The sequence below is a fragment of the Zingiber officinale genome, chromosome 10A (genome assembly GCF_018446385.1).
Source record: "Zingiber officinale cultivar Zhangliang chromosome 10A, Zo_v1.1, whole genome shotgun sequence".
NCBI lineage: Eukaryota > Viridiplantae > Streptophyta > Magnoliopsida > Zingiberales > Zingiberaceae > Zingiber > Zingiber officinale.
In genome coordinates, this window is record NC_056004.1 from 85,042,639 (window position 1) to 85,114,727 (window position 72,089).

The window sequence follows — 72,089 nt, forward strand, 5'->3', positions numbered from 1 at the left end:
CTTGTGGGCCATCCGAACGGCTCCAAAGGAAGGAACAGGCGTCACCCCTTTCCACCTGGTATATGGTGGCGAAGCGGTCATTCCTGTTGAAGTCGGGGTCGAATCTGCTCGGATTCAAAGCTATGATGAGGATAACGCCGAGCGGAGAAACATGGAGCTGGATTTGGTCGACGAAGAGCGTGCCAAGGCATCCGTTCGGCTGATGGCGTACCGTCAGCGGGTGAAGCAAAACTACAACCGGCGCGTTATTCCCAGATCATTCCAGGTCGGGGACCTTGTCTGGAAGAAAGTCAAGCCGGTCGGCGACGTCGGCAAGCTTGAAGCCCCATGGGCAGGTCCCTTCAAAATCATTGAAAAGCTCCGCTCGGGCACGTATTACTTGGAAGAAGAGGGCGGTCGGCAGCTAGACAGACCGTGGAGCGCGAACCACCTCCAGCCTTACCGGGCGGGGTGAAAGGTGTATCACTGTAAATCACCCTGTGTACTTCATTTTTCGACTGAATGTTTGAAATGCAGAAATGAAAAGTCAAAGGAGCAAATACAAGGCATTATCATCGTAAATCGAAGGCCCCGTACCGTTCGGACGGAGGTAAATTATCTGAGCCAAAATGTTCGACGAAGCGGACCCTTAGCCGTTCGGCCAGAAGTACGTGCTCCACGCTGGGTAAGAGGGCATATTTATTGTCCGATCCAGTGGTTCGACATCGAAGACCCCGAGCTGTTCGGCCGGGCTGCATACTATTATGCCAGGATGGGAAACCAAAACCCTGCGCCGGTCAGGATGATAGAGGGAGGTTATTGCCAGATAACGAAGGCCTGAGCCGCTCGGCCAGGTACATTTTAGCCGAGACTACCTCGAGGAGAATTATATACGAGAGCCGCGCCGACCGGCTATAAATATCCGCGCCGACGAGCCCCGTCGTTAAAGATCAAGAGCCGCGCCGACCGGCTATAAAAACCGAGCCGTCGGGCTCCGACGAGAGACGGGCAGGCGTCTATAAATAATCCGAGCGGATGAACCGACGAGCTCCGTCGTTAAAGATCAAAACGCGCCGACCGGCTATAAATATCCATCGAGAGCCGCGCCGACCAGAGTCGCCGACCGGCTATAAAAACCGAGCCGTCGGGCTCCGACGATAAATATCAAAGCTGGCGTCTATAAATAATCCGGCGGATGAACCGGCGAGCTCCGTCGTTAAAGATCAAAACGCGCCGACCGGCTATAAATATCAGCGCCGTCGGTTAAAGATCAAGAGCGCGCCGACCGGCTATAAAAACCGAGCCGTCGGGCTCCGGCGATAAATATCAAGAGGCGAGCGGCGTCTATAAATAATCGGCGGATGAACCAAGCGAGCTCCGTCGTTAAAGATCAAAAGCCGCCGGCTATAAATATCCGCGGCGAGGCCCGTCGTTAAAGATCAAGCGCACCGGCTATAAAAACCGAGCCGTCGGGCTCCGACGATAAATATCAAGAGACGAGCCGGCGTCTATAAATAATCCGAGCGGATGAACCGACGAGCTCCGTCGTTAAAGATCAAGAGCCGCGCCGACCGGCTATAAATATCCGCGCCGACGAGCCCCGTCGTTAAAGATCAAGAGCCGCGCCGACCGGCTATAAAAACCGAGCCGTCGGGCTCCGACGATAAATATCAAGAGACGAGCCGGCGTCTATAAATAATCCGAGCGGATGAACCGACGAGCTCCGTCGTTAAAGATCAAGAGCCGCGCCGACCGGCTATAAATATCCGCGCCGACGAGCTCCGTCGTTAAAGATCAAGAGCCGCGCCGACCGGCTATAAAAACCGAGCCGTCGAGCTCCGACGATAAATATCAAGAGACGAGCCGGCGTCTATAAATAATCCGAGCGGCCGAAGAGCATGGATGATGAGTCAGCCCACCGCGGCTATAAATATCCGCGTCGACGAGCACCGTCGTTAAAGATCGAGAGCCGCGCCGACCGGCTACAAATATCCGCGCCGACGAGCACCGTCGTTAAAAATCGATAGCCGCGTCGACCGGCTATAAATACGCCGACTAATGTCCGAGAAGTTCGCCATCAATATTGCCCGAACAACTCTATGTTCCGCTCGGTTCAATGCCCAAAAGTGCTGGTCGGCTTACGGCAAGAGATCCTTGCTAGCAAAACGTAACGTTACGCATCCGGAATATTTGCCCGAGCGGAAGAGCATGGCAACACAATAACAAAATGACATTGCAAAAAGGTTGAGTACACGAAAGGAAATCATTGCATTAAAAATAAAAACTTAGGCCGGGCAGCCTAAGTACAAAAGGGAGCCGAGTGGCCCAATTACATAAATTACTCGATATAATCGTAAAGGGTCTTGGGGATGTCATCTAAGAGCGCCACCTGATCGCTGGCTGGAATATTGGTGGACTCCGGAAGAAGGCCCTTCGACTTCAGATAGGTCATAGTGGCGGCCATGGCCAAGTCAAAGGCTGAGTACATCCGCTCGCAAATTTTCTCCGAAAATTCGGGCGATCGGATGTAGCCCTGCTGCAGAGCAGCGACTCGGCTCGGCTCGGCATCCTGATATTCTTTGAAAGCCGCCTGAGAGCCTGTGAGGGCTTCGTTCAGATTCTTAAGTTTTTCAGCGTCGATCAGACGGGCCGCCTTCTCCTCACCGAGCTGCTCCATCAGCTCCTTTATTTTCTGCTCTAGGCCCCGAGCCTCAACGTTCTTTTTCTCCAGATCGGAGATGGCCGTGTTTATCCGATTGGTGGCCAAGGTTATCTTTGTTTCGAGCGACTTGACCTGTCGCTCGTACTCGGCCAGATGGTGAGACTGGTCGGCTGTTTTCTTCCGCTCGGACGCCAGCAAGGATTGAGCATTCTTCAACTCCTTCTGCTGCTCGGCATACGAAGGGCCATGCGAGCCGGACGGACCGCCTGCCGCCTTCAGTTGCCTTATCTCCTCTTCTGCCATAGCCAGGCGGTTGGCGACGGCTATCTCTTCCACCCACCGCTGATGCCAAGGCAAATTGTTAAAGGCCGAACGGAAAAATGCAAGTGAAACTTCAGAGATACACACTTACCCCCGTGGATGCCTGCATGTGGCTATTCGCCAAGTTCCCAAGGGGGATCAGTGCCATGCGTGCCCGAGCGTCGGCCCACATCTCGGCCAGAGGCCCTTTTAGGGTGATGGTGTGCTCTGGCACGGTCGGCCGGTCGGCTTCTGGAAGCAATTCTTCAGTCGGGAGATGAAGGGTGACCCGAACTGTGCGGCCGTGACCAGGGACCGCCCTACCGGGATCAGAAGCCGGCGCGGAATATTGAGAATGGATGGTCGAACGCTGGACTGATCGACGAGCGGGGGGACGGGTGCTGATTGGAACAGCTTCAGTGGGGGCTTCCGGCTCGTCCCAATCAGAGGGAGTCCGATCGGATGAAATGGCTTCCGCCACTGGCGCTTTTCCCCGAGTGGTTGCAGTGGCCCGCTCGGATGGTTGTATCGCTGATGTAGCCGAGCGAAGGGGAGTCTCCGCTCGGCGCCTCTTTTGCGGAGGCTGCTCTTCCTCCCGAGCGGAACCTTCCTCGGGGGCGATTTGTTCTCCAGTGGGGGTGGCTCCGCTGGCCCCGATTGGCTGAGAAGCTCGAGTGGCCGACTCAGCATGAGTCCCGCTCTCTCCCTCGTGGGATCCGACCGGCTGGATCCCCAGAGCCTCCATCTCCTTTGCTGTCGCGGCTTCGAGCGCCGCCGCCTTTTTCTTCAGGATACCAGCCATCACCGATTCCATGACGATGTTGGCTGCAAAGGAAAAATGAAAAAAATCAGTTAGCAATCAAAGTGAGTGGACGAGTAAAATTCTTACCGAAGCCGGTCGGAAGAGGAGTCCGCATGGGGCTCAAGCCGAAAATATACATCACTCCCTCATGAAGAAGTTTATTGATGTCAAGCCGCAGACCGGCCAGCATATTTGCCGCCTGGAGGTATTCCGGTCGGGTCTTGAATTTCTTCAGCTCGGGAGTGGGAGGTAGGCTGACCTGCCATTGGGTCGGAAAGTTTGCCCGATCGGGCATGCGGATGTAAAAAAAGTAATCCTTCCAATGTTTATTGGAAGTAGGAAGTTTGTTGAAGAAGACCAAGCCGGGTCGAGCTTGGAACATGAAAGTGCCCAGCTCAGCTTGCTTTGGATAGTAGAAATAAAAGAAGACCTCCGGCCGGAGGGGGATGTTGTGAATCTTGAACAAAACAACAACCCCACAGAGAAGACGGAAGGTATTGGGTACTAAACTGCCGAGCGGCACACCGAAATAATTACAGACCTCTATGATAAAAGGATGTAGAGGAAAGCGCAGACCGGCGGTAAATTGGTCGCGAAAAACACAGAAGGCTCCACGCGGCGGCCTGTGCGGCCGAGCGGAAGGACCGGCTAAACGAATTTCAAAATCCTCTGGGATTTCAAAATTGTCTGTCAGAGTATCAAAATCTCGCTGGACGAATCGCGACTGCATGGTGGTGTACCATGGGCCGAGCGACTGGTCTTCGGGATGGGAAGAGCTAGCCATGGGCCGCTCGGAAGGAATCAAAAGGTAAAAAAGCAGGAGAAAAACAACAGCAAACGAAAGGAGGGTTCAAGGATCGAAACAGGGAAAAAAAAAAGGCGGAGGAAACACCGGACAGAAGGAAGAAAAGATATAGAACCTTACTGCGGGGAAAGGGATCGAGAAAGAGGTGCCGGAGAGCGTCGAGGAGAAGAAACAGGATCGCCGGAGCTCCAAGGCGCTGGGGCAGTGGTCGAAATCGTGGAGGCAAAAGAGGAGGAGAAGGAAACGAAGCATTTATAGGGTGAAGGCCGGGCGGCCTCCACCGTGCGATCCAGGTCACAGGAATCGAAGCGTCCATCGGGCCGTCCATTTCGAATCGCTTCGATCACATCAAAACACCCTACCACCGCCTTCGTATGATGACGACATTGCGCCACGTGGCATCCGACCATTCGGAGCATTTAATAAAAGCATGCTCAACCTTAATGGCGAAGATTGGCGCAGAACCCGGGGAGATCCGGCGAATGCCATTGTTGATTCACTCAAGGCCATCTTTGCGGTAAGCCGATCGAAGGATACTTTCACGAAGGAGCCAGTCGGCTAGACTCACAGTCCAGTCAGTCGGACAAGTCGCCTCCTTCGACTAGACTTGAAGGGGAGGCAAGTGATCCGGTTGTAAGAATGGGGGACCCCCATCTGGTGGAGTCGACGCCACGTGGAAGTCAAAGTGGCAGGTGTCCGGCCGGAGAAGGGTGGGTCCGACCGGCCTGCCGGTGTCGTATCGGTGGTCAAAGGCGCCCTGACGGGAGTCAGGGTTTCGACGCTCAGTAGACAGATTGCAAGGCCGAGCGGACGTCACGCTCGGCCAAAGACATTAGGAAACATACTGCTACCGGTCTCCACAGAACACGCTACCAAGAGTCTCCAAGTAAATTATCGTATGCGGCCGGCTGGACGTTGATGAGGCCGGCCGACCGGACGACAGATCAGGAGCAGGGGAAAAGGACAAGAGACGTCTCTCTGACAATGGTCATGTTCAGGCCATACTCCAAATCTTATGACCAGGGGTTCCGATGTCCCATCGAGGACATACTGGTGCTGTAGCAGTATGGGTCAGGTAAGCTCGCTGACAAGCCCATACCGGGATATGGGCTGAGGACACGTGTGTGCCTCGATCAGTGTACTCACGCTCCTTCCTAGCTCTATATAAGAGCCCTCATACCTTCACCGAAAGGGGGTATTTTTTTTTCAGGTATTCTACGATTCTTGGATCCACTTTCTTGCTGTGAGCTTTGCCTGACTTGAGCGTCGGAGGGTCGCCGCCGGGAACCTCCCCGGCCCGACTTTTGTGCAGGATCGCCGGAGCTTCGTTCGACTAGCCGGGAGTTCACTCCAACGATTGGGAGCGTGCCACGTGCCCAGTGTCCCTTGGTTCAGCGATTCGGACAGGATCAGTTGTAACCAAGTCAACTTCTGGTCTTCTCTGATTCTTTTTGTCTTATTACTTTATTATTATTGCTATTTATTTTGAGTTGATAGTCTTGAGGAGGGTATCTTTAATTTTGCAGGCAATCCACCCCTCTCTTGCCGACCCCCGCTGCGCCAACAAGTGGTATCAGAGCCCGACGGTCTCAGAAGGACTAACCGCCAACTGAAGCACAAAGATCAGGACGATGGCCGGCGTGAACATTCATCCCCCGAAATTCGACGGAGACTTTGCTACTTGGAAGCAAAAAATGGAGGTATTTTTTAAGACCGAATTTGATATCCTTTTAATAATGAAATATAGATATACAACGCCAAAAGACAAAGAAGAATACAACTGGATGAAGAAGGAGCAGGCCGATTTCGTGACCAACGGAAAAGCAGAATTTCACCTGCTCAACGTTCTGCCGCCCCAGGAGGTAAGTCAGATCAGAAGCTACGACTCCGCCAAAGACCTCTGGGACAAATTCCTGGAGCTCCACGAAGGCACCTCAGAAGTAAAGCTAGCGAGGCGCGACATCCTTCGGACCCAGTTAATGAACCTCCGGATGAACAACGGCGAGAAGGTAGCGCAACTCCAGGCAAGAATTAAGGAGTTGATCACTCAATTGACCAACCTTGGAGAACCGGTAATGAACCGAGACTCTATCTGGTATGCGCTCAACGCCTTCCCAAGAACTCCAGAGTGGGTGTCCTTAGTAGATGCTTACTACATCTCTAAGGACCTTGAGGTAAGTAGTTTAGAAAATTTATTCTCTACATTTGAACTTCATGAGTCTCGAATCGCAAAGCCTAAACAAACGGAGAAGACGAACCTCAATATTGCCTTACAAGCTGAAAAGGGCGATCCCGGTTCTGAAGCATCGATCGACGAAATTGAAGCGACTCTTCTGGTAAGAAAATTGAATAAATTTATTAAAACTAACAAATTTAGATCGCAGTCGAAAAATCATCAATGCTATAAAAAGACAGTTCGATGCTACAATTGCAACGAGGAAGGGCACATCAAGGATGACTGCCCCAAATTAAAGAAAAAGGACAAGTCTCAGTGACCGATATCCACTAAACGTAAAAGTCTGAAGGCCACTTGGGATGATTCTTCATCATCCGAATAAGAAGTCGAAGCCTTCTCTGGAGTAGCACTGATAGCCAACCATCTCTTTGAAGATGACTCCGACTCAGAGATGAGCATAGATGAAGGGGGAGGATCCTCAGAAGAAGAAAAAAGCTGCGACGAAGGGGGAGCATCACCAAGAGAGGTAAGTAAGGTACGTGATCTCACCCCCTACTCAGTCCTTTAAATTTATCAAAGTGCTTACGAAAGATCTAGCAAAATTAGAAAAACAAAATGCTGAATTGAAATTGAACTTAACAAAAGCATACCCACTAGAAATGTATGATAATTTAAAATTAGAAAATCAAAGATTAAAAATTGAAATTGAAAGTTGAAAAATAATCATGCATGCTTAAGTAAATTTCCAAAATCAAAACTAAGAACTTTTGGAAAATTAAATTAGTATATTAGAAAATATCAGGGACAACTTAGGAAAGTTCCAAGAAACTATATACCTCCTAAGTTTCTGATTAATCCAGTAGGAAGGAACCTTTACTGTGTTCTAAAACCATTGCTAGATTAAATTTAAAAAGTTAAAGGCTTTCAATGAGAAAATTAAACAGTGAATTTCCTTATGAGACTTTGACTAGAAAGTGGTTATTGCTCTAATAACCAAGAAGACCTAGTGCTTCGCCACTGCCTGGAAGCCAAATATAGAAATGAAATGTTTAATTAACTTTCTTGAAAAGAATTAAAATTAGAATTAAATCATGCTTGTAAAAGTTCTTCAAACATTTTTTTCAAAAATATCTTTTGAGAAAATAATTTTGTTTAAGTTATTTTTTTTAAAAAAATCTATACTTAGAAAAATTCTCCTGTGAAATTTTTTTAAAATTATTTTTTGGAAAATCTTTAAAACTATTTTTGCCTAAGTTAAAAAGTTCTCTAATAGTTAGAATTTTTTTTACTTAAAATCTTGGATTAACTTAGAATTTTTGCGAAATCTTAAGGAAATTCCTAAAAATCTTTTTGAAAATAACTGATTTTTGTACTCAAAAATTTTTTAAATCATCTCTGAAAAAAAAAATCATTTCAAAAAAACCCTTACCTTATATTTTTTTTACCCAATACTTTTTGCTGTGATCAAAGGGGGAGAAGTAGGTATACAAGTTAAGGGGGAGTTAGGAAAATTGACAAATTAAATTTTTTTTGGTATTGCAAATTTCTTTTTGCAATTTTTATGCTTAAACTATTAGTTAGTAATTTCTTTCAAATTACTATTTATTTTTATACCCTAACTTGAACTTGGGTTGATACACATCAAAAAGGGGGAGATTGTTGAACTCCGTGGTTGTTTTGATGTGATCAACCAAGTTAACTTAGATCCTGCTTGTTATTTGATCTCTGTGTCTAAGTGTACAGGAACTTAGGAGCGCAGGAAGTCGAGCGGAAGACGCAGCTAGCGAGAAGGACGGCACGGGAAGGGAGCTGACGGGCTCGGTGCATCTGAAGGACGAGAGAGCTGCGGAAGAGTACTCCGGTGGACGAGAAGAACGTGCGCAGCGTTCGAGGGACGAGAAGCCGGGATGGAAGCCTGCTCGAGGAAAAGACTGAAAGATGGGTTCGGGTGAGCCCTATTTCTAATAGCGGAGATCACCCAAGTAAATGGAGCTGGAGCGGAAAAGACCCGAACTAAGGCGAGCTGAAAACGGAGCAGAAGACCCGGACCAAAAGTCAAACCTGAGCTGACTTTCATGTCCTGGCGCCCGAGGCGCCAGGAATTAGATTTTGACTAGATCAAGTCAAAACTCGATCTGAACGTTGGGGAATAAAATTTTATCCCCCAAGGGCGCTCGAAACCCTTCAGGGCACCCCGACCAAGGCTATAAATAAAACCTCGGTCTAGATCTTTTCATCAATTCAAGCAATCAATTCAATATTCATTTCTAGCAATAGTTCTGAGCTTTTAGTGTGTAAAAAATTTCTCCACCTTCAGAGAAGGATATCGTTAGTGCGCTTTTCATTATGTTGGATTAACAACCATCTTGGTTGTAACCAAGTCAACTTCTGGTCTTCTCTGATTCTTTTTGTCTTATTACTTTATTATTATTGCTATTTATTTTGAGTTGAAAGTCTTGAGGAGGGTATCTTTAATTTTGCATACAATTCACCCCCTCTTGCCAGCCACCGCTGCGTCAACAAACAGGACCTAACTTTAACTTGGTTGATCACATCAAAACTACCATGGAGTTCCAACACTATGACATTGCATAGACTTTCATGTCAGTGGCCTACCTCCAAAGTAACGGCCAGGCGGAAGTCATCAACAGGGAAATCCTCAGAAAGTTACGGGCTTGGCTCGACCACGCAGGAGGTAGTTCGGTTGATGAACTCCCCAGTGTATTATGGGCTCATCGCACCACACCAAGAGAAGCGACAGGCATAACCCTATTCCACCTGGTGTATGGAGGTGAAGAAGTGGTTCCAGTGGAAGTCAGAGTAGAGTCCGACCCAGTGCAACTTTATAATGATGGAAATGTCGATCGGAGGCCCATGGAGCTTGACTTGATAGATGAAGTGCGAGAAAAGGTCGTGGTTTGACTAATGGCTTACCAGTAGTGTATGAAGCAGAGCTATAACTGGAGGGTGATCCCGAGGTTATTCCAGGTCGGTGACTTGGTATGGAAAAGAGTAAAGCTGGTTGGTAACGTCACCAAATTAGAAGCCCCATGTGGAGGACCCTACAAAGGCATTCAAAAGCTCCGCTCGGGAGCTTACTATTTGTAAGATGGAGATGGAAGAAAGCTTGAGCGGCCATAGAGCACAAATCATTTCCAGCCCTATAGGGCTAGGTGAGAGGTGCATAATTAAATTCAGACACAATTGTATAAAAGTATGTCCTTTAAGTTCATGGGAACAATAAATTTGGTGAGCCACTCAAGTTGCGAGGCTTGCTCAGCATTCTTGTTTCTCTCCGTACTGAGCTTCTCGGAGCTCCTTTCTAGATTGACCTTTAGTTGAGCCTGTTCAAAATGAGCCAGGGAGGATTTGGGGGGCTCGCTGGGGCCGCGTAACTGTTGGACTTCTTGTTCCAAAAAGGCTAGCTTCTGGCACATGGCCAGGCTCTCGACCCGGAACTGTAGTAAAAATAAGTTAGTAAGTGCCGGGCGGTAAATATGCAAGTAAATATAAGAGTAATATACATACTCTAGTGGCCTTTTGAGTATGGTTGTCCACGAGCTCCTCCAGTAAAATGGTCGCTACACGGGTCGGAGCATCGACCCAAACTTGTGCCAGCGGTCCTTGAATCCTGATCTGGTGTTCGGAGGAGCGGGACTCGGCGTCATCTGGGTGGCGCCACTCATCAATTGCAAATGAATGATGGACGTTATGTGTCTCTGGCCGCTTGGACCAGAAGGCTCGGAGGTCGCTTGGACGGGGTACTTGGGCACAGGGGAAGACCGGATAGTGGATACCTGGGCGACCGGCAAGGAAAAGTGCAGAGGCATATATTCGACTTGCGGTGCACATATGGTCCCCGACGGTAGCCTAGACAACGAAAGTTTTAGGTCGGATGATAGGGAAGTTGGAATCAGGATAGTTCCCTGCTCGAGAAAGGCAGGTGATGAAGTCTCACCCCGCTCGGAGGAAGGACGTGAGCTGGTATGGATTGGGGTCTATAAGGTAAAGGTTGCTGATCGGGACGAAGCTTCCCCTTGGTGCCTCTTGTGTCGTTGTATTAGGGGCTTGCCTAAGGTGACCAACTTCGAGGGCACCGCGATCAACAACATCGAACGCCGATTAGGAGGAAGGTCAGCTGTGGTGGTCATGGCATTGCTAGCCCTTGTCCAACTTGCTCTTACCTCACTGGCCATCACGTGGCTCCCTCCCACTTCGCCAGTCGGATCGTTGGATTGGTCGACCAACTTTAGGCCATGACTTTACAGCTTGGCCACACCCGTGGCGTTAATCTCCGCATCCGTGAGCTTGATTTTTCTGCTCAGACATGCTCTCAATATGATTTGAGCTGTATAAAAGGAGGAAAAAATCAGTTAGATTCAAAGATTAAGAAAAGAAAAAGCATACCTAGGGTGAGAGGCAGTTGCGTTCAGATAGGGCTCAGCTCGAACACGTATAAGTCACTCTCCAATAGCAGTCGATGAATATGATACTTTTGATCGGCTAAGTTGGAAGCTGCTTGGAGATAGTCCGATCGAATTCGATATCTACTGAGTGATGGAGGCTTCATCACTTCCATCTACCAACTGGTCGGGAAGTCAGGCCGATCGGGAAAATGAACAAAAAATTAATGCTCTTTCCATTGTTGGTGCGGGAAGCATCCGACGATCGAACCTAAGTTTTGATAATGGCAAAGGATTCAAAGTTAAGGTGCTTTGTTATCTGACAGCTTTTGCTGAGTGTTTCAGGAAAGTCCTAACTGCGGTTAGGCAAGGTAAAACCCTAGGGGGTGGTAACCCTAGGTCATAGGGGGTGGTAACCCTATGCGAAAAGTCTTGGCAGGTCGATGACTTCAGGCAAAAGTCCTAGGGGGTGGTAACCCTAGGTGGAAAATCCTGGTGTCGCGAACCAGGTGAAAGTCTGAACTGGCCGGTGAAGCGGATGTTCAGCAGAAAGTCCGGAAGCATTGAGTGCCGAGCAAAAGTCCAGTCGATCTGGAGGATCGTACTGGCAACAGGTAAATCTCCTGAGTGGAGTAGGTGAGGACGCGTTCCCGTAGAGGGAATTGGCGTCGGGTCGACCTAGGGTTCGGTAGGAAACACGAAGTCGAACTCGGACAATCGAGGCTAAAATATTTACATTTTGTGCTAACTTTGTCTGCAGGATATTTTGGGATTAACATATCTTGCAGGGACCAAAGTGGAAAAAGGCCTCGGATGTGCACTGAGGCGCCTCCATGGAGCTTGGGCGCCTCGGGAGCCAGGGAAAGGCCAGCAGCAGACTGGAGGCGCCTTGAATGGAGTTCAAGGCGCCCTGGAGGTTGAAGGCGCCTTGGATAGGTGAGGCGCCTTGAACAGATAGAGTTCGACCAGGTCCGTGCTGATCCACACGGGTGACTCGGCTCGTTCAAGGCGCCTTGGTGAACAGTATAAGGCGCCTTGAACCCCCTTTATAAGGGGTCTCGACCAGCAGCTTAGAAATACAACTTCCAAGCTTCCATTCTGCGTGTTCGCTCAAGTCTTGCTTCCGAAGTCTTGTTGCAACATTACGACCGGGAGCTCAGATTTCTTTTCTACCATTGTTGTCGGTATAATTTTAATTGCGTTACATTTTGTAATTAATCTGTAATATTCATACGAAATTATAGTTGTTGCAGCGATCAAGGATCGCGGGCCTTGAAGTAGGACCTAGGCTCCGAGCGAAGTAAACAACCGTGTTCTTGTGTTTGTTTCCTTTATTCAGCTGCTTTAATTACTCTACGAACGCTTTACGATTCCGATAATCGAACAAATAGCCACGAGCGCTATTCACCCCACCTCTCGATCCAACAATTGGTATCGAGCGGGGTCGTTTTGAATTAGTGCAACCACCTTTCAAAACAAATTTTTCGCAGTTTTTTTTTTCGGAGTCGAATTAGAATTTAGCCTTATAGCTATATTCTAATTTTTATTTCCTCGAATCGACTTTTGCTCGAAGTAGGTGTAACACCACTCGAGTTCGTTTTTATTATTCTTTATTCCGCACTACTAATCCAAGACTTAGTCTTGGAACATATCTATTGTTTTCTTTTGTTACATATTATAAATGGCCCAACAAGAGGTTTCAACAACATCGCCCCGCTATTCTCGGAGAGGATTTTGGCTCTGGAAGGAAGAATGGAAGCGTATCTAAAGATACAATTGAAGCGTGGATGATCATAAAGGCGGACTGAAGCGCGATCGATGGCGGCAAAACTACACCTATGAGGGCCTTCTCTAATAAAAAGGTGGAAGCCGGCGAAAGCTACTGCACCCTCGGTGTGGTCTTACCAGGAAGAACTCAGAGTTGGCCGTTCTCCTCTGCAAAGGAGCTCGGGAAAAGCTAATCGAACTCCACAAAGGCACCGACACCAAGGTAAGTAAAGAGATCTTTTACTTAATAAATTATATAATATAAAAATGCAGGAAGGCGAAAGCGAGTTCTCTTCACGCGAGAATACAAGACATCCTTAACTCTCTTCACGGAATTGGCCGGAAGATAGAAAATCGGGACGTAATAAGGTATCGCTAAACTCGTTTCCAAGGAATACATTGTGGGCATCAATGGTAGATGCCTACAAAGTTTCAAGTTTATCTTCTTTAAAACTAGATGAACTTTTAGTGAATTTGAACTTCATGAGCACTGCAATACCAACCGAGAAAGGTATTGCGTTGGTTGCGGTATAAGGGAACCGAGACCACGACGGAGAACCGAACCAGCATCGGAAGTTGAACCGGACTCACGGCGATGAAGAAGGTGACATTACAACAGATGGTAAACCTCGTGAAGAAGCTCTACAAGGAGACGAAGGATTCAAAAGGGATCTAAAGAAGGCAGTAAAATCAAAGGAAGGCCCACAAAATACAAAGATGAAGTTTGAAGTTACATGCTACGGGTGTAACCAAAGAGGGCACATCAAATCCAACTGCCCTAACTGAAGGAGGTCAAAAAGCAAAGAAGGAAAAAGGTCCTTAAGGCAACATGGGACGAATCTTCATCGGAGGGCGGCGGCGAGCTCGAACAAGCAGTCTACTCGCATTAATGTGCACAGGACCAAGTCGTCGAATACGGATCGCGAGGCGAGTGCGAGGCGGTCAGAGCAAAGCCACGGATCCGTGTCCGTCTCAGAAGGACCAGACCCGTTGTAAGTATCTCCCGGTTGAACATTTTAGTTAGCTATTTATTGCATAAATTAGCTAAGTCAAACCTGAAAGTTAAGTCACTTCTAAAGGAAGTAAGTGTTGATACACCCTCACCTGACCAGAGTCGATGAATTTCAACTCAAGTTCAAAACTTGAGGAAGAAAATTCAAGTTTAACAAATCAGGTTAAAGATTTAGAAAATACCTTAGAACGGTTTACTTTGGGCTCCAAGAATTTGGACTTGATTCTTGGGACACAAAGAGCCATCTACAACAGAACTGGGTTGGGATACAAAAGTAAATATAGATCTTATTTATCACTAATAAACAAACAAAGTATTAAATCAGTCCAAGCATGGGTCTCCAAGTCTAACTTGGTCAATCAAGTTGGACTTGGCCAATACTGGGTTCCGAAGGATCAAATATACTACCTCGATAGACCATATCGAGGCCATGATCCAGGGGGAGCAAAAAGAAAAACAATCCTAAAAATTTAAAATTCTAAATTGAAATTAAAATTAAATTCAAAATTCGAAATTGAAATTAAAAATTAAATTCAAAATTCAAAATTCGAAATTGAAATTAAAAATTAAATTCAAAATTTGAAATTGAAATTAAAAATTAAATTCGAAATTCGAAATTAAAATTAAAAATTAAATTCAAAATTCAAAATTAAATTATAAATTCAAAACTCAAAATTAAAATCAATTTCAAAATTAAGTTATAAATTCAAGATTCAAAATTAAATTAAAATAAAGATGGAGGATCCAGACTCACTGGCACCCCCAACTAAACTACCCGGCAGGGTAACTGAACCTAATCTACCCGAAATGGGTAAAACAAGAAGTAGATTACCCGGCAGGGTAATTAAGGTTAGATTAAAACGGACTAAGGTTAACTTGAACCACAGTACTGGTGAAGTTTTTGGATGATAGTACGTTAGGGAAGCTTGGGCATCGCATGTCTAGGAAGATATGGCTTCGACCTGGTGCATTTGGCCAAGTGGAACTGACCGAAGCTACCCTTAAATGGATCCTGACTAGTTAGACCAAGGATTGGTATTAAGTTCAATGGGTAGGACTATTTGGAAAACCTCGAAGGCATGGTTACTTTAATGAGCTCCTTGTGACTCACCATAACCCAGAAGTTTATCCAAAGAATGCTTACTTGTTGAACCCAAAGCCAAATCTGAATCTAACACAAAGTTAAACCAAACTCTTGAATTCAACAATAAATCATCTCACATCAATCATAGAATTTCCTGATTGAAAATTTAGATCGGGTGAGATGACTAAGAAATAAAATTCATTTGAAAATTATTTAAGAAAAAAAAAATATCCTTTCAAAATCATTTCAAAATTATTTTCAAAACTCAATTTCAAAATTATTTCAAAATTATTTTCAAAACTCAATTTCAAAATTATTTCAAAACTCAATTTCAAAACTCAATTTCAAAATTATTTTAAAACTCAATTTCAAAATTATTTTAAAACTCAATTTCAAAATTATTTCAAAACTCAATTTCAAAATTATTTTAAAACTCAATTTCAAAATTCAATTTCAAAATTATTTTAAAACTCAATTTCAAAATTATTTTAAAACTCAATTTCAAAATTATTTTTACTCAATTTCAAAATTATTTTAAAACTCAATTTCAAAACTCAATTTCAAAATTATTTTTACAACTCAATTTCAAAATTATTTTTACAACTCAATTTCAAAATTATTTTAAAACTCAATTTCAAAATTCTTTTAAAACTCAATTTCAAAATTATTTTTACAACTCAATTTCAAAATTATTTTTAAAACTCAATCTCAAAATTCCTTAAAAATTTTTTTCCAATTTTAAAATTATTTTTAAAACCTCTTCAAAATTTATTAATTAAATTAAATTCAAAATCGCGTATCGGAGGCGCCTCCCATCAAAAGGAGGCGCCCTAGCAAGCGGCGGGAAAATTCCCGCCGCTTCGTCTTAAGGCGCCTCGGATCAATCCGAGGCGCCTCCAACGTATATAAGGCGCCTTAAACCTTGTTTTAAGGCGCCTTCAACACTTTATATCAAAACGAACATAAGCCTTTCTGTTCGTTTTCTGCCGACGCCGAGCACGCGATACTCGTGCATTTTCTTCTCAACTAAGGCGCCCTCAACCATTTTTTTCCCTTTCTACGTGACAATGCCTCCTAGGTATAATCCTAATCCCTTCCAATCAAGTTTTATTTAGAATTTTTGCTTATTTCTGTCAATTTTTTGGCAAAATCGTTAAAAATAGGAAACACCGACATGTTGACCTTAATCCAGCTAGAATTCCATCAGCAGATATCAGGTTCCCGACTATACATCTTAGGGATACCTTTGCTAATTACATCTTTGAACCTATCAAACCTAGATATGTAAATAAGACTTTTTATACCCAGTATTGTCAACCAACGATTCAAATGATAGAGCACTATCAACTGGATCAATTGGTTTACTGCACCGATACGGTAAACCAGGAGTTATGTGCACAGTTTTATCACAACCATGAGAGGGTTGATGATAATAGGTACAGCACTAGAGTTTCTGGCATGGACATTGAGCTTACTCCCACTCTGCTACGCACCACCCTAGGACTTAGGGCTTCTGAGTCTACCTTTCTATGCTACCCCGGTAGGGATCTGCCATTTGGCGATCCTTACTCCCACATTACGTTAGATACTATCTATACGTATTTCCTCGGGGAAGCGAGACCTGCTGACTTGACTGAGGTCAGGTCAGTTACTCTTCGGGTTCAGGACTACGTGATGTATAGGGTCCTGACAGCATGTATTCTGCCGATCTCATCTCGGGATGTCCCGAAGATGAGATCTTCACACTCATTCTTCTTGTACGCCCTGTGTCATCGATTTGATATCGATATTGCCCTGCATATGTTCCAGAACATTATCTGTGCATCTGGGACAGTCACCTCCAAGATAGTCCACATGCCCTATTGTCATATTCTGACACGCTTCTTTTCGACCATAGAGGGTATAGATGTGACCAGAGGAACAGTCATTCCTCTTACTATATATGATGAGCTAGGATCCCGTAGTTGTAGACTAGCCAGTGCCGATATCACAGCTGATGGAGTTCTAGCGTGGATAGGCCGACCACAACAGGCAGCTGCCCCTATCGCTCCAGCAGCCGAGGATTTACCAGGCGAGGGAGAGGAGTGGGCTGATTTCTTAGCTGAGGATCTTTTCGCAGATCCCTCCCCGTTTGCCAGACCATCCACCTCAGCCGGACCTTCGACCTCTTCCTCACTCTCCGTCGAGGACAGACTTGCTCGACTCGAGGTCGAGTCCATCCAGACACGACGGACAGTTCTATCTATTCGATCCGAGATGGCTGCCGGATTTACGTCCCTTCGTGACGAGATACGACGGCTAGGTCAGCCAGCACCTGAGCAGCCCCATGATCCTCCAGCTATTTCTCCTCGAGCAGATGACCCTGCTATTTGATATGACTCTGTTATGCATTGTTCTGTGGATTGTTGTCTCCCTTGTTTAGACTTCCTTGAAGTAATATATACTTATTTGCATGCTTATTCAGTTTCACAAAATCTGAGTTTACTTATCACTCATTCAAATTCTAGGAAAAACAGTTTTCAAAACTCCAATTTTGTTAGATTTTTAAAATTTGGATTTAGCTTAGGTTTTCCCCTAGATATCATGTACCCCTAGATTAAAGCCAGAGCATCTCACAATCACCTAGGTATACCTTGCTTGTGTTTGACAAACTTAGAATGGCGTGAGATGCATAGGGTACAGCCTGGACTCAGGAATGCTTATATTTGTGCATCGATATGAGTCTGGGCGTTAAACACATCATAAATAATAATCAAGTCAAGTCTTCCAGCTCTAGCCAACTCTAACTGGACCAAATGGACTTAATTTGACTAACCATGTGAAAGCTACTGCCCTCTAGGCAATCAGCAAGTAGCTAAAGGTTAGACAATTGGGAAAAGTGTGTTTCAATTTTTTTAAGCATGATTGTACTTTAAGGTTCTAATCAAATTACCTTACCTAATTATTTTAAGGCTCTGATACTTAATCAAATTAAACTCAATAATTTAATTTGACTCATGCTTGGACTAGAAAACAAACTACTGCTACTCCCTCTGTCCTAAAACTAAATATTTTTCTTTAATATCAAAGGTTCTTCAAAATGAGTATTCAAAACTTAATTACAGTTTTTCAAAAAACTTGTCCATGTAATTGAGTATTCAAATCTAGTCATCTTTTTATAACGTTTTAAAGTTTTTTTAAGTGACCTCATAGTTTATAACTTCTAAGCAAATCCTTTTATTGAAAATTCAAATACTCAAATTTTCAAACTTAGTTAATTTTAAGACTGTTTTAACTAGACTTAGTTAGATTGTACTCTAAACTTAGCTATTTGGCAAAATATTTTCTCAATACAAATCATTTCGAAGCTGAATATATAGCTAAGTATTTTCAAATTTGGCAAATTCCAAAATTCAAAAAGCTAAGTCGTTTTTGCTAATAAGAAAATTTATCTTTTTCCCTCTTTGAAAATTTTCCTTCAGAAAAATACAAATCTACTTTCAAACTGGTTTATTTTTGATATATGGCAAAGGGGGAGAGTAGGTAAATTAAAAGTTAAAGGAAAATTCAAAGCAGAGAGTAGGCAAATTAAAGTTAAATTCAAAGTATTTAATAAAAGGAGGGCTTTTATTAAGGGGGAGTCTAATATTACAAAGTACAAAGTTTCCAGCTTAACTGTTATTGCATTTGAAGTTTATTTACTTGAGCTGGGTTAACTTTATGCAGTTATTACATATGTTGTTTTTCTTAACTTTGAATTACGTGTTGCCATAATCAAAAGGGAGATTATTGGTGCGGAAGCATCCAACGATCGAACCTAAGTTTTGATAATGGCAAAGGATTCAAAGTTAAGGTGCTTTGTTATCGACACTTTTCCTAGTGTGTGAGAAAGTCCTAGCTGCGGTTAGGCAAGGTAAAACCCTAGGGGTGGTAACCCTAGGTCATGGGGTGGTAACCCTATGCGGAAAGTCTTGGCGGTCGATGACTTCAGGCAAAGTCCTAGGGGTGGTAACCCTAGGTGGAAAGTCCAGTGTCATGAACGGTGAAAGTCTGCTGGCGGTGAAGGCGGATGTTCGTGAAGTCGGAGCATCGAGTCGAGGCAAAGTCCAGTCGATCTGGAGGATCGTACTGGCAACAGGTAAATCTCCTGAGTGGAGTAGGTGAGGACGCGTTCCCCGTAGAGGGAACAGTAGGCGTCGGGTCGACCTAGGGTTTCCGGTAGGAAACCTGAAGTCAGACTCGGACAGTCCAGAGACTGTAAAATATTTCTATTTTGTGCTAACTTTGTGCTGCAGGATATTTTTGGGATTAACATATCTTGCAGGGACCAAAGTGGAAAAAAGGCCTCGGATGAACAGTGCCGAGGCGCCTCCATGGAGCTTGGAGGTGCCTCGGGTGCGAGCCAGGAAAAGGCCAGCGCAGCAGACTAGAGGCGCCTTGAATGGAGTTCAAGGCGCCTTGGACCGGAGGTTGAAGGCGCCTTGGATAGGCTGAAGGCGCCTTGAACCACCAGGTCCGTGCTGATCCACGCGGGTGACTCGGCTCGTTCAAGGCGCCTTGGTGAGCAGTATAAGGCGCCTTGAACCCCCTTTATAAGGGGTCTCGACCAGCAGCTTCAGATACAGAACTTTTGCTCAAGTGCTGCTTCCGAAGTGCTGTTGCAACATTCCGACGACCAGGAGCTCAGATTTCTTTTCTACCACTGTTGTCGGTATAATTTTAATTGCAGTTACATTTTGTAATTAATCTGTAATATTCATACGAAATTATAGTTGTTGCCCACGGAAAGCGATCAAGGATCGCGGGCCTTCGAGTAGGAGTCGACCTAGGCTCCGAACGAAGTAAACAACTGTGTTCTTGTGTTTGTTTCCTTTATTCCGCTGCTTTAATTACTCTACGAACGCTTTACGATTCCGATAATCGAACAAATAGCCACGAGCGCTATTCACCCCCCCCCCCTCTAGCGCGTCTCGATCCAACATCCAGTACTTATTGGATGTCGATATTTTGTCAAAAAAGACAAAGCCCACTCGAGCTTGGAAAAAAAAAGTCCCTAGCTCAGACAACTTGGGATAATAAAAATAATGAAATACCCAATGCACTATAGGGATGCCGTGTGAGCATGACCACCCCTCAAAGTAGCCTAAAGGAGTTAGACACTATTTGGTGCAGGGAGATATAGAAGTATTTACACACGGTTGAGAAGAAAGGATGAACGGGGAAATGAAGACCGTCACAGAATTGATCCCTAAAGAAGGAAAAAAAAAGCTATCGAAAGGTAAATGAGGCTAGTCATAGGCAGAGGGGATGACGATTTGATAGTCAGAGGGTAAACGGTAGGTGAGTTTCATTTGATCAATCTCATCCCTGTCGAACTTGGACCCGGTAGAAGTGTATCAAAGTCCGAGGACGAATGCAGGAGGTTTAGGAGAGACAACCATAGAAAACTGAGGAAGAAGCGAATCAAGAACTCAACAAGAGAAGGAAAGAAGGGGCTTACTGAAGAAGGTCACTGGTGAAGACGAAGAGAAGAAGAAGCATCAAAGAACATGCACAAGAAAGAAAACGTGAGGAATGTGAAGATGATGGCGCGTAAATAAGGGTTTACAAATCCCGCGGGCGATCTCTCTGATCCGTTAGATCGAGGGTTGTAGATAACGAAGTTGAAATTTGACCGTGGAATTCGAAAAGGCGCTTGTCACATCATCCGTGGATATTCACCTATCATATCAAGCATGCGACAACAGAGATCGTGATACGTGGTAGTTAGCGATGGGGAAACATTAATGGGGCTTAATTAAAAGTCATGGGCGGCATGCTCAGCTATAATGGCCAAAGATTTGCACAGTCTTCTAGAAATTGGGAGGACGTCAACAACCAATAAAGGTCGCTCGTTGGAGAAAGCGACACAATGTGAAAATTTGCTAAGTGGTCTTGCCAACCATCCCGATCGACACAAAGCTTTAAATGAGATATAGCCGAGCGGCGACTCTAAACCCAAGACAGATGATAGCCGAACGGTGACTCTAAACTCATGTCAGATGATAGCCAAGCGGCGGCTCTAAACCCAGGTCAGTTAGAAAACTTCAAAGTTCATTGTAGATGAGCTGCAATTTAAGGCTCGGGTTAATAAGATAAGGTAGAACGATGACTATGAAAATAATGTAAGCTGAGTGGCAACCCTAGAATAGAGAATGCCCAATCAGGGGAAGGTCATCAAAGACAATACTGGTCCAGTCAGTCGGACTTATACTCTCCTTCAACTAGACTTGAGGAGAAGGCTTGCGATGCGGCGATAAAAGGGGCCCACCAAGCATGGGTCAAAGGTGGAGATAGTAGTTGACGTGGAAGTCAAAGTCAAGGTGGTCAGTGGTGATCAACGGTCCCATCAAAGAGGGTCGAGCAGAAAGCGATGCCAACTGTCGATTGGGCATGAAGTGTCCGATCGACCAGGTGGTTTGTCTGAGTAGAACACTCGTCCGGCTAGGAGCACTATGGCAAGAACATCAGATACTCGTTACGGATCCGAGAAACGTTAAGGTGACCGAAGCGCTTGTCCGGTCGGACGGAAACAATCTACTGAACCAAGGCACTGCGGAGAAAAATAGCAAAGGTTGACCGAGAGGAGGAGTCCCGACCGAGCGGTTACCCCGCTCGGTCGAATAGTGGGACCATTACCGTATCTCTTAATTTCCCTTTGGGAGGTAACGCCGCTGACAACAGAGCATGGTCAATAGACGAATCGTACAATGGAAGCTTCTACTATCTCATTAGGGATTTGCATATCTTGTCAAGGTATGGTGTCAGAAATATTTTTCTGACACGTCCTTTTATAGGACGGTTGACGAACCGTTCCCGCACCTTGAGACGCGTTCATGACGGCCACTGGGGCACTATAAAGGAGGTTCATGCACCGACGGAGATACGTGTTATTCACTATTCATGCTTGTTCTTTCATCGTTACTCTACTTTCTTCTACTATTTTGGTGACTAAATTGAGCATCTGAGGGGTAACGCTGAGGACACCTTTCCTGGCCCAGCACTGATGTTTCTTGTATTATAAAACGCAGTCGAGTTTACATGCGGTCAAACAAAAAGTCATATTCCCAGCTAGCCTTCTTTATAATTTTCTGACATGATCACTTATAAATCCTAATCGATTAGAAATTAAATTCTAATTGATTAGAAGTTAAACAATTTTTACGTGAATAAAATTGAATCGTTTATTCTAAAACTTTTAGCCTACGTTTGGTAGGGTGTAATATGCCTTGTAATGTAATCAAGATTACATTACAAGGCTGATTATTTTATTTGGTTTAATTTTAAACTTATAATATAATGTAATCTGGATTACAAAAGGTAGTGAAGTTTTGTAATCTGGATTACAAAGCAAATACTATATAATCCGATTACATTACGAGATCACTGTTTAACCAAAATTTAAATATCAAATATATCCCTAGTCCACCGCGGTTATCGCCCACCACCGTCGGTCGTCGCTGCCATCGGTCGTCGTCGCCGCAGCCGGCCGCCCGTCGCCGAAGCGCTCGCCCACTGCCGTCGCCCGCCTGTCTCCGCCGCCCGCCGTGCCGCCCGCCGCGCCGGCCACTGCCACGCCGGCCGCCGCCGAGCGGCGGTGGTGGTCGTCGCCGTCGCTGCCAGCTGACAGTGGCAGTCGTCGTCGTCGCCGGTCGTCGCCGGTTGTCGGCGGCCGGCCGCCGACAACCGGCGGCGACCGACGGAGGAGGCCAACAACGACGACCGCAAGCTCCGGCAGAGGTGCGGTGATCGTCGGTAGAGGTCGCAGGATATTTTTATCATTTTATAATAATACGAATTAGATTCCTTATAAAAAATAATGGACACCAAACAAAAGAATGTAATCACACTTGTAATCAAAGATTACATAAATTACATTACCAAATATAATAATGTAATCAAAATTACATTACATTACAAATTTGATTACATTACAAGCTAGATTACATTATACCCAACCAAACGTAGCCTTTAATCAATTGTAACCATTACGATCGACGGATAACCGTTGAGTTTAAGGTTGTTAATTGATTTGACATCAATCCTAATCAATTAAAAACACCAATCAATTAGGTTGATCGATTCCAATCAAGGTTGTCATGATTTTAATCTGTTAATCGATTAGAAAACATTCTTAATCAATTGATAGTAAGATTTTATCGCAACTCAAGATTTTTAATCGAGGTAGCCTCAATTGATTGATCTAATTGATTAGAAATTGATCCTTTATTTGATACCGACATCATAATCGATTAGTAAAATTCACTAATCGATTGGTATCAATTGAATCGATTGGATCAATCGATTCCCATCAATTTTGTTCATTATTTTAGCTTGGTAATTGATTGACCTACTAAGCCAATCAATTAAACCATCACAATTTAACTTAAATTTAGGTTAAACGCGACAATTCTTCTCAAAGACGGCGATAATTCACCACTGTTCGTCGTTTTTTTTCATGAAATATACAAACGACATGGAAAATCAAGTCTTTCCTAGGTTTTCTATACAAAAGATTTCGACGATAAAATATTAGAAAAGTCTAATCCAACATGTAAACAAATATTGATGAAAAAACTGTTGGTTGCTATTCAGAATATCGTCCTAATTCCCCTGTACAAAAATTTGTACAAGCATAGAATTATCCTAGCTACCCATGTGCTTTACTGAAGTTAAATTTGGATTGTAAATGATGCTTAACATTCTTAATCCAAATTATCCTTCAGAAGTTAAACTTGGATTGGAAACGATACTTAATATTTTTACTCCAAGTTTAACCGATGTGATCTTCCTAAGTTAAACCATATTACAAAAGTTAATCAAATATCTATTTCAAAGATCGGCTTCCAAGTTAAACATGGAGAGACACTAGGCCTTCTTGGATATGGGATCATCCGCCACTTCCTAGACAAAGCCTCACAAAGAAATCAGATATTTAACTTCTTACAGTAAAATAGATTTAACTATAGAGACCTCAATAGAAGCACATTATCGAAATATGAAATCGAAAAATAAAATCGATAACAAAAACGATAACTTAAAACCGATAGCCTCTTGTGTTTGATTTTTCAAGATCTATACAAAAAACATGAACTAGTTATGATGTGAAAACAAATAACTAGTTATACCATTCTTTGTAGCTAAAGACTTCTTGATCTTCTGTTTTATTCCTCTCCTCCTCTTGGACGTTGTGTGGGCAACGATCTACCAAGATGAAATCCACTCGAACCGCTTCTTCTCCTCCAAGACTCTCGAGCCACCAAGGGATGCCAAAATAAGAAATTTCCTTCTTCTTCTTCTCCTCTAAGCAACCGGCCACCAAGTGCTTCTCCTCTTCTTCTTCTTCCTCTCTAAGCAACCGGCCACAAGGATTTTCCAATCCTTGATGCTGTAGAACCGTTGCGGCTGGCTAGGAGGGGGTTGTTGGATAGTTCTATAAAAAACAAAAGCAAACAACCCTTCCTCGAACTCTTTAAGCTAACACTTGTAAAATAAACAAAGCAGATAAATAAAACATTAAAGGAAGAGGCACGAGTATTTACTTGGTTACAACCGATGTGGTTGTTAATCCAAGGAAGATAAAGCCCACTATCAATCTCCTTCAGGCGAAGAAGCCTCGTACAACAATGACGCGCAGAAAACAGAAGCTTAACTCTAAACTAAAGCGCACAAGTGTTAGAAATGAATTACAAGAGTTCGTTGAAAAGCTTCTGGACCAAGGCTATATTTATAGCCTTGGTCGGGGCGCCCCAAAGGGGTTCCGGGCGCCCTGGGGGGATAAAATTTTATCCCCAACGTTCAGATCTAGTTTTGACTCGATCTGGTCACATTCCAGGTCCGGGTGCCCGAAGCCATTCCGAGCGCCCCGGAGCAAAAAGTCAACAGTTGTTGACTTTATGTCCGGGACCTCTTCTCTGGTTCAGTCCCGCCTCGGTCCGGGTCTTCTGCTCCGGATCCGATCGCTTGGGTGATCTCTACCATCCGGAAAAGGGCTCACCCGAACTCAACTTCCGGTCTTCTCGAGCAGGCTTTCGCTCCGGCTCCTCGTTCCTCGGAGTAGTCGCATGATTCCTTCTCGTCCGCCAGCGTACTCGTCCGCAGTCTTCGCCCCTCGGTCGTACCGAGCCCGTCGTCTCTCTCCCGTGCCGACCTTCTCGCTAGCTGCGTCTCTTGCTCCCCGAGTAACTTCCGCTCCGGCTTCTCGTCCCTCGGAACCAGCGCACGCTTCCTTCTCGTCCACTGGAGTACTCTTCCACGGCACCTCGTCCCTCTGACGCACTGAGCCCGTCAGCTCTCTCCCCGTGCCGTCCTTCTCGCTAGCCGCGTCTTCCGCTCGAGTACCTGTGCTCCTAAGCTCCTGTACACTTAGACAGAAGGTTAGAACAACACAGGACCTAACTTAACTTGTTGATCACACCAAAACAACCTTGGGGTTCCAACAATCTGCCCCTTTTTGATGTGATCAACCCAAGTTAAGCTAGGGTCAAAAATAGATATGAAAATTAAATAATTTTCAATTTTTAATTTTTCAATAACGTGCAACAAGATAGAAAAATTAAATTTCAAAAATATTCTAATTTTCAATTTTTCTACGTCCCCCTAGACTTATACTTTTTCTTCTCCCCCTTTGTTCACATAAAAAATTGGGGTTGCAAGAAAAGTCTAAAGGTTGACACTTAGAAACTTATAAAAATCTATCTCAATGATTTTCAGAAAAAATATTTCCAAGTCAAGGAAAAATTTCTAAGTCAAAAATAACTTGAAAAAAATTTCTTAGTTTTCGCTATCAAGAAAAAAATCTTTCTGAGCCATAACTTTATGCAAGAAAAACTTTAAGAAAATTGAAAATATTTAAAGAAAATCTCCTGTGCATTTATTTATTTTATTCTAATGCTTTTATCAGAAAATTTTAAATTTTCATTTAATTTATCATAATTTCTTAACTTTGAAGCAAGAAAATTTGAGCATGTAGAAATTTGTATAAATTGTAACATGTCATTTTCTATTGTATTTTGAATTCCTAATTTGCAAAAATATTTTGATAGTATAAATTCTAATTTAATAGAATTTTTCGACAATATAATTTGTAAAAATTCTTTCGGCAATGTCTTTATTTTGCAAAATTCTTTCAGAAGAATATTTTGTAATTCACAGAAGTATTTTGTCATAAATTCTAATTTGCAAAAATCTATCGACAAAATATTTTGTAATTCACAAAAGTCTTTCGGCAAAATTTCTAACTTGCAAAATTCTTTTGTCAAAATATTTTCTAACTTGCAAAATTCTTTTATCAAAATATTTCGTAATTCGTAAGAATCTTTCAAGATAATTGGTAAACCGAAACACTCTTTCGATAATTCAATTTTTAAATCACAAAAATCTTCAGGCAATTTTTCTATTGAATTATTCGATAATTCAATTTTTAAATCACAATAATCTCCAGACAACTTTTCCATTGAATTAACCAGTTGTTCTGAGGGTAGAGGGCATACCTTACTTACCTCATCGGTCGTTGGTTCTCCCCCTGTTGAATTACTTTCTTCTGAAGACTCTCCTCCTTTCTCGATGCTCATCTCGGTTGAGCTTTCTTTATCTTTAGGTGGGTCTTCTGCTATGATTGCTGTTTCGGAAATTTCTTTAGTCTCGGATTTGGCTTCTTCTGATTCTTCATGAATCTTCAAGAACTTTTCCCAAAGTTCTTTTGCACTTTTGTACTCGCCAACTCTATTGAGATCTTCATTTGGTATTACGGTTAGAATGTGAAATTCTGCACGACCGTTTGCCATTGACTTGTCACGTTGCTTCTTGTTCCAGAGGCGTAGATCGAGTTCTTCTCCATTCGTTGTCTTTGGTGCTTCATAGCCAAATTTTAATATTAAAGAAATACCAAAATCAGAATTAAGATATACCTCCATTTTTTGTTTCCAAATGGCAAACTCCCCCTCGAATGCTGGTAGGTAGTTGCTAGCTCCGGACATCGTTTTGTTGCTTCAGACGGAGGTTAGTCCTTCTGAGGCGTCTCGGCTCTGATACCACTTGTAGGACCGTTGCGGCCGGTTAGGAGGGGGTTGTTGGATAGTCTTGTAAAAAATAAAAGCAAACAACCCTTCCTCAAACTCTTTAAGCTAACACTTGTAAAATAAACAAAGCAGATAAATAAAACATTAAAGGAAGAGGCACGAGTATTTACTGTTGGTGCAGTGAGCACCAGATGATCGAACCTGAGTTTTGTTTATGGCAAAGGGCTCAAAGTTAAGTGGTGGTGTTATCTAACAAAGTTCATGGAGCTTGCAGGAAAGTCCTAAGTGATACTTAGGCAAAAGTCCTAGCTGCGGTTAGGCAGGTGAAAACCCTAGGGGGTGGTAACCCTAGGTCATAGGGGGTGGTAACCCTATGCGAAAAGTCTTGGCAGGTCGATGGCTTCAGGCAAAAGTCCTAGGGGGTGGTAACCCTAGGTGGAAAGTCCTAGTGTCGCGAACCAGGTGAAAGTCTGGACTAGCCGGGAAGCGGATGTCCAGCAGAAAGTCCGGAAGCGTCGAGTGCTGAGCAAAAGTCCAGTCGATCTGGAGGATCGCACTGGCAACAGGTAAATCTCCTGAGTGGAGTAGGTGAGGACGCGTTCCCCGTAGAGGGAACAGTAGGCGTCGGGTCGACCTAGGGTTTCCGGTTGGAAATCCGAAGTCAGACTCGGACAGTTCGGAGACTGTCTATACCTCTTTAATAATGTTTATTGTGCTAACTTTGTGTTGCAGGATAGTGTTTGGGACTAACGCATTTTGCAGGAACAAAGGAGCAAGTTAAAGCCTCGGATGAACAGTGTCCGAGGCGCCTCCATGGAGCTTGGAGGCGCCTCGGGTGCGAACCAGGAAAAGCCAGCGTAGAAGGTTGTAGGCGCCTTAGATGAAGTTCAAGGCGCCTTGGGTCGAAGGTTGAAGGCGCCTTGGGTAGGCTGAAGGCGCCTTGAACTGGATGAAGTTCGACCAAGTCTGTGCTGATCTCCGCGGCTGACTCGGCTGTTCAAGGCGCCTTGGTGAACAGTAGAAGGCGCCTTGAACACCCTTTATAAGGGGTTTCGACCAGCAGCTCTCTACAACAACTTCCAAGCAATCTTTCTGCTACAAGCTGCTCACGAGACGATCCCGAAGTGCTGCTACGAGACACCGACGACCCGGAGCTCCGAAATCTTCAGATTACGATATTGTCGTCAGTATAACTGTACTTTTTCATTATACTTAACTGTAATACTTGTACTCTTGTCGAGCTTATAGTTGTTGCCCACGGAAAGCGATCAAGGATCGCGGGCCTTCGAGTAGGAGTCGTCACAGGCTCCGAACGAAGTAAATTCTCTTGTCTTTCTGTGTGTTTGTTTACTTTCCGCTGCGTTACTTCTCCGATAGTTTTTACGATTCCGATAATAGAACGATTTTAGCCACGAGCGCTATTCACCCCCCCCTCTAGCGCGTCTCGATCCAACATTTACTTGGTTACAACCGATGTGATTATTAATCCAAGGAAGATAAAGTCCACTATCAATCTCCTTCAGGCGGAGAAGCCTCATACAACAATGAAGCGCAGAAAACAGAAGCTTAACTCTAAACTAAAGCGCACAAGCGTTAGAAATGAATTACAGGAGTTCGTTGAAAAGCTTCTGGACTAAGGCTATATTTATAGCCTTGGTCGGGGCGCACGAAGGGGTTCCGGGCGCCCTGGGGGGATAAAATTTTATCCCCAACGTTCAGATCGAGTTTTGACTCGATCTGGTCACATTCTAGGTTCGGGCGCCCGGAGCCATTCCGGGCGCCCCGGACTGCTCCGAGCGCCCCGAACTGCTCCGAGCGCCCAGAATGGTTCCGGGCACCCCGGAGCAAAAAGTCAACAATTGTTGACTTTTTGTCCGGGACCTCTTCTCTGGTTCAGTCCCCCCTCGGTCCGAGTCTTCTGCTTCGGATCCGCTCGCTTGGGTGATCTCTGTCATCCGGAAAAGGGCTCACCCAACCCAACTTCCAATTTTCTCGAGCAGGCTTCCGCTCCGGCTCCTCGTTCCTCGGAGTCATCGCGTGATTCCTTCTCGTCCACTAATGTACTCATCCGCAGTCTTCATCCCTCGGGCACCGAGCCCGTCGACTCTCTCCCGTGCCGACCTTCTCGCTAGTTGCGTCTCTTGCTCCCCGAGCAATCTTCCTCTCCGGCTTCTCGTCCCTCGGAACCAGAGCACGCTTCCTTCTCGTCCACCGGAGTACTCTTCCGCGGTACCTCGTCCCTCGGACGCACCGAGCCCGTCGGCTCTCTCCCCGTGCCATCCTTCTCGCTAGCCGCGTCTTCCACTCGAGTACGTGTGCTCCTAAGCTCCTGTACACTTAGATACAAGGTTAGAATAACACAGGACCTAACTTAACTTGTTGATCACACCAAAATAACCTTGGGGTTCCAATAGATGTCGCCGGCCCTAAGGAAGCAAAAGAGGAGACTAGATGAAGAGGTGTCGCCGGCCTAAGAGAAAGAGAGAAGGGGAGAGGTCGACCACACCAAGGATAGAGAGAGGAACAGAATAGGGTTGTATATTCATGAGGCACCCTCTCCTTCTCTTTTATAATCCTTGGTAAGGCAAAAAAGGAAAGTTTAAACATAATTAAAACTTCCTTATTTGTGACCTCCCTTTAAAAAAAAAGAAAACTTAACAACAATTAAAATCTCTCTTTTCTAAATTTCCTATTGTACATGACAATAAAGAAAAGTTTTAAAATTAATCTCTCTCTTTTAAAACATGTAGACAACTACAAAAAGGAAAGATTAATTAAAACTTCTCCTTTTAAATCATGGTTACAAAAAGGAAAGTTTTATCAAAAATTAAAATCTCTATTTTAAACATTATAGATAACTACAAATAAGGAAAGATTTTAACAAAATTAAAATCTCTCTTTAATCTTTTGTAGATAGCTATAAAAGGAAAGATTTTAAAATTTTAAAACTCTCTTTTAAAACCATGAGGATGACTATAAAAGGAAATTGAAATATTTCTTTTATCCATTGTAGATAACTATAAAAAAGGAAAGATTTTAACAAAATAAAATCTCTCTTTTAACCATTATAGATAACTACAAATAAGGAAAGATTTTAACAAAATTTTGTTTCAAAACTAAACTTCATTTTCCTTTTATTCTTCATGTGGTCGGCCCTTAGCTTGGGCATCAAGCTTTGGCCAACCACCTCTTGGCTTCCAAGCCCATGCTTGGTCTGCCCCCTTGCACCAAGCAAGGATGTGTCCGCCCCATTACTTGGGTAAGAAGTGGACTTTGTGGATATAAGGATTTATGAGGCTACAACAGGGACTGAGAGGAGAAATTGATTTTGGTCTCTCGATGAGCTTGAGCTTCTTGTGTTCGCCCCGAACACCTAACTCAAGTTCATCAATAATAATTTATACCACTAAAGAGTTATTATTGAACTACCACACCAATCCCAAATTACATTATGGGCTCCTTATTATGAGTGCATTAATCTCCCTATGTTTAAGATATCGAATGCCCACTAATTAAATGAGTTACTGACAACTCACTTAATTAATATCTAGCTCCAAGAGTAGTACCACTCAACTTCATTGTCATGCCAGACTAAGTCCACCTGCAGGGTTTATATGACAATCTTTATGAGCTCCTTAAGGGGACATCATCAACCTATATTAGTAGGACACAGTTTCATTCTATAATCAACAACACACCATATAAATAATATCATTTTTCAACTTATCGGGCGTATTGATTCAACGAACTAAATCACACCCTTTGATAAATTAAAGAAATAAATATTAAATATACGTGTTTGTTATTATATCATGATTAAGAGTACGCACTTCCATAATAACAGAGGTTTTGTTCTTTTATATAATCAGTATAAAAAGAAACCACCTCAAATGGTCATATTCAATACACTCATAGTGTACTAGTGTAATATTATAGTCAAGATAAACTATTACCAAATTACACTTCAACCACTCCACTGGTTTGTCTCATTCCATCTTGGTTGTAAGCTACTATTTATAATTTATAAGGATCTAATAACATGATCTTCTGTGTGTCTCTTCACACCATGTTATTTACAATATAAATTAAATAGACAACTACACTTAGCATAAATGTAGACATTTGACCAATGTGATTCTTATTTCTAAATAAATATTTATACAAAAGCTATGCTTTTAGTATACATTCCAACAAAAACAAACAGTATTGCCATGAAATTGGTGAAACATAGCCTTGGCTCTGATACCAATTAATAGGACTTAAATTCTCTCCTAACCACATAAATTCTAGAAATGAATAAGAACTCAAGCAAAGAAAACACAAGACATGATCTAGTTCCATCGAATATATGGTATAATAAAGTAATACATAAACTGAAAGACAATGAACCTGATTGAAGAGTTATGTCTTTGTCGAAACATCATCTGAGTAATTCTTGATGAAGAAGAAGAGGAAGTAGAGAATGATCTCCCAAAGGAATTTGGGGGAGACAACACCATAAAACTTCTTGTTGATGGGAAATAAAAAATTAGGTCAATATCTCTAAATCCTTGGGACTAATCCTATATATAGTCTACATATATTATCAACCCATAGATGATCATTGATACAAAAAATGAGTTTTACACATAAGAGGTTCCCAGCCAATAACCTAATACCTAATAATCTTAAATTAGATCACTTAATCATTTTCGATATCACAAGTATTAAATCATACATGTATCCATCTTAAGGGATATTAAATTGTTTGATATCACAAGTATTAAATCATACATGTATCCATCTTAAGGGATAAATTGTACCCATTTTAAGGGATATTAAATTGTAATGCTGATCACACATCCACTAAGCCACTCGACAGTTCGACCAGCTTGTCCCACTAGGTAGCTCAGGCACTTGACTTATTCAGAAGCTCGGCGCACTCGGCACTCAGTCAGCATAGGCACTCGGTTGACTCGGACACTCAGACAATTTCATTATCTTCGGCAAATCATTCCAACAGGAACAGATTCAAAGCACCATGAAGTCACACTTGAAACACTTTATTCTTGATTCAGTTACATATACTTCACTCCTTCAGCTTTTGCCATCCTCTCATATTCAACTAACATGGCTTAAATGAAGTTGTTTTGTGGCGAGAATGCTCGAAGTTCTTCGATTGGTATTCGCAAATTCTGTCTCAAACTTCGTTTCGACACAAAGCTTCGGTTAATCTCATCAAGTTAGCATAAGAGCTTCCTCCCTCTGCATTAGTAGCTTGCTCTGCCATCTCCTTCCACTTCATCACCTTCTTCCTCATCTCCTGCCCCCTCTCCCCTTGCATCAGTTCCACAACGAGCTTCCTGATCTGCTCCCTCTTCACTTCTTGCTCGATCTCCATTGCTATCCCCCAATCCTCGCAAGCAAACCTGCAGTTTGTGAATTGGTCGGCAAAGCCAGGCCAAATGAGCATTGGTACTCCACTGCAAACACTCTCCAACATGGAGTTCCAACCACCATGCGTGAGGAAGCCACCAATGGAAGAGTGGCGAAGCACTCGGCCTTGATCGCACCAATTCGTGACCCAACCCCTCCCTTCGACTTCCCTGATGAACTCCTCAGGCAATCCACCTTCAACATTCTCAACGAGATCCGGCCTGATGCTCAACAGAAAAGGATGCTTGCTATCAGCAAGACCCCATGCAAACTCCATCAATTGTTCACTTGTTAAACGTGCCAAGCTTCCGAAGCAGGCGTAAACGACTGAAGCATGTCTCTGAGAGTTTAGCCACTCTTTGTACCCGCGATCTTCTTCGAAAAGGTTCAAATTCTTTGGCACGCCTTTCATCTGGTTGAGTAGCAGGAACAGAGGGCCTACTGCAAGGGTTCGAGGCAAGGAAGCTTTGATGGCATCCAAGACCTTGCCTTCCATTTCATCAAATGTGTTGAGGATCACACCGGAAGCTCTCTGGGCACAAGCCACTTCTTCCATCTCACAGTTCAGGAAGAATTGGTTAGGGTTTGTTGTTCTGATGAAACTGGAAAGATCTCTCAGACGGATGCCTTCGAAGCCGGGAATCCAGTCGATTGGGGTATCGAGGTATTCGTTTGTCAAGAAGCTCTGATCTACAAAGGAACAAATGAGAGCAACCAATCCATCGTTTAAAGAAATTCTCATACTTGTTGATTACTGAAACTAGAAACAAGCTCGTGTTCTCCCAAAATGATGATTTTGTGTTCTTGGTGTTTTACCTTTGAGCGGCGCGTATCCTCTTCGGATTAGGTCCCGCAGATGGAGAGATCCGAGGAGACTGCAAGCGCTGGTAGTCCAGAGCACAAAAAAGGGGATTCCCATCTCCTCCGTCGCCCCCACCGCCTCCGATGCTATCAAGAAGTTGGCGACGACGCAGGAGACGGGCGGTAGGACCGGATCCTGCTTCAGTCGCCGCAGGAGTTGCCCCAAATGCGCTGCGCAGGTGCGGTTGATGGAGCGGCGTAGCTCCTCGTTGTTGGGAGCGCCGGAGGAGTCGAGAGAGTAGCCATCGGGGATGGTCTCGAAGCGGAGGAGGTCGGATTCGGGCGGGAAAGCTTGGGATGTCTGGAGGATCCGATGGAGGCCGGAGCTGGTGTTGACGAAGGTGACGAGGAAGCCTCGGAGGTGGAGGAGGTTGGCCAGGTCGAGGGTGGGGTTGAGCTGGCCGGGGGCGGGGAAGGAAACGACGACGGCGTGACGGCGGAGAGAGGACATGGCTGAGTCGATTAACGATTAACGATCTGTAATAAATGAGAAAGAACGTAATTAACAGGAGTCCTCTAATCCTTTCCCTATTTATAAGTTGGATTACGGTGTTAAATTATGAAAGAGGAAAAAAATCAGGAAAGGAGACAGGATCTCTCCTCCAACACTAATATATGATTAAGTCACGTTAAATTGAAGCAAAATGTAGATGAGTGAGGACAAAGTGTCTCGGACACGGTGCGATGATAAAGAAGAATAATTTGAATTTTTTTTAGATGGGGTATTTTCGAACGTTGAAGTTCGAATTACGATGATATTTTAAATCGATATCCGCACCCTGTTGTCTCGTGAATGCTCTCACATTTTTTTTTATTAAATGAATGGATACGGGCACTGCCCGCGAAGGATCGAATCAAGGGCAACGCCGACGCTGGTTTTTTCTATGGATTTTTTTTTTTTCCGAAAGTCGTGTCAAAAATTAGGACACCGTTGTGGCTTACTTTTTTATTAAAAAAAAATCTGTGGCTGGGTTTAATATTTCGAAACCGTTCTTGGAAGGTTGGCCCTCTCGAAAGAAATATATATATTAGTTAAGTGTTGTTTCGAGCTCGTCTTTGAATCGTTGTGTTTTTTACCGTTGATTTTTGTCACATTTTGTTCTATTCCAATTAAAAAAAATAAAAAAATGATTAGCATTGGACCACTTATGATTTGTAATCTTATTAGGATCGAATTATGACTATGATTCGATCATAATGGATTATAATTTATCCCTAAGTTTACTATTTTATAGATTATAATTTGGATCAAGACGAATAGCCAGAAACCCCCCTCTCTTGCACCAAGCTGTCTGGGCACTTGCCTATTGTCAACAGCCTCCAGCCATCCGCCCCAACTCAAACTATAACCTGAGGAGATGATGAACGTAGGGAGGAATCATAATCAATTACGACATGATCGCGACTACGATTCGACCAAATTATAAATGATTCATCCCTTGTTCTACTTTTTAATGGACCAAAATTCTGTCCTCTTTTTTTCTATCTTTCTTTCAATAGTATTTTCTGGCCGATTTTTTTTCTAACTAATTTTTTCCAACAATTTCCAATTAAGTCATTCCATTCTTCTTTTTTATAATCCATTCATCCTTCATTCTTTTGAAATTGATCCAAATTATAGTGGATCTTTTTGAAAATTTTCCAATTCTAAAAATATAACTTTGCAAAGTTCACGCAATCATCCTGATATTCAATATTCTTAATTTTCCACTTCCACGCACTACCCCTAAAATTTTCTAAATATTCCATACATTCCACAATATCCTCCGAATTTTTAGAGTTCTCAAACCTTGTCGGCTCTTCGAGTAATGATCCTTAACTTCCATTTTATATGTACCCATCCGAATATTGACAGTCCATGACAAGTCAATTTATAATGTCATCCCCTTCTTATGGAATTTCTTCTCCATAATCATCATTCATGCTCTCGGATGAATCAAGGAGGGCTAGCATAGACGTATCTGAGACCGACAAAGAATTAGTACCATCATCTGATGTTCTAGAGTTGGATAATGAAGCGAGTTTGAGTGTGTGTGACACTAAACGAGTCAAATGGTCCAAATTCACTGATGGACCTAGAGAGCTCGGATTGCACCAATTCCAATTGTTGTGGATTTCTGACATTGCAAGGAGTTCAAATATGTTACCCATTGTTTATTTTGACTTTTAGAATGTGTTAAAATATAAGAAGAAAGAGTCAGCAAAAAACATACACGTTAGGCCTGATATGAATCATATCAGGCCCATGTTAGGCCTGATATGATTCCATATTAGGCCCAACGTGGACCTGATATGATTCCATATTAGGCCCAACGTGGACCTGATATGAAATCATATCAGGCCTAACATGGGCTTGATATGATTTTTTTAGTGCATTCTTATGTTTAGCTTGCAATAATTGTACAAGTGAAAGAATATACTACTGACCCAAACATAAAAATCATAATGAATTACAAAGACAAAATACAGTATTTATGAAGAATTACAAAGACAAGAAGAATTGGACTTGTAAATTAAATACCTCTTATTTTCTTACAATGTTACAAGCTGAAGTCCTCAGTAACACACCATAAGCTAGAAAGCATGCATGAGATAACATCTTGTTACTATCTCTATTTCTCATAAACTGAAGCAGCTACAACCTTATGGAGCTCCATTCCTAATCGGAGCTCTTTAGGTCCATCAGTGGGTTTTGACCAAAATCCACTGATGGACCTAGAGAGTTTCGATTGCACCCATTTCAGTTCTTATGGATTCCTAATGTTGCAAAGAGTTCAAATATGCTATCCATTATTTATTTTGACTTTTAAGATGTGTTAAAATATAAGAAGAAAGAATCAGCATAAAACCTCCACATTATGCCTGATATGAATCATATCAGGCCCACATTGGGCCTGGTATGGAATCATATCAGGCCCACATTGGGCCTGATATGGAATCATATCAGGCCTAACATAGGCTTGATATGATTCATATCAGGCCTAACATGAAGATTTTGCTGATTCATTCTTCTTATATTTTCACACATTCTAAAAGTCAAAATAAACAATGAATAGTATATTTGAACTCCTTTCAATATCAAGAATCCACAGGTACTGGAATGAGTGCATTCGGAGCTCTCTAGGTCCATCAGTGGATTTTGACCGAAACCCACTGATGGACTTAGAGAGCTTCGATTGCACTCATTCCAGTTCCTGTAGATTCCTGATATTGCAAGGAGTTCAAATGTGTTATTCATTGTTTATTTTGACTTTTAGAATGTGTTAAAATATAAGAAGAAAGAGTCAACAAAAAACTTACACGTTAGGCCTGATATGAATCATATCAGGCCCATGTTAGGCCTGATATGATTCTATATTAGGCCCAACGTGGGCCTGATATGACTCTATATCAGGCCCAACGTGGGTCTGATATGAAATCATATCAGGCCTAACATGGGTCTGATATGATTTTTTTGTAGTGCATTCTTATGTTTAGCTTGCAATAATTGTACAAGTGAAAGAATATACTACTAACCCAAACATAAAAATCATAATGAATTACAGAGACAAAATACAGTATTTATGAAGAATTACAAAGATAAGAAGAATTGGACTTGTAAATTAAATACCTCTTATTTTCTTACAATGTTACAAGCTGAAGTCCTCAGTAACACACCATAAGCTAGAAAGCATGCATGATATAACATCTTGTTACTATCTCCATTTCTCATAAACTGAAGCAACTACAACCTTATGGAGCTCCATTTCTAATCGGAGCTCTCTAGGTCCATCAGTGAGTTTTGACCAAAACCCACTGATGGACCTAGAGACTTTCGATTGCACCCATTTCAATTTTTATGGATTCCTGATGTTGCAAGGAGTTCAAATATGCTATCCATTATTTATTTTGACTTTTAGAATGTGTTAAAATATAAGAAGAAAGAATCAGCATAAAATCTCCATATTAGGCCTGATATGAATCATATCAGGCCCATATTGGGCCTGGTAAGGAATCATATCAGGCCTAACATAGGCCTGATATGATTCATATCAGGCCTAACGTGTATAAATAATGGATAGCATATTTGAACTCCTTGCAATATCAGGAATCCACATGAACTGGAATGAGTGCATTCGGAGCTCTCTAGGTCCATTAGTGGATTTTGACCGAAACTCACTAATGGACCTAGAGAGCTCCGATTGCACTCATTCCAGTTCTTGTAGATTCCTGATATTGTAAGGAGTTCAAATATACTATCCATTGTTTATTTTTACTTTTATAAGTTGTTAAAATATAAGAAAAAAGAATCAGCAAAAAACCTACATGTTATGCCTGATATGAATCATATCAGGCCCAACGCGGACCTGATATGATTCCATATCAGGACCAATGCGGGCCTGATATGAAATCATATCAGGCCTAACATGGGCCTGATATGATTTTTTTGTAGTGCATTCTTATGTTTATCTTGCAGTAATTGTACAAGTGAAAGAATATACTACTGACCCAAACATAAAAATCATAATGAATTACAGAGATAAAATACAGTATTTATGAAGAATTACAAAGACAAGAAGAATTGGACTTGTAAATTAAATACCTCTTATTTTCTTACAATGATACAAACTTAAGTCCTCAATAACACACCATAAGCTAGAAAGCATGCATGAGATAACATCTTGTTACTATCTCCACTTCTCATGAACTGAAGCAGCTACAACCTTGCTATGGCATCTACCCTATGGCGTGATATTTGTTAGGACCTTTGTGCCCACCAGAGGGGGGGGGGGGGTGAATAGCATTTCGTCGCGCTTGAATTGGTTTGCTTCTTCTTGATGATGTGCAGCGAAAAATACAAGAACCAAACACCAACAACGCTAACTCTAGGGATTTACTTAGTATCCACCTCAAGCATAGGTGACTAGTCCAAGGATCCACACACTCACATACCCTTCACTATGAAACCACTCCTTTGTGGTAACTACAGAAGGCGGAGAAACCTTATAAGCTCACAATACAACAAGAATATAAAGAGAAGTAAACACAAGGGAAATCTTACAAGATTTGTACAATAAACTCTAACCCTAGCTTCTTCTTCTTGTTGCAACTCGCCTATTGACTTGGACATGCCTCCAAGAACCTTAAAGACTGGCGGAGAGAGCTGTGGAGAAGTCGTAGAAGAATAGCAGGAAAGAACGCAAAGTTCTGCGGAGAAAACGCTCCGCCCTGGCTTTAAACAGTGCACCCAATCGATCAAATTCATCCCCAATCGATTGCAACGTCAGCACCATTTCAGTATAGCCGTCCATCGCTCATTTTCTGCGCAACGGTCGAATCCCAATCGATCGACCGATCGATTGGGAACATATGAATCAATTAGTGGATCGATTAAGAAGTGTTCTGTGTTCTCGCGATCGCGCGAGAACTCCCCTACCTAATCGATCGACCAATCGATTGGGCAACTCCCAATTGATCGCTCGATCGATTGGGAAAATTTCTGTGCTCGTGATTTCACATCCCAATCGATCGACCGATCGATTAGGCCTTCCCACAATCGCAGCACACACCAATTGATCGACCGATCGATTGGACCCTGGTTCAAACGATCGCCTGATCGATTGACCAGCCTGGACTTGACTCAAACTCAAGTCCAAAGCCTCTAACCTAACTCCCGATTAACCGTGACCTGTTGGGTCTCCGTGCCTAGTATTTGGCCACACCCAACCAACTTTGAACTAGCCTCCTCCATCAGTCTTACGTCCCTCGGATATCTCCCATCCTTTACGCCTTGCCTTCAGGAGCTTCCTTCGCCCTCATCCTAGTTGTCAGATTATACCACCACACTCGACTAACCTTGAACTAGACTTCTAACCTCCTCTATCAGCCTTGCGTCCCTCAGATATCTCTCCATCCTTCATGCCTTGCCTTCTAGAGCTTCCTTCAGCCACATCTTAGTTATCGAGTTCTCCTTGCCAAGTCACACTAAGACTTACCTTGTCAAGACCACATGCTTGGACTTACAACCTGTGCCAATATCACACTTGGACTTTCCAATTGTCTGGCTCCTCACCAGGACTTTCTCACTTGCCAAGATCATACTTGGACTTTCCACCTTTTGCTAAGATCACACTTGGACTTTCCAATTGCCTGACTTCTCACTAGGACTTTCTCTTTTGCCAAGATCACACTTGGACTTTCCAATTGCCTGGCTTCTCACTAGGACTTTCTCTTTTTCCAAGATCACACTTGGACTTTCCAATTTGCCTAACCTTCAGTTAGGACTTCCACCACTGCCTAAACTCCAGTTAGGACTTCCACCACTGCCTAGACTCCAGTTAGGACTTCCTAGACTCCAGTTAAGACTTTCACCACTGCCTAAACTCCAGTTATGACTTCCACCACTGCCTAAACTCCAGTTAGGACTTCCATATGCCTAACCTCCAGTTAGGACTTTACATATGTCTAACCTCTAGTTAGGACTTCCATATGCCTAACCTCTAGTTAGGACTTTCCCAGTCAAGTCTCCTGTCAACCTTAACGTACTTGACTTATATTCTCATCAACCTGGTCAACCCTTTGACCATCTCCATAATCGGACGATTACCCTAGCAATCTCCATATATTGTCAAACATCAAAACTCAAACCCCGACTCAAGCTTGACTCAACTCAAGCTTAGTCAAACTGGTCAACCTTGACCAAGGGAAATTGCCCCAACAATCTCCCCCTTTTTGATGCTTGACAATTCCTCTAAGTTAGGCTAAATTTCATAGCCTTAACATTTTATTTATCACAAGGCTAAATCTCATAGCCTTAACCTCTTCTTTATACCAAGGCTAAATCCCATAGCCTTAACCTCTTCTTGACAAGGCATGAATGAAGGTTTCCTTCATTCTCTCCCTTTCCTAGAGGATAAACTTCCCCTACTTGGGATGAAGACCTAACTTAACCTTCCATTATCCCCCTTTGTCACACATCAAACACTGAAAACAAACACTTCTCCATAAGAATTAACTCTTCGTTGTTTACAACCTCACATGTTGTTAATAACCTCCAAAGCTCCCCCTTGAGCTCTACTTCACTTCAAAATGCTCATCCTAGAGCATGCATCAACTTCCCAATGAAACTCCCATTCATTGTATTCAATGCTCCCCCTTGAGCAGTAATCTTCTTCTCAATGCTCATCCAAGAGTATTTTTCACTTTACCAATGAAGGTCTGATTGCCTTTATTAACCCAATGCTCCCCCTTGAGCAGTAATCTTCTTCTCAATGCTCATCCAAGAGCATTTTTCACTTTACCAATGAAGGTCTGATTCCCTTCATTAACCCAATGCTCCCCTTTGAGCAGTAATCCTTTTCTCAATGCTCATCCAAGAGTATTTTTCATTTTACCAATGAAGGTCTGATTCCCTTCATTAACCCAATGCTCCCCCTTGAGTAGTAATCTACTCCACAATGCTCACCCGAGAGCATTTATCAGCCTAGCAATGAAGATAACCAATCTTCTATTGCTCCTCAATACTCGACCCTGAGTATTAAATCATCACGAAGGGTTAATCCCCTTCCAAGGTATTTGAAAAGTTATTTTTTATGTTTTCAAAGAGTAACCCCCCCTAAAAACATGATCAAACTTCTATCATTGCACCAACAATGACTTGGGATTCCTAAATAATTAGGAAAACCAAAACTCGAAGTTTTGAGGTTCAAAATTCAATAATGAAACTAAACCTCAACCTAAACTTCACCTAAGTCGACATTAACCAAACCATGCTTATTTTCATCATGAAAACTCCCCCTAAGTGTATACAAATATATTCCAAAGGGTTAGGAATGGTTAATGACCCTTGACAACCAAAACTTGAAGTTTTAAGGTTTCACAATTCAGAATTGAAACTAAACCTTATCCTAAACTTCACTTTGGTTTTTCTTAACCAATCCATACTTATTTTCATCATGAAAACTCCCCCTAAACATATACAAATGTATTCCAAGGGGTTTGGAGTGGTTATCGGGACTCAAAGTGACTTGAAGTGCTGAAATCAGGCTTTTCAGGCCAAAATCAGACTTCCCAATCGATTGAAGTTGGGACCCAATCGATTGAAATCACTTCAATCGATCTATTGATCGATTCCGCAAGCTACTGCTCACAGAAATTCCCTCTGAATCGATCAACTGATCGATCCAGTCTGAGTCAATCGATCGACTGATCGATTCACTACCCTTCTATTCGCAGGAATTGGCTTCCCAATCGATCGGTTGATCGATTGAACCCAATCCAATCGATCAGCTGATCGATTAGGTTTCTGATTTCTCTGAAATCCAATTTCAGCGAAATTCAGAAACTCCCTAACAATTCTACAAAAATCTAAAATTCATGAAAACTTATGTAGTCATTATTTAGGGTATACTTTATCAAGAAAAAATAGTTTTCTATGAAAATACTTCTTATTTTAAAAATTTGACACAAATTTGAAAGCTTGTAAAAACTTTAGTGTTTTCTTCAAGTTTGTGTTTAACTATTCAATGATGATCACTATCAAAAGATAGTCTTCACCAAGGTTTTCCAAAAGCATTTTAAAATCATTTTTAAAACCAATATCCAACCATGTTCTTTGGGCTCAATGCACATGATTTGTACATTAGCTTTCCCAATGATTGGAAGTCACATGACTATGTGCTTTGATGAACTTAAAACTCAACAAGATGCACTAAATCAACATCTTGAGTTTTGTTCACCATCCTAACATCTCACTTGTATCTAATGTGTGCTAAAACACATACAAGTCACCTTATGATTCTTTGTGAGATGTATATTTGATTTTGCCCTAAACTAAGGGATCATGCATATCTATCTAGGCATTAAGAGACTTATGATCATCCACCTAGGATGTCATTTTGTATAATCCCACTTGTTGGGATATTTACCATTCTTAATAAATGCCTTTTGTCCTTAATTACAAGGGAATTAACATAATTCATGATGTTACATGGCATACGTCAAAATAAGTAATTTTCAAGAGAAAAACATGCTATAGCTACATGATGTGTCACACCCCGGAGGAGTCTCTGTCCGAAGAAATTTCGGCAGCATCTCCCCTGTACGGCAGACAATCTGAAACTTTTCTACAAGCACTATATACCTCAGCCACATGCGGCTGGAATAATAACAATAAAAGAAAACAAACACCACGCAGTTAATATCAAATTCAGCCTCTGGCTGACACAACCACGCAGTTAAAAATAAAGCAGCCCACTCGGCTGTACCAAAACCAAAACACAAAACTGCTAGCCGGCTAGGCTTACACAACCAATAACAAATACAAAATACCACATAACAACCTCAACACTCCAAAAATAAAACCAGAGTACAGAGCTAAACAAACTGATACATAAAACAAACAAAACATACGTGAAACCGATAAGTCTTCTGATGTGACGTGGGGACCAGCAGACAGGATGCTCCAAGCGACACCATAAATAACCTGGTACCTGAAAAAGATAGTGTCAACGGGGTGAGTTCAACAACTCAGCGAATACCAATGGACATGAGTAGTAAGATATATCTAACAGCAACAAACATGGAATACAGCTTCCTAATCATATATAGGGAATATGCAAAACTGAAAGGTAACTGAGGAAGCTGTACTCACCAGGAACTCCTATCCAGACAAAAGGGTCGTCAAACCGAAAGTGTCAATAATCCTGTATGCAGGTCAAAGGTATGCATCCAACCAAAATGCAGCAACCAAATGCAGCAAACACAATCACAATAATATAAATACATCAATGCATATGATGCTAATGATGCGTCCTGGTCACCCCTGACGCCAGTCAGTCCTCTCACACAAATGGCGAGACCGAGTGGGTAGGGCTATGACAACCGTGCACTCTGTCGTCACTGCTCCTGATGAGTGACCGAGTGGACGGGATGCTGTCGGAGTACTCCTGTCCTGTGACCCCAAATCATAAATGGGGGAGCTCAATGCTCTCATCTCCCGGTACACGATGACGGGGAGGTATCTCTGCCGGCTACCACGCTGAGTCACCTGACCAACGGAGCCAAACAGAGTCCACCGTCTGCCGGCTACTACGCTGCTACACTAAATGCCAGCGGAGCCAAACAGAGCGGAACTGACTGCCGGCTACCACGCTGGGTCATATGACCAACGGAGCCAAACAGCAGAACCGCCACACACCTGCCTGATATACCACTAAACCATGAGTGGGGGTGTGTGCAGTACATGTAACTGGCGATGGGCTCAACCATAGTGGAGCCGACAATCGCACAGCATGCAATCATGATGCATGTCACTATGCATAACAAAAACTGATCAACATAACCATATCCATATATACAAAATGGGTACTGTAAAAACGATGGTCACATACCAAAATCTATAGTACACAGGTCAGATAGAATATCATAAACCTATGTCCTGAACATAATAAGTATGGAATATCCTGATCAGCATAGAAAAATCCATATATACATAATATGGGTACCACAGTATCAGTAGGTCAATCCACGGATCTAGGACATACAGGTCCTCTATGGTATAGCAACCTAGATCCTAAACATATCTCCTTCCATAACATATGTACCAACAATATGCACATATCAAGAATCAAGGTCTAGGTACATGAATCATATACGATATACAAATAGAGGTACACAAGCCAGTCATGGCATAAAACCTAAGTATCAGACAATCTCGATACACATGACTGAAACCAAAATTCCAGAACCTAGTCCTAACCTCAGTAAAACATAGTATGTCACTTATTCTAGAAACTAAGATACTCATGGTAATTAAGTACTCATGGCAACAAGATACTCATGGTAACAAATCACAAGATATAAGTATGGATACTTCACAGGCGATAAACCTAACATGCTATGGATATCAAACAGTGACATACCAAAGACAAACATGTTCATTGCTTGTAGTTATAAAATACTATGCATATCCATAGACAATATCATAAAAGATAAGTCAGAAGGTACCCGCCTCCAATGTAGATCGAGCTAATCAACCTCTACGTCGATGTGCTCGTTCTGAATCTGAATCCTGTAATAATCGTACATGTATAGTTTTATTTAGCTAAATTCAAATGAATTAAATAGCTAAAGAAAATGCCCAACCTACTTAGGGAGAACCCTAATCAACATAAACATAATTCCACTAATTAGGAATCCTTATAGTAATATACCAAAATCTACATCTACATTACTGTTGTAGTTAAAAGGATCCTTACCTGACCTTCTTCTCCGACGATGACAGCAAGCAACAGTAGCTGAAACTGGTGAAGTTGCTATCCACCAAACCATATACTCTAAATTAGCAATCCCACACTCAACCAGGTACACAAACCAACCATTCCACATCCACTTACCTAAATCAGTAGTCAAGGCTGGTGATCACCTCAAACCCGGCCGCAAGGTGCGTGAGGGAAGCTTAGCTCCGTGAGTATGAGCAAGGACAGAGGGATGAGGTCAGTAACAGATCCCCAATTTCCTTCGGCAACTCCTCCCTTCTGGTGACGGCAGCAGTTGTTTCCACAGCGATCGAGTGGAAGGCAGTGTGTACACAAGACTAGGGCACGGGCGACTCTGGCTAGGGCACAACAAGCACGGCAACACCACTGCTCCGGTGAGGTGAAATGCTACCCAGATGTCAATCGGCGCAGGGAGGAGATGGCGTGATGCCGCTCAGCGTGATTTGGGATCTCCGCGACAACCCAAAAGAAGGGCAGAAGAGGAGAGCAGTGGAGATCAAAAGGGGGCGGTGGAGAGGCTAGGGCTCGGTGTCGGGCAGAGGAAATCGCGGTCGGTGCTAGGGCACAGCGAGATGAGGGCTGGCTTTGGTCTTTCCTTCTGGTGATCGGGTGGTGGCTCGAGGTCTAGGGCACAAGATCACTCGGCTGTGGAGAGGAAGAAACCGCCGGCGTCGGCGCCGGTTAGGGCAAAGAAGGAGAAGCACGCGTCGGCGTCGGGGAGAAGAAGGAAGGGGTGTGGGGGCTTTGGCTCGGTTTCGGCGACAACAAAACGAAAAAAAACAAAGAAAATAAAATAGGAATAAGATATATAAATAAAAATCTTTTCCTCGCTTAAATCGGGTAGCCTAAACAGGCTTTTCCGGGCCCCGTTTTTATCCCCGTTAACTCGTTCGTACGAGCTCCGAAAAATTCCCGAAAATTTTCCAAAAATTCCGAAAAATTCCTTTATTAATATTCGCCTATTTTCGGTATTTTACATGATGTATGTATGACATGATATGATATTTTTGTATTTTTCATAATAAAATATGAATGCTAAATATAAATATGATGTCATGACATATGATGGACAAACAAAGCATGACAAATTAGCATAAATAAAATACCTAGATTACCTATCTAAGTGTCCTTAGACCTTAACTAATCTTAAAATTAAATCCTAAATTGTCCATTTCTTGAAGAAAAACCCAACTTGATATTTCTTTTACCCTTTTTTATTTGTGCCAATTGAGATTAAAAATTCAATCCTCAAATTTTTGTTTGACACAAATTACTCCTCTTAAGGATTAAACGTTGAGACTTAAGATTTAGATTTGCTCTTAGTTCCTTAAGAACATACTAATATCTCAACTAGACATTTCTTATCCTTTCTCCAAGTGTGCCAACTTATCTTTGATGTGATTCCTCAAGGTTTGGCATAACTTACTCTTCCAAAGAGTAATTAATTTGATTAAGGTTTAAATTTTCCCTTAACCCCTCAATAGAATACCAAATTTCCAACTTGGTATTTCTTTTTGCATTTGTGCCAATTTAAATTTAAGTCTAATTCCTCAAGACTTGGCACATTTTACTCTTTAAAAGAGTAAATGAAATCAAATTAAGGCTTAGATTCACCTTTAACCTTCTAAGAAAATGCCAAAACCCCAACTTGACATTTCTTATCCTCTTCTAAATGTGTCCATTTAACTCAAGTTCAAATCCTCAAAGTTTGACACATTTTACTCTTCCAAAGAGTAAATATCTTACATTAGGACCTAGATTTTCCTTTATTTACCCTAAGAAAATACCAAAATCTCAATTTGGTATTTCTTATGTTTTCCCAATTGTGCCAATTTAATTCAACTATAATTTCTTAAGATTTGGCACATATTACTCTTTCCAAGAATGACCATTTGGATTAAGGTTTATATTTCCCTTAATTCCATAAGAAAATATCGAATTCCAAATTTGGCATTACTTTTGCTTCTCAAGTGTGTCAATTTAACCTAATTTCAAATCCTCACACTTGACACCTTTTTTCCCTTCAAGGCGTAATCACATTTGATTAAAGCATGAGTTTTCTCTTAATTCCTTAAGAAAATATCAAAATTCTAACTCAATTTTTCTTATACTTTTCTTAAGTATGCCAATTTAGATTGAGTTCAACTCTTCAAATTTTAGCACATATATCACTCTTTCAAAAAGTAACCCTATATTCCATTTCATTTTCAAAAGTTAACAATAACCTTGAAAATGCTCTCAAGTGTCAACTTTCCCAAGGTTGGGTTAACTACCTTTCCAAATGGAGTTGACATTCTCTAAACCCATCTAGGGTGTAGAGAATATGCTCCTAGGAATCCAAAACCTATTGGTGCTCCTTGGATGCTCTAGGTACTCACTAGGGATGACTTCCCTAGATACCTTCCTAAGGACCTTTCTAGGCTTCTTAGAAGCCTTGGTCACTTCTACTAGGTCAACTCTAGGGGTTGTTTCCCTTGTAACCTTCTTTGTGACTTTATTAGGCCTTTTTGGAGCCTTAGTCAGCTTTACTAGATCAACTTTAGGGATGACCTCCCTTGTGACCTTCTTTGTGACTTTGTTAGACTTCTTAGAAGTCTTGGTCACATTGGTCTTGCCAAAAGAACATTTAGGGATTCCTTCCCTAGTATCTTTGACTTGACCTCTAAACCTAGGATTGGTCCCATAGCTATATGGAACTCTATGAAAAGAGGTCACATCCTTCTTGGCTTTAGGTTTGTATCCCAAACCTCTATAGCCATTGGATGACTCTTGTCTAGACTTTCCTAGGTTAAGCTCATTTTGACCCTTAAGCATATTTTCCATTTTTGCTAGGGTTCTTTCTAAGTTATCAAGTCTTGATCTCAAGACTTGGTTCTCTGTCATTAAATCCATAGATTGGGATTTTTCTTGACCCCTATGAGAATTTCTATATTTAGGCATATATCTATAATCCTTAGAGTTATTGCCTAAATTATTGTCTACCTTCCTAACCTTAGGTGTGGTAGTTCTAGCACGAGGAGGAATATATTTTCCCTTGACACTATCATGCTTCTTACTTTCATGATAATTTGCATTAAAATGATAAGTGTTATTTCTAATATGTATTTTATCATGATTAAAAGGAATTGCACTATTAAAGGTTACCTTGGGTTTGCTTTTAGAAGCTCCCCCTAGATTTGTGCTTCCTCTAATCACCTTGGTTGACTTCTTCTCTTTAGGGCATTGACTTCGGTAATGTCCTCTTTGATTGCAAGAGAAGTACACAATGTGCTCCTTGCTTCTCTTTATTGTGGGGTTGGTCTCCTTGAGCTTTTCTTTGCCCTTTGTTGCTACTTAGCCCTTCTTCTTGGCCAATTTGGGGCATTTGCTCTTGTAGTGCCCATGCTCCCTACACTCAAAGCAAATGATATGATTTTTATCTTTAATAATTGAAATCTTTATACCTTTACTTGCAGGGTTGATGTCTGATCCTCCATTTGATTTTTCTTGCAATGTAGAGATGACATCATCTTCTATTTCTTCCTCTTCACTTGAGGATGTGGACTCTTCCACTTCTTCATCTCTTGAGGATGTGGAAGATCTCTCCTCTTCCACCTCTTTCTTCTCTTTCTCTTCCTCCTCTTCCTTTTCCTCCTCGAATGTTGACTTCTCGTCAACATCAGATTGCATCTTTTCTTCCTCATTTTCTTCGGATGTTGACCTCGTGTCAACATCGGATTGGCCCTTCTCTTCTTGGACCAATGAGCCCTTCTCCTTGGGCTCTTCCACTCCTTGGACTTGTGTAGGGTCTTCATGATAGGCAATAATCTTTTTCCAAAGATCACTTGCATTTGTGGTTTCACCTACACTCAACAAAATATTAGAAGATAGTAAATTATGCAAAATTCTCGTTACCTCCTTGTCCGCCTCCGATTGCTCTCGTTGATCTTCGGTCCAATGCCGAGGTCGAAGGCGTTTACCCTTCTTGTCCGTAGGAGCTTCAAATGAGTCACTCAAGACAACCCATTGGTTCCACTCCATTTGGAACCATGTCTCCAGCCGATTCCTCCAAAAGGCGAAGTCTTCCTTGTCGTATAGCGGAGGAATCCGGATGTCCCATCCAAGTGGACCTCCCAAGTCCATCTTCTTCTTCCTCTAGCTTCTTGCTCTCTTGGCGGTTAGTCCATAGAAGAGAGACCTAGCTCTGATACCAATTGTTAGGACCTTTGTGCCCGCTAGGGGGGGGGGGGTGAATAGCGTTTCGTCGCGCTTGAGTTGGTTTGCTTCTTCTTGATGATGTGCAGCGGAAAATACAAGAACCAAACACCAACAACGCTAACTCTAGGGATTTACTTGGTATCCACCTCAAGCAGAGGTGACTAGTCCAAGGATCCACACACTCACGCACCCTCCACTATGAAACCACTCCTTTGCGGTAACTACCGAAGGCAGAGAAGCCTTACAAGCTCACAATACAACAAGAATATAAAAAGAAGCAAATACAAGGGAAATTTACAAGATTTGTACAACAAACCATAAACCTAGCTTCTTCTTCTTGTTGCAACTCACCTCTTGACTTGGTTGTGCCTCCAAGAACCTTCAAGACTGGTGGAGAGAGCTGTGGAGAAGTTGCAGAAGAATCGCAGGAAAGAACGCAAAGTTCTGCGGAGAAAACCCTCCGACCTGGCTTTAAACAGTGCTCCCAATTGATCAAATTCATCCCCAATCGATTGCCACGTTAGCACCGCTTCATCGTAGCCGTTCATCTATCGTTTCTTGCGCAACAGTCGAATCCCAATCGATTGGGAACATCTGAATCGATCGATGGATCGATTCAGAAGCGTTCTGTGTTCTTACGATCGCACAAGAACTCCCCTGCCCAATCGATCGACCAATCGATTGGGCAGCTCCCAATCGATCGCTTGATCGATTGGGAAAGTTTTTGTGCTCATGATTTCACATCCCAATCGATCGATCGATTGGGCCTTCCCACAATCGCAGCACACACTAATCAATCGACTGATCGATTGGACCCTGGTTCAATCGATCGCCCGATCGATTGACCAGCCTGGGCTTGACTCAAACTCAAGTCCAAAGCCTCCAACCCAACTCCCGGTCAACCGTGACCTGTTGGGTCTCTGTGCCTAGTATTTGGTCACACCCGACCAACCTTGAACTAGCCTTCTAGCCTCCTCCATCAGCCTTGCGTCCCTCGGATATCTCCCATCCTTCACGCCTTGCCTTTAGGAGCTTCCTTTGCCCTCATCCTAGTTGTTGGATTATACCACCACACTCGACTAACCTCGAACTAGCCTTCTAGCCTCCTCCATCAGCCTTGTGTCCCTCAGATATCTCTCCATCCTTCACGCCATGCCTTCAAGAGCTTTCTTCGGCCTCATCCTAGTTATTGAGTTCTCCTTGCCAAGTCACACTAAGACTTACCTTGCCAAGACCATATGCTTAGACTTACAACCTGTGCCAAGATCACACTTAGACTTTCCAATTGCCTGGCTCCTCACCAGGACTTTCTCACTTGCCAAGATCATACTTGGACTTTCCACCCTTTGCCAAGATCACACTTGGACTTTCCAATTGCCTGGCTTCTCACCAGGACTTTCTCCTTTGCCAATATCACACTTGGACTTTCCAATTTGCCTAACCTCTAGTTAGGGCTTCCACCACTACCTAAACTCCATTTAGGACTTCCACCACTGCATAGACTCCAGTTAGGACTTCCACCACTGCCTAAACTCTAGTTAGGACTTCCACCACTGCCTAAACTCCAGTTAGGACTTCCATACGCCTAACCTCCAGTTAGGACTTTCATACGCCTAACCTCCAGTTAGGACTTTACATACGCCTAACCTCTAGTTAGGACTTTCATACGCCTAACCTCTAGTTAGGACTTTCCCAGTCAATTCTCTTGTCAATCTTAACCTACTTGACTTGTATTCTCATCAACCTTGTCAACCCTTTGACCATCTCCATAATCGGACGATTACCCTAGCAATCTCCATATATTGTCAAACATCAAAACTCAAACCCCAATTCAAGCTTGACTCAACTCAAGTTTAGTTAAACTGGTCAACCTTGACCAAGGGAAATTGCTCCAACAAAATTTAGTCGCACTTTCTTCCGACTTCAATAGCTCTTCACGGCACATAGCCTCAACCGTTGCTCTCTTCTCTTTGGCTTCTTTGTGAATCATAGCAATCTTGTTTTTCATTTTCTCTGCATATTCTGCTTCTTGTTCTGTAATTTTTGCTGTCCACAAAGTGTTAGAGTAATCATATACACATCCATTATGAAATGATGAGTTCCTAAAATAGTTAAGCATTCCTAATAGAGTGAGACCCACATTGGGCCTGATATGAAATCATATCAGGCCTAACATGGGCCTGATATGATTTATATCAGGCCTAACGTGGAGGTTTTATGTCGATTCTTTCTTCTTATATTTTAATACCTTCTAAAAGTAAAAATAAATAATGGATAGCATATTTGAACTCCTTGCAACATCAGGAATCCACAGTAACTGAAATGGGCGCAATTGGAACTCTCTAGGTACATCAGTGGATTTTGGTCAAACATGATATGGAATCATATCAGGCCTAACATGAGCCTGATATGATTCATATCAGGCCTAACGTGTAGGTTTTTTGCTGATTCTTTTTTCTTATATTTTAACATCTTCTAAAAGTCAAAATAAACAATGGATAACATATTTGAACTCCTTGCAGCATCAGGAATCTACAGGAACTTAAATGGGTGCAATCAGAGTTCTCTAGGTCCATCAGTGTGTTTTGACTAAAACCCACTAATGGATCTAAAGAACTCTGATTACACTTATTTCAATTTCTATGGATTTCTGAGATTACAATGAGTTCAAATTTGCTATTCATAATTTTTTTTAGCTCCTCTAAATGTATTAAAATGTTATCAAAAAATTAATTAAATCTTTAATGTCGTTGGACTGATATAATTTGTATATCAGGCCTATGCTATGCATGCAAATAAAAAAGAGAAAAGAAAGGAAAGGAAAAATAAAAGAAGCAGCATGCATAGGAGATATGAGAGAGGAGATAGGAAAGAGAAGAGGAAGAAAAGAAAAATGATAAAAGAAATTAGATTTGTCAGAAGGATAAAAAGGGAAGTGCACTTGAAAAAGTGCTTCCTTTGGTAAATACCAAAGTAACATACGCCTTTTGGTCAATTAAGATTTCTGGGTACGCCATTTGTAAATTGCCAAAAGAAATATATATATTAATATGAGTTAAGTGTTGTTTCGAGCTAGTTTTTTCTTACGTGGTTTCCTGTCAGGTTTTTTTTCCTTGAACCGTTGTGTTTTTTACCGTTGGTTTTTGTCACATTTTGTCTTAGCCCAATTAAAAAAAACAAAAAATGATTAGCATTGGACCATTTATGATTTGTAATTCGATTAGGATCAAATTATGACTACGATTCGATCATAATGGATTACAATTTATTCCTAAATTTACTATTTTCTAAATTATAATTTAGATAAAGACGGATGGCCAGAGGCCCCTCCTCCCCGTGCGCCAGGCTGTCTGGGCACTTGCCTACTGTCAACAGCCTCCGACCACCTACCCCAACCCAAACTATAACCTGAAGGGATGATGAATGTAGGGAGGTATCACAATCAATTACGGCATGATCACGAGCACGATCCAACCGTAATTATAAATGATTCATCCCCTACTCTACTTTTTCATGGACCAACATATCTGCCCTCTTTTTTTCTATCTTTCTTTCAACAGTATTTTCTGATCGTTTTTTTTCTAACTAATTTTTTCCCAACAATTTCCAATTAAGTCACTCCATTCTTCTTTTTTATAATCCATTCATCCTTCATTCTTTTGAAATGGATCCAAATTATAGTGGATCTTTTAGAAAATTTTCCAATTCTAAAAATGCAACTTTGCAAAGTTCATGCAATCTTCCTGATATTCAATATTCTCAATTTTCCACTTCCACGCATTACCCCTAAAATTTTCTAAATATTCCATACATTCCACAATATCCTCCAAATTTTTAGAGTTCTCAAACCTTGTCGGCTCCTTCGAGTAATGATCCTTAACTTCCATTTTATATGTACCGATCCGAATATTGACAGTCCATGACAAGTCAATTTGTAATGTCACCCCCTTCTTATGGAATTTCTTCTCCATAACCATCAATCATGCTCTCGGATGAATCAAGGAGGGCTAGCATAGACATATCCGAGACCGACAAAGAATTAGTACCATCATCTGATGTTCCAGAGTTGGACAATGAAGCGAGTTTGAGTGTGCGTGACACTAAATGAGCCAAATGGTCAATGGATGAAGAGATACACCTTGCAAAAGCATGGATCAATATTAGCTTTGATTCAACCATCGATAATGATCAAAAGAAACAAACTTTTTGGAAAGGAATCACATATTTCTACAACAAGTATCGGCCTAATGGATTGTCGGAGCAAAGATAAAATCACATTTCTATTGACTCCATCTAATGGTTAATGAATTTACAAGTATATACAACAACTTTTATACATATCATAAAAGCGGATGGAGCGATGAGGATATGCTTTGAGAGAACATAAAATGTGAAAAGAAAATCATTGCAATAAGTCATTTAATTATGAACATGTTTGACGAGTTCTCAGAGATTATGAGAAATATGCTCCATAAAAAGTTGGTCATTGTGCTAACAAACATTAAAAAACCTCAGAATCAATGGGGTAGACATCCTCATCCAATTCGGGCACTCCTATCAACGTAAATGATTGTGAAGTTCATACTCATCCAATGGGGCAAAAAGCAATGAAAAGAAAGAGCAAATCCAAAACTAAAGACATTGATGACATGGACTTCAATAATAGGTGGCAAAAAAATGGAAGAATTACAAAAAGAGCGAATTGAGATGTAAAAACACAAATATCAATGAAGGAGTATGAAATCTTTATGAAGGATACTAATGGGATGATAGAAGATCAGCTTAAGTTACATTCTAAATTTTATGAAAGTATTAAAAAAAGATATGATATGTAGTGGATGTTTTGTAGATAATTTTTATAAAATTTGTTATTTTTTATTTTATGTAATTAATTTTTTTATCTATATTAATATTATTTATATTGAAATGAGTTTATAAAATGAGGATAAATAATTTGATTTACTAAAGATGATCAATTTTTTTTTTTGAAACCATCAGCTGGATTCGAAATATAGAACCCAAGTTTTTATCAAATGGTGGGCATAGTTCAAAAAATAATATTTTTTTATAATTTAACCGTTGTTTTTGACTTTTTTCTTACCATTTTTATTTTTCTTCCTACCATTTTATTTCGGATCATTTGTTTTTACCGTTTTTAGCCGGTTTAAAAATAACCATTATAAATTAGTCATTATACTAAACTAGCTGTTATAAAACTAGTTGTTACAAATACTTCTATATATTCATGTATAGAAACTAGAATCCTCCATTCTACTAAAATTATCTTCTCAAACCACATTGATAATATTCATTTATTTCAAATGTCTCACGATCCTAATTGCTCTAGGTGTTATATTCTCCTCGATCGGCAGAGTAATTTTTTGGCCAATTCAAATGATGACTTGGACCAAATGATGCTGATGCTACTTGAGTATGAGGAAATGAAAGTTCTAGTAGCTCAAAGTTCTGACCACATTGAAAAGATTTGAAAAAGATCATGGGTTGAAAATATTTTACAAGGAGCCCCGAAGCAGATCAGGAGTGACCGAATCCTCGCGGGGAGGCTTGAACCATGAGAGTAATTATGGTCCATCATTTGAGGAGAGAATTATTGGGGATTCAATTAAAGTTCCACATTGGAAAGATTTGGAAAAGATCTTGGGTTTAAAAGAATATAAGGTATCTAACATAAGACCTTTTGGGTAGAGCCTAAGAACAAAACCATGAGAGTTTAAAGACCAAGGTGGACAATATTATGCCATTGTGGAGATATGTAAACATCCTTTGGACATAACAAATGATATCAGAACCATATTCTAAACCAGATGTCATGTGGGATGACCTTGAAGAAAGTTACGGGAGGCCTAGAGCAGGTTAGGGTGACCGGATGTGGATGCTCGCGGGGAGGCCTAAAGTAAGTCAGGGTGATCAGATGCTTGCGGGGAGGCCTGAAGTAGGTCAGGGTGACCGGATATTCATCGAGAGATCTGAAGTAGGTCAAGAGTGACCATATGCGGATGCTTTTGGGGAGGTCCGGAGCAAGTCAAGGTGACTGGATGCGAATGCTTGCGAGCAGACTCGGAGCAAGTAAGGGTGACCAAATGCTCGTGGGGAGATCTGAAGTAGGTCAAGAGTGATCGAATATTCATGGGGAGGCATAAAGCAGGTTAGAATGACCAGATGCTTACAGGGAGGTCCAAACTAAGTCAGGGTGACTGAATGCTCACGGAGAGGTCTGGAGTAGGTTAAGATGACCGGATGTTTGTGGGGAGATCCGAAACAGATCAAGAGTGACCGGATACTTGAGAGGAAACTCATACCATGAGAGTAATGGAGGTGCTCTGTTTAAAAGAAGGATTGTTGGGATACAATCAAAGTCCCAGATTAAAAAGATATAGAAAATATCATGAGTTTAAAAGGATGTAAGATATATATATTGGCATGAGACATTTTGGGTAGAGTCCAAGAGCAAAATCATAAGGGTTTAACCCCAAAGTGGATAATATCATGTCATTGTGGAGATATTTTAATTGATGAGATTTACCATAATGGATTACTTTCGTCAAGAGCTTTCCGTGCCCTTAGGATTTCAATAGAAAGTTTTTCAAACAAAGACAAGAAGCTGCAAGAAAGGACGTCGAGCGAGTATTTGGGTTGCTTCAATTTCGTTGGGCAATGATCAGAGGTCCACGATAATTTTGGTACAAGAATAATTTGAAAGATAACATGTATACATGTATTATTTTGCACAATATGATTATCGAGGATGAGGAAGATGCAGTAATCAATTGGTCGAATGATGAAGAAGATCCTTTGGCATAGATATTTCAAGGTTCTATCAAGAGTTCTAAGAATACCTTCGGAGAAACTGTGAACTACGTGATAATCAAGTACATCACCAGTTTCGAGCCGACTTGGTTGATCATATTTAGACACGCTACGAGTGCGATCAGTAAAAGATTATTTTTTATAAATTATTTGTAATAATTTATTATTTAATGTTGTATTTCTTATTTCAAAATTTATAAAATTTTAATATTATTATTTAACAAATTCAGTGATATAAGCCATTAAAAAATAATTAAAGTTTTTTTTTAAAGTTATATGAATTGTTGAGTGTGAGTCTCATAAAAAAAGTTATAGAGAAGTTTTTTTTATGGAGAGAAGAGTGAAATTTTTTTTTGCTTTTGATGATATGATAAAAAAAAATTCACTTTTGTCTAGGCTAATTTGATAAATAAATTAACTGGATTAATCGAAAATCGATTTAACATTGGCTAACCAAATCAAATTAAAATTTTACTAAAACCGAATTAACTTAATCAAATCAAAAATTAGTTATTTCGATTAATACTGAATTAATCAAATTTATTTTAAAAAATAATAAAAATAATTTATATAAAATTAATCAAATTAACTAAATCCTCACACCTACTTTTAAGGTTTTTTCATGAGAGATGCTCTAACTGTGATATTAGGATGTCATGTTAGAATTTGCTTTTCGGATTCACTCAATTTGTTATTAGCTAGACCCAAACGTAAAATAGTTGCTCAAGCTGTGTTACATGATAGATATGTATGAATCTCTTATGCCCTCTTTACGTGGACGTGAAAGAAAACAGTGTCTGAGATCGAGTGTTATGATTAGATCCTCCAACGATACATTATGTATTTAGAGTTTGAGACTTCAGTTGTAGTGTATTATTAAAAAAATTTCTCCTTAATAGATAGTGGACTTGAGAATATTGACGGTCAGAATAAGTTTTCATGTATACTTTCTTAATTTATCCTAATGACCGATAGAAATTTTTATAAAACTGAGTTGATTATCTCAGATTTAATGTTACCCGCCCTCATCCATCATTATTTTTTTAAGGAAAACGGTGGATTACATAAAATTTTAGATATTTTCTTTATTTATACCATATAAAAAAATTATCAGATGGATATAAAAAATCTATTTGCTGATAATTTTTTTAATATATTTTTTATTTATCTAAAGTTGAGTCAGCGGAATGAGCTTCTTCTCTTCGCCTTTGTTTATTTCAAAGGATAGAAATGAAAACTAGGGAAAGATATTCATTATAGAAAACTTTCTTTTGTTTTACTTCATAAAAAAATATTGAATTAGATACTTTTCTCCTATTTACTTAAATAGATAGATGTGGATAAAAAAAATTTGTATTTGAACGACAAACAACTTTCTTTCCTTCTCGCATCCGCAAGACAATCTAATTTTTCTACCAACCTATTCGGCACAGCTCACAACTGCAAACACACTTCGCACAATCGTGAGGTCACCTTGTGCGGCTGCAAGCAACAACCCTATGCACGGATGGCTCCATGCGTAGACGCGGCCGATAATCTTCATATTCAGATTCAGCTATTTCTTCTTTGGCCATCAGTACTATGAAATCGGTCTGGTCCAATTCTTCAGAGTCTGGTTCGGAGGTTAACTTTGGATATTCATATTATACTCAGATTCAAACTCAGGTTCAACTTAGTCTTCTGGTTCTGAAGAAATCTCATGATGCTTGATCAACTTCTCCCAAAACTCCTTAGCATTGTTGAACTTTCCAACTCGATCAAACTCTAAATTTGTTAGTCCGCATAGGAGAGTACATGTTGCTTTTGCATCTGCCTCGATTTTTCTCCTTGTTTGTGTATCCCACTTGTCATAGGCGATGGACACACCTTCTTCGGTGGCGAGTATAAATCCGATCTAGACTATGGTCCATATCTCCATTTGGGTCTTTAGTTGGTGCTCCATCTAGTCTTTCTAGTATCCGAAATCTTCACCGGAGAAAAAAGACGGACAAGCTGTGCTGGAGCCTTCTTGATAGGCCATTAAAGAGGAGAATTCTTGCACTCAATAAGACAAATAACGAATGTTTCAAGACTTGGTCTTGGGTTAGTAGTACGGGAGAAAAAAATATTTCATTAATTTTGAATAAAATAATAATTAAAAATATTATTTCAAATTTTGTTAAATGTAATATTTTGTCGATACTAATAAATGGTGAAGAGATGAAAATGAATTTTTCAAAAATAATTTTAGAAGGAAAAAACGAAAGGCGGAACAACTTATTTTGAACACAAACGATATCTATTTTTCTTTCAAAAAGGAACCCCCTTACTCGATTGGTGGTTTCACCAATTCAGAGTGGTCTTGCTCTGATACCAATTGTAGGATCGAAAAGCGTTAGAAGAAGGGGGTGGGGGTGAATAGCGCTCGTGGCTAATTCGTTTGTTTTTATGATAATTGAGTAATCGCAGCGGAAAATAAAGATCAAACGCAAACACCAAGAATTTACTTGGTTCGAAGCTTGTGGCGACTCTAACTCCAAGGGCCGCACGTAAGAGTGTTTTCGATGGGCCATCACTATAGCTTCGTAAAATTACAACTTGAAGTACAATACTAATGCAATAATTAAAAGTATGCCGACAAGTAAGAAAGGAGAATTTAAGGCTTCCGGTTGTCGGAGTTGAGTTATGACTTTGTCGAATCGTCCTTTGAGCAGCACATGGAAGAAGGATTGCAAGTTACTGTTGTATTACAGCCTCTGCTCGAGATTACCTTAAGTAGCCCATTGAGGGCGCCTCTAACATCCATAGGAGGAGCCTTTAGCAGGGATACTTATCCCGAAATCAAAGCATCGATAACCTCCGAGGTGTCCGTTGCTTATCCACCCGAAGGCGCCTCCAAGCTCCATGGAGGGCGCCTTCCATCCAGCGTTCAAGCCGCCTTGCTATGTGAGGCTTTTGACCAAGGCACCCGAGGTGCCTCCAACAGCCCGGAGGCACCTCAGACACTATTCATCCGAGCATTTACTTGTGCAACTTCATTCTTACAAGACATATTAGTCTACAAACAAAGTAAACCCTGTAAAACCTGTTGGTGCAATATCCCACAGGTCAAGGTTGACCTAGTTGACCAAGATTGAGTTTTGGTTTGGGTTTCAATGTTTGACAATACAAGACTTCGATGATATGGACAAGTGCAAGTGCAGTTGTTCATTTGGGAAGATTATTTGACGTAATTTCCTTCTGATCAGGGTCTGATCAGGTTGGTTGAAGAAGAGTCAAGTAGGTCAAGGTTGACCAGATACTTGACTGGGAAGTCCTAATTGGGAAGCTAGGAAGAAGGAAAATCCTGGTGAGTGAAGCTAGGTGAAAGACCTAGTGAGTGAAGCTAGGCAGAAGGAAAATCCTAGTGACTGAAGCTAGGTGAAAGTCCTGGTGAGTGAAGCCAGGCAGAAGAGAAGTCCTAGTGAGTGAAGTTAGGTGAAAGTCCTGGTGAGTGAAGCTAGGTGAAAGTCCTGGTGAGTGAAGCTAGGTGAAAGTCCTGGTGAGTGAAGCCAGGTAGAGGAAAATCCTGGTGAGTGAAGCCAGGTGAAAATCCTAGTGAGTGAAGCTAGGTGAAAGTCCTGGTGAGTGAATCCAGGTAGAAGAAAATCCTGGTGAGTGAAGCCAGGTGAAAATCCTAGTGAGTGAAGCTAGGTGAAAGTCATGGTGAGTGAAGTCAGGCAGAAGAGAAGTCCTAGTGAGTGAAGCTACGCAGAAGGGAAGTCCTGGTGAATGAAGCCAGGCACGGGGAAATCCAGATGGGTCAAGGTTGACCAGACATCTGGTAAAAGTCCATATATGTCAAAGGGATTGACTGGATACTTGTCACGAGGAAGAAAAGTCCAAGTAGGTCAAAGGGATTGACCGGATACTTGGCAAGAAGGGAAAAGTCAAAGTAGGTCAAAGGGATTGACTGGATACTTGGCACGAGAAAGAAAAGTCCAAGTAAGTCAAAGGGATTGACCAGATACTTGGCAAGAAGGGAAAAGTCCAAGTAGGTCAAGGGAGTGACCGGATACTTGGCACGATGAGGAAAAGTCCAAGTGGGTCAAAGGGATTGACCGGACACTTGGTGAGGGAGTCCTAGCAGGTCAAGGGTGACCGAATGCTAGGCATGATGAACCAACAGGTCATGGTTGACCGGATGTTGGTTTAGGAGGCTTTAGACTTGATTTTGGGAGAAAATCATGAGCTGGATCGATCAGCAGATCGATTGGCTCATGCCCAATCGATCGGCCGATCGATTGGCTCATGCCCAATCGATCGGCCGATCGATTGGGCGAGTCTTCGCCACAGGCCTCCTCCCAATCGATCAGTGGATCGATTGGGACGAGTTTGCGATCGCACAGAACAGCGCTGGATCGATCGGTCGATCGATCCAGAGCCCCCAATCGATCAGTGGATCGATTAGGAGCTGCGACTTCGCGCGATAAACTTTGGATCGATCAGCCGATCGATCCAGGAAAATTCCCAGAGCACAGAGGTGCTCTGGATCGATCAGCCGATCGATCCAAAGCCTCCTCGATCGATTGGGAGTAAGGCAATCGATCGGGATCCGACCGTTGGCGTCGTATTTAGCTGCAGGCGCTCGATTTCTTCGAAAGAGAGAACTCAAGTGCTTCACCGATTCATCTCCGATCCTCTCCAACAGCTCTCCACACTTCTTCTCCACTCCACCGCCAGTTCTTGAAGGGTTCTTGGAGCAAGGTTGCTAGTGATCTAAGATCAAGAGGCGGGCAACAACAAGAAGTTAGGGTTAGCGTTTTTGCTGCATAACTTGTAAGCTTTGGCTTGTATTTTGTTTCCCTTTCCTTCTTCTTGTATTGAGAGTGTTGTAGGGCTTCTCCGCCTTTGGTAGTTACCATAAAGGAGTGTTATTCATAGTGGAGGGTGTGTGTGTGCGTGGATCCTTGGATTAGTCACCTCTTGTGAGGTGGATACCAAGTAAAATCCATTTGTTAGCGTTGTATGCTTTTGTTTCTTGTATTTCCACTGCACATCTCTGAAGAAACAAGCAATGCACGCGATGAGCTATTCACCCCCCCCCCCCTCTAGCTATATTTGGTCCCAACAAGTGGTATCAGAGCGAGGTCGCTCTTCACCGGAATCATCGCCGAAAGGGGCAAACATAACAAGAAGAGCTAGAGGGTGAAGAAGTTAGAGCAAAATTATCAAAGTCAAAGAATTCAAGAAGCTCAACTTCAAGATGCAATTCTAAGATGGACTTGGATTTGACACAAGGGTGGCTCCACCGTACACATCTACAAGCTTCGATTCTTGGAGATCAAGAATCAAAAATTTTCTTATGATGGAGATAGAGCAATGGTTTGCTCTCATGGAAGAATTTGAAGCTCCAACAAACTCCAAGGGCAAGCCTCTTAAGAAAAGCAAATGGAGTCAAGAGCAAGTTCAAAGGAGCAAGGCAAACGATAAAGTGACCAAGCTTTTGGTCAACTTATTGCCAAGCAATATTTTGGCTCAAGTTAGAGAATTCAAGGATGCCAAGGAGCTTTGGAGCAAGTTGGCAAAGATTCATGAGATCCCTTCCACTGTACCGAATCAAGAGGAATCCAAAGAGGGCAACTCATTGGAGCAAAACCAAGAGGAGGACTCCGAAGTTGAGAGATGCTCAACTTCCGAAGAAGAAGTCCAAGAAGAAGCTTCATCTTCAAGGGAATACAATGAAGGGAATAAGGAGGGAGCATACTCCTTGTTCCATGTACAAGATGATGAAGCCTCCACCTCTAGGATTGAGGGGGAGTGTAGATCATTGACACCAGAGCAAGAAGAAGCCTCCACATCCGGATCAAAAGAAGAAGAGGATGAAGAAGCTTCCACCTCCACAAGCCAAGTCAAATCTAATGGAGAAGCATCACTATCGGATCAAGAGGAAGCCTCTACATCCACATCACATGGAGGACCAAGTGCCATCCCTACATGTGAAGGTAAAAATATTTCAATTAATAATAAAAATCATATTATATGTTTTGAGTGTAGGGAACATGGGCACTACAAGAGCAAGTACCCCAAATTGGCCAAGAAGAAGGGCCAAGTGGCACCCAAGGGCAAGGAGAAGCCCAAGGAGACCATCCCCGGAACAAAGAAGAGCAAGGAGCACATTGTGTGCTTCTTGTGCCAACAAAAAGGGCATTACCGAAGTCAATGCCCTAAGGGGAAGAAGGTGGTCAAGGCTCAAGGAGGAAGCTCAATTCAAGGGGGAGCCTCCAAGGTAAAAAGGAAGGTAACCTTTATTGAGCCTACCCCTTTAAATTATAGTAAAAAGCATGCTAGTTCTAACTTATATCACTTCAATGCTATTTACCATGAAAATAGGAGACATGATAAGGTTAAGGAAAACCATGTAACTTTTCATGCTAAAACCTCTCAACCTAGGTTTAGAAAGGTAGATAGGAATTTAGGCAAGAACCCTAACGATTCTAGATATTTGCCTAAGAAAAAGAAAAATCAAGGTTTTAGTGAAAAACCAAAGGTTGAAGAATTATGGAAGGAAAATCAAGTCTTGAGGTCAAGACTTGACAAATTAGAGAGGACTCTTAGAAAAATCACAAATATGACACAAGGGTCCAAGAGTCAAAACCTAGGTCTAGAAGTGTCAAGGTCATCCAAGGACCATAGAGGTTTGGGATACAAACCTAAAACCAAAAAGGATGTACCTACTTACCATAGAGTTCCATATAGTTATGGAACAAACCCTAAGTCTAGAGGTCAAGTCAAGGATACAAGGGAAGTTATCCCTAGAAGTATCTTTGCAACAACAAATGTGACTAAGACTTCTAAGAAGTCTAAGAAAGTCACTAAGAAGGTCACAAGGGAAGCAATCCCTAGGGTTGACCCAGAAAAAGTGACCAAGGCTTCTAAGAAGCCAAACAAAGTCACTAGGAAGGTATCTAGGGAAGTTATCCCTAGTGAATACCTAGAGCATCCAAGGAGCACCAATAGGTGTTGGGTTCCTAGGAGCATTATCTCTACCCCATAGATGGGTTAGAGAGTGTCAACTCTAAGAAGAAGGGTAGTTAACCCAACTTTGAAGAAATTGACACTCAAGGAACATTTTCAAGGTTATTATTAACTTTTGAAAATGAAATAGATTTATCATTTACTCTTTGGAAGAGTAAAATGTGTCAAAATTGAAGATATTGATTTTAATTTTAATTGACACAATTTGGGAGAACATAAAAAATACCAAGTTGGGACTTTGGTATTTTCTTAGTAATTTAAGGCAAATCTAAGCCTTAATTTAAAGTGCTACTTTTGTGGAAAAATGAAATATGCCAACACTTGAGGAATATGCTTAATTTCAATTGGCATAAATTAATCAAGAGAATTAGAAATGCCAATTTAGGTTTTGGCACTTTCTTAAAGCACTTTGGGCAATCTAGAGTTTAAGTTTTAGGATTAGCTAAGATTAAGGATACTTAGATAGGTAATCTAGGTATTTTATTTATGCTAAACCTTGCCATGATTGTTTGTCCATTATATGCCATGACATCATATTTTATTTTTTCACTCATGCCTTATTATGAAAATACAAAAATACCATGTCATGACATACATACTTCATGTAGTTATAGTGAATTTTCTTTTGAAAATTATTTCTTTTTGATGTATGCCATAACATTATCATGCATTATATTTATTTCCTTAAAATTAAGGACAAATGCCATTTATCAACAGGTGGTTTCAACAAGTGACATCATAGGTGGATGTTAAATATCCACAAAATGCCTAGATAGATATGCATGATCCCTAGATTAGGGCAAAACCAAATTTTACATCTCACAAAGACCTATAAGATGACTTGTATGTGTTTTGTGCACAATAGATACAAGTGAGATGTTAGGATGATGAACAAAACTCAACATGCTGATTTAGTGCATTTCCTTGAGTTTTAAGTTCATCAAAACACATAGTTATGTGTTTTCCCATCATTGGGAAAGCTAATGTACAAGTCATGTGCATTAAGCCCAAGGAACATGGTGGGATATTAGTTTTGAAAATATTTTTAAAATACTTTTGGAAAACCTTGGTGAAGGCTATCTTTTGATAGTAATCACCATTGAATAGTTAGACACAAACTTGAAGAAAACACTAAAGCTTGTGCAAGTTTTCAACTTTGTGTCAATCTTTGAAAATATGATGTATTTTCTTATAAAACTATTTTTCCATGATAAAGTATACCCTAAATAATGTCTACAACAATTTTCACAATTTTTGGATTTTTTTAGAATTTTCTAGGGGTTTCTGAAGTTGACTGAAATGGAATTTCAGCAACTATCAGAACTCCAATCGATCACCCGATCGATTGGAGTGCCTCAATCGTTCGGGCGATCGATTGGGAAGGTAAATCCCGCGAGTAGAAGCTCGCTGGATCGATCCACCGATTGATCCACATTACCTGAATCGATCAGTGGATCGATTCAAGCTGGTTCAATCGATTGGAACCCAACTAAAATCGATCGAAGATGCTGTTTTTGGCTGGGAAAGCTTATTTTCAGCATTTTGAACCTATTTTAGTCTAGGTAACCATTCATAACCCCTCAAAATATATTTGTATACATAAAGAGGGTGTTTACATGTTGAAAACAAGGATGGATTGGTTGAGGAAGACTAAATTGAAGTTTAGGTTGAGGTTTGATTCAAATTTTGAACTTTTGAACCTCAAAACTTCTAAATTTAGGTTTCCTAAAGGTTTAGGGATTCCAAGTCATTGTTGTGTTGGTGCAATGACAGAAGGTACGACCATGTCTTTAGGGGGAGGTACTCTTTAAAGACATGAAAACTATTTTTCATGAACCTTGGAAGGTGGTTAACCTTCCTTTAAGAACATGCTCAAGGTTGAGTATTGGATTACAATGGAGAGTGGATATCTTCATTGTTTAAGTTGTAAATGCTCAAGGTTGGGCATTTGACTACAATAGGGGAAGAATGTAGGGTTAATGATAATGAAGGGTATGGACCTTCATTATCGTGTTGATCACAATGAGTGAAGTTGTGAACAACGATGAGAAACTCTTCAGGGGGAGAGTCTCAAAGGGGGAAAATTTTCAACAAGTGAATTTGTTGATGTGTACCAATAAGGGGAAAATGTAGGGTTTAAGTCAGACCTTCATTATCTAAGAGGGAGGTTGCCTTCTTAGTGGGAGAATGTAGGATTTAACTTACGCCTTCATTACCTAGTGGCATGAAGGAAGTTGAGGCTATGAGAATTAGCCTAACTTAAATGAGGTAATGAGGTATTGTCAAACATCAAAAAGGGGAAGATTGTTGGTGCAATATCCCACAGGTCAAGGTTGACCTGGTTGACCAAGATTGAGTCTTGGTTTGGGTTTCAATGTTTGACAATAAAAGACTTCGATGATATGGACAAGTGCAGGTGCAGTTGTTCATTTGGGGAGATTGTTTGATGCAATTCCCTTCTGATCAGGGTCTGATCAGGTTGGTTGAAGAAGAGTCAAGTAAGTCAAGGTTGACCAGATACTTGACTCGGAAGTCCTAACTGGGAAGCTAGGCAGAAGGAAAATCCTGGTGAGTGAAGCCAGGTGAAAGACCTAGTGAGTGAAGCTAAGCAGAAGGAAAATTCTAGTGAGTGAAGCTAGGTGAAAGTCCTGTGAGTGAAGCCAGGCAGAAGAGAAGTCCTAGTGAGTGAAGCTAGGTGAAAGTCCTAGTGAGTGAAGCCAGGCAGAGGAAAATCCAGGTGAGTGAAGCCAGGTGAAAATCCTAGTGAGTAAAGCTAGGTGAAAGTCCTGGTGACTGAAGCCAGGCAGAAGAAAATCCTGGTGAGTGAAGCCAGGTGAAAATCCTAGTAAGTGAAGCTAGGTGAAAGTCATGGTGAGTGAAGCCAGACAGAAGAGAAGTCCTAGTGAGTGAATCTACGCAGAAGGGAAGTCCTGGTGAGTGAAGCCAGACACGGGGAAATCCAGATGGGTCAAGGTTGACCAGACATCTGGTCAAAGTCCAAGTAGGTCAAAGGGATTGACTGGATACTTGGCACGAGGAAGAAAAGTCCAAGTAGGTCAAAGGGATTGACCGGATACTTGGCAAGAAGGGAAAAGTCCAAGTAGGTCAAAGGGATTGACTGGATACTTGGCACGAGGAAGAAAAGTCCAAGTAGGTCAAAGAGATTGACCGGATACTTGGCAAGAAGGGAAAAGTCCAAGTAGGTCAAGGGAGTGACCGGATACTTGGCACGATGAGAAAAAGTCCAAGTGGGTCAAAGGGATTGACCAGACACTTGGTGAGGGAGTCCTAGCAGGTCAAGGGTGACCGGATGCTAGGCATGATGAACCAGCAGGTCATGGTTGACCGGATGTTGGTTTAGGAGGCTTTAGACTTGATTTTGGGAGAAAATCATGAGCTGGATCGATCAGCCGATCGATTGGCTCATGCCCAATCGATCGGCCGATAGATTGGGCGAGTCTTCACGACAGGCCTCCTCCCAATCGATCAGTGGATCGATTGGGACGAGTGCGCGATCGCATAGAACAGCGCTGGATCGATCAGTCGATCGATCCAGAGCCCCCAATCGATCAGTGGATCGATTGGGAGCTGCGACTTCGCGCGATAAGCCCTGGATCGATCAGCCGATCGATCCAGGCAAATTTCCAGAGCACAGAGGCGCTTTGGATCGATCAGCCGATCGATCTAAAGCCTTCCCGATCGATTGGGAGCAAGCCAATCGAGTGGGCTCCAACCGTTGGCGTCATATTTAGCTGCAGACACTCGATTTCTTCGGAAGAGAGAACACAAGTGCTTCACCGATTCATCTCCGATCCTCTCCAGCAGCTCTCCACACTCCTTCTCCACTCCATCGCCAGTTCTTGAAGGGTTCTTGGAGCAAGGTTGCTAGTGATCCAAGATCAAGAGGTGGGCAACAACAAGAAGTTAGGGTTAGGGTTTTTGCTGCATAACTTGTAAGCTTTGGCTTGTATTTTGTTTCCCTTTCATTCTTCTTGTATTGAGAGTGTTGTAGGGCTTCTCCGCCTTTTGTAGTTACCATAAAGGAGTGTTATTCATAGTGGAGGGTGTGTGTGTGCGTGGATCCTTGGATTAGTCACCTCTTGTGAGGTGGATACCAAGTAAAATCCATTTGTTAGCGTTGTATGCTTTTGTTTCTTGTATTTCCGTTGCACATCTCTGAAGAAACAAGCAACGCATGCGAAGAGAACGCGACGAGCTATTCACCCCCCCTCTAGCTATATTTTGTCCCAACAAAACCGAGTTAGCACAATAATATAAGATAAATACAAGTATTTGACAGTCACCAGGCTGTCCGGTTCTGACTTCGAGTTTCTCAGAAACTCTAGGTCGAACAGAGGCCTATTGTTCCCTCATCGGGGAACGCACCCTCACCTACTCCTCTCAGGAGAGTTTACCTACTGCCAGACCGGTCCTCCAGATTGATTGGACTTTTGCTCAGTGCCTGACGCTTCTGGTCTTCATATTGGGCGTTCGCTCCACGACCCGTCCAGACTTCCACCCGGTTCGCGACACCACGATTTCAACCTAGAGTCTCCGACTCTAAGATTTTGCCCGAAGCGCTTGACCCACTAAGACTTTTCACTTAGGATTATCACCCCCTAGGGTTTTCCACTTGCCTAGAATCCACTAGGACTTTTACCTAATACAACTTATGACTTTTACTGCAAACTTAATTAACCTTGTTAGATCACAAGACAACTTAACTTTGGACCCTTTGACATAATCAAAACACATGTTTGATCGTCTGGTGCTTCCCGGACCAACACTTCCTACAAATGCATGTTAATTGAGGATATTAATTGGTGAATCATTTTACATTGATGAATATCACAATGAAACTGAACTCTTAGAACATTCACAAAAACCAAGTACCTCATTTACTTTCTTATTTATATTTCTTGTTTCTTTACCCAAATCAATTCTTATTTAGTCGACTGTTTAGCTAATTCTTCATGAGACATCTCTAGTGCTTATAATCAGTTTCTGTGGGATCGATATCTTTTATTACTGACGACAAAACCGTGCACTTGCGGTGACGTAACACTAAGACACAAGTGTCAAACACAACAAGACATAACTTTAACTTGGTTAATCACATTAAGACTACCACGGGGTTCCAACACTATGACATTGCACAAGCTTCCACGTCAGTGGCCTACCTCCAAAGTAACGGTCAGGCGGAAGTCACCAACACGGAAATCCTCAGAGAGTTACGGGCTTGGCTTGACCACGCTGGAGGCAGTTCGGTCGATGAACTCTCCAGTGTATTATGGGCTCATTGCACCACATCAAGAGAGGCAACCGACATAACCCTATTAGACCTGGTGTATGGAGGTGAAGCAGTGGTTCCAGTGGAATCAGAGTAGAGTCTGAACGAGCGCAGCTTTATAATGATGGAAATGTCGATTAAAGGCTTATGGAGCTTGACTTGATAGATGAAGTGCGAGAAAAGGCCACGGTTTGGCTAATAGCTTACTGGTAGCGTATGAAGTAGAGCTACAACCGAAGGGTAATCTCGAGGTTATTCCAGGTCGGTGACTTAGTATGGAAAATAGTAAAACTAGTCGACAATGTCACCAAATTAGAAGCCCCATGTGGAGGACCCTACAAAGGCATTCAGAAGCTCCGCTCAAGAGCTTACTATCTGTAAGATGGAGATGGGAGAAAGCTTGAGTGGTCCTGGAGCACAAATCATTTCCAGCCCTATAGGGCCAGCTGAGAGGTGCATAATTAAATTCATACACAATTGTATAAATGTATGCCCTTTAAGTGCATGGGAACAATAAACTTGGTGAGCCACTCAAGTTGCGAGGCCTGCTCAGTATTCTTGTTTCTCTCTGTACTGAGCTGCTGGGAGCTCCTTTCATGGTTAACCTTTAGTTGAGCCTATTCAAAATGAGCCCGGGAGGCCTGTTGGGGGCTAGTTGGAGCGTGTAGCTGTTGGACTTCGTGTTCTAAAAAGGTCAGCCTCTAGCACATGGCCAGACTCTCGACCCAGAATTGTAGTAAAAATAAGTTAGTAAGTGTCGGGCGGTAAATATGCAAGTAAATATAAGAGTAATATACATACTCTAGTGGCCTTCTGAGTACGGTCGTCCATGAGCTCCCCCGATAAAATGGTCGCTGCACGGGCCGGAGTATCGTCCCAAACTTGTGCCAACGGTTCTTGAATCCTGATCTGGTGTTTGGGGAGCGGGACTCGACATTGTCTAGGTGGCACCACTCATCAGTTGCAAATGGATGATAGACGTTATGTGTCTCTGGCCGCTTGGACCAGAAGGGAGGTCACTTGGTCAGTGGACTTGGGCACAAGGGAAGACCGGATAGTGGATACCTGGGCGGCTGGTAAGGAAGAGTGAAGAGGCATATACGTGACTTGCGACGCACATATGGTCCCCAATGGTAGCCTGACAGTGAAAGTGTTAGGTCGGATGATAGAGAAGTTGGAATCGGGATGGTTCCCTGCTCGAGAAAGGCGGGTGATGAAGTCTCACCCCGCTTGGAGGAAGGACATGAGCCGGTATGGATTGGGGTATGCAAGGCAGAGGTTGCTGATTGGGACGAAACTTCCCCTTGGTGCTTCTTGTGTCGTTGTATTAGGGGCTTGCTTGAGGTGACCAATTTTGAGGGCACCGCGATCAACAACATTGAAGGCCAATCAGGAGGAAGGTCAGCTGTGGCGGCCGTGGCATTGCTAGCCATTGTCCGACTTGCTCTGACCTCACTGGCCATCACGTGGCTCCCTCCCACTTCGCCAATCGGATCGTCGGATTGGTCGACCGGCTTTAGGCCATGACTTTGCAGCTTAGCCACACCCGTGGCGTTAATCCTCGCGTTTGTGAGCTTGATTTACTGCTCAGACGTGCTCTCAATATGATTTGAGATGTATAAAAAGAGGAAAAATCAATTAGATTCAAAGATTAAGAAAAAAAAGCATACCTAGGGTGAGAGGCAGTTGCGTTCAGGTAGGGCTCAACCCGAATATAATACACTCTCCAACAGCAATCGATGAATATGATACTTCTGATCGGCTAAGCTGGAAGCTGCTTGGAGATAGTATGATCGACTTCGATATTTGCTGAGCGATGGAGGCTTCATCACTTCTATCTACCAGTTGGTCAGGAAGTCAGGCCGATCGAGAAAATGAACAAAAAATTAATGCTCCTTCCAATGCTTATTGGAGGTTGATATTTTATCAAAAAAGACAAAATCCACTCGAGCTTGGAACAAAAAGGTCCCTGGCACAAGCCACTTCTTCCATCTCACAGTTGAGGAAGAAGTGGTTAGGGTTTATTGTTATGATGAAACTGGAAAGATCTCTCAGACGGATGCCTTCGAAGCTGGGAATCCAGTCGATTGGGGTATCGAGGTATTCGTTTGTCAAGAAGCTCTGATCTACAAAGGAACAAATAAGAGCAACAAATCCATCGTTTAAAGAAATTCTCATACTTGTTGATTACTGAAACTAGAAACAAGCTCATGTTCTCCCAATCGCATATATCAGATCTACCTGTACCCAAAATGATGATTTTGTGTTCTTGTTGTTCTACCTTTGAGCGGCGCGTATCCTCTTCGGATTAGGTCCCGCAGATGGAGAGATCCGAGGAGACTGCAAGCGCTAGTAGTCCAGAGCACAAAAAAGGGGATTCCCATCTCCTCCGCCGCCCCCACCACCTCCGATGCTATCAAGAAGTTGGCGACGATGCAGGAGACGGGTGGTAGGATCGGATCCTGCTTCAGTCGCCGTAGGAGTTACCCCAAATGTGCTGCACAGGTGCGGTTGATGGAGTGGCGTAGCTCCTCGTTGTTGGGAGCACCGGCGGAGTCGAGGGAGTAGCCATCGGGGATTGTCTCGAAGAGGAGGAGGTCGGATTCGGGCGGGAAAGCCTAGGAGGTCTGGAGGATCCGCTGGCAGCCGGAGCTGGTGTTGACGAAGGTGACGAGGAAGCCTCGGAGGTGGAGGAGGTTGGCCAGGTCGAGGGTGGGGTTGAGCTGGCGGGGGCGGGGAAGGAGACGACGACGGCGTGAGGGCGGAGAGAGGACATGGCTGAGTCGATTCACTGACTGACTGGCTGCGCTCTCGATTAATGATCTAAATGAGAAAGAACGTAATTAACAGGAGTCCTCTAATCCTTTCCCAATTTGTAAGTTGGATTATGGTGTTAAAATTAACAGGGGATCGTCCTAGCCCACTATCGGCGGCCTCTGGTCGTCACCCCAATCAACACTATAACCCTCAGGGAAGGTGAACCCAAGGAAGTCGCCATCGGTACAATCGGCGTCGGAATCCGACCGAATCTGAGCAGACTTTCCTCTGTCGTCGATCTGAGCCCCTGCTCAGATCCGGCCGGATTTCGGCGCCGATTGTGCCGATGGCGACCTCCTTGGGTTCACCTTCCCCAAGGGTTATAGTGTTGATCGGGATGGCGGCCGAAGGCTGCCGACGATGGACTAGGTGGCGTGTGGGACACGAGGACAGAGAGATTTGGGACTAGGGGTGATCACGGGTCGGGTTGGTTCGGTTATTGGGGTAAAAAACTATCCGACCCTACTAGATCAGATAATGCAATATCATGACCTACATCCGGTCCTATATCCGGCGGTTCTTATGTATCAGATATCCAACGGGTTGTCAGTTATTTGGATATCCGACCCTATATCCAATGAAATATAAAATATAAATATAAGTACAACAAAAAAATAAAATATTTTAAAATGATAATAGGCATTACTTATTATACGTTGTAGCAGCTAATCGGAAATAACTACTATAACATGTAGCAACTTATCGACAGTAGCTGCTACAACGTATAGCAGCTTATCAACAGTAGTTGCTACAAGTAGGGGTGATCGCGGATCGGGTTGGTTCGGTTATTGGGATAAAAAACTATCCGACCCTACTAGATCAGATAATGCAATATCAGGACCCAACATCCGGCCCTATATCGGGCGGATTATTTTTTTTTGGTTCGATTCAGGTCGGTATAAGTGGGTTGGTCGGTTTGGCGGGTTGACTGCTCACCCCTATTTGGGGCAAAAGATTTGAACTCGTATTGGTGAGGATGAATGATCTCCACCTATTTTATAAGTGGGAGTCATATATTCTACAATGTATATTTAGAGATCATCCCTAGACCGCAAAAGTGATTTGAAGGATTTGCCCTCGTTAAAATTGGTAATCGCTGATGATGGATAAATTGTATGATGCCATATAGGGAGCCATCCGTTCATTCCTTAAATGGAAAGATGAATCCAAAGAAATTCATAATAATTTTAATTAATTCTGATGCCAATCCAAGATGTAAATTAAGAAAGAGGAAAAAAATAACAATAGGAGACAGATCTCTCCTCAACACTAATATGATTAAGTCAGGTTAAATTGAAGCAAAGTGTAGATAAGTGAGGACAAAGTGTCTCGGACACGGGGCGGTGATAAAGAAGAAGAGTTTGAAATTTTTTTAGATTGGGTATTTTCGAACGTTGGA

The 72,089-nt window shown here is 42.1% G+C and overlaps 1 protein-coding gene across 1 annotated transcript; it reads right to left on the reverse strand.

The window, feature by feature from the left end:
- Window positions 1–32,049: 32,049 nt before the first annotated feature.
- On the reverse strand, window positions 32,050–33,964 carry LOC122028126 (7-deoxyloganetin glucosyltransferase-like). Its single transcript, XM_042587137.1, has 2 exons — window positions 33,260–33,964; window positions 32,050–33,133 (listed from the first exon to the last, which is right to left on the reverse strand). Exons 1-2 carry the CDS (start codon window positions 33,753–33,755, stop codon window positions 32,208–32,210), a joined length of 1,422 nt encoding a protein of 473 aa, XP_042443071.1. The 5' UTR covers window positions 33,756–33,964; the 3' UTR covers window positions 32,050–32,207.
- Window positions 33,965–72,089: the final 38,125 nt, after the last annotated feature.

Coding starts and splice junctions, on each gene's coding strand:
- LOC122028126 (XM_042587137.1), bottom strand. CDS start 33,755: ATGTCCTCTCTCCGCCGTCACGCCGTCGTCGTTTCCTTCCCCGCCCCC. Junction 33,134..33,259: donor AGGATACGCGCCGCTCAAAG/GTAAAACACCAA, acceptor GTTCCTTTGTAG/ATCAGAGCTTCTTGACAAAC.